The 72,089-nt window shown below is 41.3% G+C and overlaps 1 long non-coding RNA gene across 1 annotated transcript; it reads left to right on the top strand.

Moving 5' to 3' along the window:
* The first annotated feature begins 39,585 nt into the window (after nt 1–39,585).
* Nucleotides 39,586–48,267, top strand: LOC122459717. The gene is made up of 3 exons (XR_006280574.1): nt 39,586–39,624; nt 44,065–44,068; nt 48,098–48,267. It is a non-coding gene; the product is annotated as an uncharacterized LOC122459717 (long non-coding RNA).
* Nucleotides 48,268–72,089: the final 23,822 nt, after the last annotated feature.

Here is a 72,089-nt window from a genome sequence, read left to right as displayed (position 1 = left end):
TGTTAAAGCCCAATATTATAGGATGTACCTCACTACTGAATTTTCTTCCTTTGGTTCAAAGATACCTAGTACACGATGAAAGGGACTTTGTGAATTATTAGGATTTTGAAGCAGTTTAACATCACAGTTATCATCCTCAAGTTTCTCCTCAAGAAAAGATTTTTTTTCCTGCATTGTCAATGTGCAAACGTTTTTGAAATCAAGTACTCATCCAAAAATCAAAAAGATGGCAAGATTTTTTTTTTTGCAGGAAACTGATGATGAAAGAAAAAGTTGATGTCATAGTGACTGAATGACCTTTAGCAGTTGAGTCCTGTCAAGTCACATATGTCCTTTTCTGTCTCACCAACTTCAGATTCTATTGGAGTTGACAGAGCTCTACATCTGCATCTGCCAGAAATCTAGCTATGACAAACTCATCCGGAAGGTACTATGCTATAATCAGAGTCAACTGTTTTACACATTGTGCCTATGTTGCCTTAAGCAGAACATAAAGTCTGGTGATTGAATGGCAAAATAATTCCCTTCACTTTGTCACATTTGAACATTGGTTCACACTCAGTAGTGTTGCATCTTAAACTTTCACCCCCATTATTCTCCTACTTATAGATGAGATTATAGAGAATACCAGTACCTTGTATTTATATAATACCTTTCACTCAAGGACCTGAAAGCATTGTACAAACATCAATATATAAACCCTTAACCCTCCTGTGAGATAGGAAAATAGTATTAGCCCCATTTTATCTTTGGACAAAAAGAAACCTCAGAGAAGTTGTGATTTGATGGAGATCAGATAGTGAGTCAGAGGCAGAGCTGGAAATAGAAGTCAGGAGTCCAGACTGTTCTTGTTGTACTCTGTAACCACTAGATGAATACTCTCTCTGAAGACATAATTGGTTTAAAGGATTGACTGATTTTTTTTGTTAGAGATTAATATGAACCAAAAACCCTAAATCCAAATATGCCTGAACTTTGAGAAAGTTAAGATTTAGATTAGGATCTGAAATTTGTGACAGGCCCATTTTGAATTTATACTATTAATAGTGGGGACATGCCCAAGCTACAAAATTAATATCTTGATCTATATCAAGCTTTAACATACCCAACATTCAAAAAGAGAAATAAGAGATTGTAGAGAGTAACAAGTTTTTGTTAATGGATTTCTCATTAATTCATTACACAAATAATTCTTCCTCCACATCCCTCCTCTCTTTTGTTTGTCTCAGGCTCTAGAAATATCCTGTTCTACTTTAATTTTGATGATTACACGTGACTCATTACCCATCATGTACACTGGAATATTAAAACGGAAGCAACAATGTTTGATGGAAAGACATCTACCAGAACACATTTCTGTATCTAAGCCAATTGTCAAGAGAATAGAAGATCTAAGACTTTTTGCTATACTGTAGCTAAAATATTTATTTCTTAATCACAAAGGCAAAAGAAAATGGAACAATGGCCCACCGTGGCTGAAATAGTGTAGCTTTTACGTTCTATAATTAAGAAATATGGATGAATTAAAGAAGCTGGGGTAAGCAAATTTCATTATCTTCTTCTGATTGGTGCCATGAATTGTTTTGTTCAATTGGCCTAGTTGTCTGATTTGTTGGCTTCCAGTGTCACAGAGGCTCTCCCCTGCCCTAACCCCCACTCTTTAAAAATTAATATTTATATTGTAACTTGCTAGTCAACCCTAGCCATTCTTCAAAGTAATTCCTTTTGGTGCCTTTGGACTGGAGTATTTTTTTCCTGACCTGCCTCAGAAGTGGGCCTGGGGAAAAAAGTTTCTGAAGATTCTGGACAAATTGCTTATTTATTTAAACTCAGAGATGCTGACTTATTGGATTTATCAAACTTATCTTTTCTCTCCTAAAAGTTACAAGCTCTTCTCAGACTCCACTTAAATCTTATTTCATGTAGTTAACAATTTTAGCCACTCTTCTTGCCAATTTTTTTTTCTGACAGAGTCTAAAAAAAATCAGAATAAAAATGTGATCAATTTAATTCTTTAAATTGGGTGAATTCTTATCTAGAGTAGGACTTTATGTATCAAATGCAATTGACATTTGATTTTTTTTCCAATTCTCCTACCTGAGAAACAGTTTGTCTGGTTTACCTTAAATTTGACCAAAATAATTCTTTCCTGGCTTTGGCCTCAAATTCAAAATCTAATGCTGAAACCATTTTTGGAGCATATTAGAGGGGGGAAGATACCTCCATCTCCCCTCAAAAAATCAGTCTTATAAGGGAAAACTGATTACAAGCTCAGTGGTGGAGAGGTTGCCACTTCTCTACAGAATTTCTAGATCTAGCCATTTTTTAGATGAGGCTTAAAAAATTATAAAAAACACAGAAAACACATTGAACTAAATTCTGCAATGCCAAGGCTGTGTCAGTCAACTGGGATGAGGGCGGTCCAGACTCGTATCAGAATAGGCATCAGCATCCAGAGTCAAGGATTAAACTGGAGGTAGAAACTGGAGTGAGCAGGGTAACAGGCAAGGAGGGATTCAAGGCAGGAGCAGGTACAGCGGTAGACATGAGTGTTAAGAAACCAGTAAGCTGCTACTTCCTTAAGAGCTAGCCTACTGATCTCTGCAGCCAATCTGGTGGCATGGTCAATCAGGCAGCCTGCTGCAGGTCTGCTGTAGAGATGAGGCCACCTGGAGATTAGCTCTGCTGCAGGCCCTGATTCCTGACAGGCTGAGCAGAATATATCTTCTGACTGTCTTTGGATAATGTTTACCTTATTTTTGAAGTTATTGAGCCTCTGCAGCTCTCATGGACTTCAATAGGTTTCATAGCCACAGTAATGCAGAACTGGGTCCAGAATGCTGACAAAGCGGTGGGACTGTAGTCATCAGCAAAGGGGTGTGATTTTTTTTTAACATGCATAGAAACTATTTGTTTATTGTCTGCCTTATTTTAAAAGGGATACATAAAGTTATCTGTTTGCCAGTTTTCATTCAAAGTGCATTCACTTTCACTGCTGGCTTCCTTTTGCCTTGTCAAGTTTAATTCCTACGTCACATCAGTCAGTGATAGAGCAGAAAAGGAGCATTCCAGAGTGTCCCACATATCCATAAGCTGAGTCAATAACTATATGGAAAAGTTTGCAGAACAGATTTTTTTCATTTGTATTTTGGTTTGAAACTGGAATAGAATCAAACATTTCTTTCCGTTTTAAACTTTTTTCCAGGAGGAAGTGTAAGAGGAATGGAAAAAAGTAAAAGATTGTAAGGGTCATGTACCAAAACACTTCCAAACAAACAAACAAAATAATGCCCTCTTTTTGACAAAAAGTTTCATTTACATTTTCAGAGACAAAAAGCTAGTGGTAAATGCCCCAATTATAGCAAATGCAACAGTAGCAGAAGAAGAATGGTTGCAAAAGCCAGTACCTTGAGGTGATACTGTAGATTCTGCAATCATGCCAATGGCAACAACAGGTACAGATTTTGCTGGATCTTCTCTTTTCAGTCTCTCGAACCAGCACCCTGTTTCAACAAGCTGCTATCCTGCACCTGTTGCTGCTAGCAGGCTGGCTTACAGGACAACTGACACAGTTGCTGGTAAAAAGCACTTTATTTCCCTTCCCACAGCAATATATATACGGCACTTGTTTATTCCTTTTTCCTTTCCTGTTGTTTATCACCAATGTTCTCATCATTCTTATCTTTGGGTCCCATTATTTTGTGGTAGTAAAGACTCTCAGGTGCTGCTTATATCATTAGTCCTTAGTTCAGCCAAAGTTTAGTCCTCAGTCCAGCCAAAATCTTCTGGCCTTGTCCTTTATCTCTTGTACTGTTATTTTCCATTACTTGGCACACATTTCTAAAACATCTGATACTCAGCATTTCCCACATCTCCCCCTTTTTGTTAAAAAGCAGCTTGAATCATCCGTGACATTCCCCAATGCATACATTGAACTATATATGGACCACACAAACAAATTATACCAATACAGATACCAATTAATAAAAGAGTGTGCTATAATGATGTTATTCATATTTTGTTCTAATTTTGCAAGTAACTCATGAACAGAGTGAGAATGATCTGACAAATTAACACAACACATACCCTCAAAATCTTCACATCCGTGTCCATGTGCTAATAATAAAAATTCAGTTGCAGCACTATTATATAAAACTGCATGGCAAATGCTATCTACATCGATTAATAACTCAGTTAATATTTCAAAAATTAGATTAAACTGTTTAATACTCCAACACACTAATTTCTCTAAATTAAAAGCATTTTCCATAATAGCAACACCAGGTATGCTTAAGCAATAGAAAATCAATCGCAGCTCGATTATCTAAAATGGCATCTCTTAATTCCTGTTGTTCCATACTTAAAAGAGCAATTGCCTGTAATATAGCATTAAGCGCCTTAACAGCAAAACAAGCTAATGCATTCAAAGTTTGCACCGTGTAATAAGTTGCAAAGCCAGGAATGCCTGCAACAGCATTCAGCAAAGCCAAATATTCTGAGTGACTATATAAGGTAACATCGGCGGAACACGTATTTTGCAGGGCCGTGCTTCACCGATTTCGCTGCTGATTCTTTCCGGGCAACAAAAGGGTCATTCGGCTAAGACAGCACAAGGTATTATGACTTAGATTGGCAGGAATATAACTAAAGGTTCGTTCGCCGCAGGTAAGAAACCAACCAGACGGCAAAATAATATGTCCATAATTAAAAGAAACATTAACTGCATTAGTACAATTCAAAAGGGGGGCACTTACGGTTTGGCAGCCCATGGGTACCTTTGCGCATGTGCAATTAACCACTCGCGCACATGTTACATTATCTGCCCCGGCTGGGTACGGGGTATGTAAAGATAGGGCCCCAGGGGGCAAGGAGTAATTGGCGGGGCCCCAATTTGCCATATTCGAATACTGTGAAGACAAATTGGCATAAGCTGCAAGCATGGTGTGACTGCCAATTTCTTCGGGATGATGACATATTGGCACAAGACAAGTGCCCAGTAGTTCCCCGGCTGCCACAGAATCAGACAAACAAAAGTGTGTGACATTGGCTATCAATGCTAGACGTTCCCATAGGTTATACGTCATTCGCACGCGTAGGGGTACAAGGAGTCCCCCCTGTAACCCAAGCAATACCACTATAACAATATCGATAACCCACATCCTCATTCTGGAAATAAACAGGATATGGCAACAAAATCTGATGCGGATCAATTCCTGTCATTACAGTTACTCTTTTCCACACTTACACTATTAGCATGGCTATTGCTTCAATTCTGGAAGTTACCGTACGCACATTTTTACACGGTGGAAATATCCATTCCAAACTGACTAGGGGGTCTTTATCCCTAGTATCCCACTGAAATAATAGCGCTTCCAATACTGCATCTAGGCTAAAGACCTCTACCACAAAGGGTAAGTTTTCCCGATATCTCCCGGAATAACCCTCCCCTACCTTCTGTCCTATTCGTTGTAATGCTTGCTTCTGTAGTACCGACAGTTGTCGTTTATCTCCAGGGGCTCTCCCCCCTTCTAATAAAGGAAGAAGAGGAGTTATATCCTGATTTGTGATGCCACAAAGGGGGCGAAGCCATTGCAGTTCACCTAGCAGTTTCTGTGCATCATACAGTGTGCGCACATGAGGAGAGATTTTCAACTGCTGGGGGCGTACGGTGCAGTCAGTGATCCGAAGTCCCAAATACAAAAAAGGGGCTTTAGTCTGACCTCTTTTCTTGGGGCAATCCCGTTTTAAATGACCCATCTTTCCACACTAATAACACGCCCCCTCCCTTTCTCTACGCCAATTTGACTTGGAGGTATTTAAGGCTACCGCCAAGGCGCGTGCATGAATCTTTGCCTTATCCTCCTCCTCCACCAAAGGAGCACGAGTGCAAGCTTCAATCATGTCGACTAGGGAGGCCGATTTTGGTAAGGTCACCAAAATCTTCTTACACGTGGGGTTAGCATTTTGAAGGGCTAAATCTACCCCCAATGCCGATCTGGCGTCTGGTGTTAAATTAGGGGCCCTATCCAATGCCGTCCTTAGGCGGTCCAAAAAGAGGGCAAAAGATTCGCCCACTCCCTGCGTGACTTTTAAATAGGGAGGTGAAGGGGTGCCCAAATCAGGGAGCTCTTTGAATGCCTCCAATGCTAGAAGCTGAGACTGTTGTAATATTTGGGGTACCAATCGCGCCTGTAGCTGAGGCTCTTCAAATAGCCCCTGTCCCAACAACATGTCTATTGATGCTACCTGGAGAGGGTCGTCCCAGGGTCTATCTAAATTAAGCACTGCCACGTGCTCAGCCTTTTTTCTCCATGACTCCTTCCATAATAATCTCTGTATGGGTGTTAACAACATGTCTGCAAATTTCTGGGTGTAAAGTGACACATCGCTTGCCCCGAGAATATTAGTTCTAATAACACTTGTACATACGGATTTTTCAAGCCATACGCCACAATAGCTTTCTGAGCCTCCCTCATCAATTTCCAGTCTAACGGCACCCAAGATTTAACCCCCTCCCTTGATACCGATACCGGGAAAGTAGCCGGCATGGCATCCAAAAATTCTCCTTCAATTATAGCATCCTTTATCAATCCATGCCAGCGCTTAATTGGGTCAGGAGATCCCACTCCTCCCCCCCATCCCTCCAAATCACCCCCGTCCCCCGTTCTTCTTGCCCTCGTCCAATTGAAGAACACGTAGGTGGCGGAGGTTTCACTTTTGGTTGAACCGGTTGCGTAGCGGGGGCATAAATTTTGCGATATTCTTCCTCTGCTGTCGGTCGCAACTTTCCCTCGGGAGTGAGGTGCTCCGTACAACCATAATACCCACACAACCTGCAAATATGGGGCAAACGTGAGGGGTCAGGTATGCCGTGCTCTTGAAGCTGTTGTAGCAGATGCGATCGTGACGATCCTTGCGGTCTGTTTTCCTTTCTATCCAGCTCATCCATCATCTGTTGAGCTGCAATACCTTCCTTATATAACCACCAAATTATCTGGTCCTGCGTCAAGTTATCAAACTCTCCAGTTTTAGGCAAGTCAATAATCCGAACGTGTCGGGGAGGGGCTGATGGCACAACCGCGGGCAGCAATCCTGACCCCCCTTGTAACGGGTTCTCTGGATTGCCCGATGACAATTCCCCCGACACAGGCTGATCCACGGCCATCGGTTCGCCCCGATCTGAGTCGTCATCCTTCAAGGGCAACGGTACCTCACTGGGGTCCAACGGCGCCAAAGGAATCATAGGCGTTGTTTTACCAAAAAGGTCACTTTCACTCCTACCGTGAAGGCCCCTTTCGCTGATGATTCTAATGCCTCGCATAAGGCAATACGCACCCCTGCCTGAGCCGCTGCGGTGGTAACGGCTCGATGAACAGTCCGCCAGATAGGGCTCAAGGCAGCAGCTTCTTTATTTCCGACCCCCACAAAGTCCCACAGGTCTTCCCCCACTGTTTTCCACACCGAGGAGTCAAACACATTCTTTGCATTAACCAGGACACCCCGTCGCTTTCCCCACCGAAGCAATTTTTGAAGAGCTTCTGGGGAAAATTTTTCTCCCTGGTTATTAAGCAGATTGCTTAAGACCTTAAACACGGCCTGCTCATCTGCTGATGCTGCCGCTCCCATTATGAGAGATATTCCCCGCCGCTCACCTTTCAGTGGGAGCTCCCCCGTCTCTTGGGCGTCCCGGTTCCTCACCCGAACGGAGGACACCGGCAGCGGTGGTCCCTGCTATTTCTTCCTCTGTCCGTGGTATCAAATTCACAGAATTCTATCACGTCGGGGTCACCATTTGTTGCTGCTAGCAGGCTGGCTTACAGGACAACTGACACAGTTGCTGGTAAAAAGCACTTTATTTCCCTTCCCACAGCAATATATATACAGCACTTGTTTATTCCTTTTCTGTTGTTTATCACCCAATGTTCTCATCATTCTTATCTTTGGGTCCCATTATCTTGTGGTAGTAAAGACTCTCAGGTGCTGCTTATATCATTAGTCCTTAGTTCAGCCAAAGTTTAGTCCTCAGTCCAGCCAAAATCTTTTGGCCTTGTCCTTTATCTCTTGTACTGTTATTTTCCATTACTTGGCACACATTTCTAAAACATCTGATACTCAGCATTTCCCACATGCACCCACTGGTGTCCTGCACCCACTGCAACAAGCACACAAATCACTATGCACTTTTATTTGTAGTTTCTGTTTTATAGGTTGTGTTTAATTAATAAGCTTCCATGAATCTGAGTCAACCTCAGCCTATGTGCTAAGTCTAACTGCTAGCAGATGTAATGTTGCTAATGTCACAGTCAGCAAGCTGGGCAAACTGAGGCATAAACACAGGTAAGAGAAGTTATACTATATTTCAAAAAAAAAAAAAGTCCAAATTCAAAGCACATCAGAGTCCTTACCATCAGATGGCCTATGTGAAATGAGTTTATGCTCCCTGCCAGGTTGCCCATGCCCAGCTGTTCATAATGCCACAAAATAAAACAGCACCACTATGGCTGGCATTAAGTGGCACACTTAATGGCAGTCTACTGACAAGTCAAAAGATAAAATTGGTTCACTGCTGAATGGTTCAAGACAATTTTCTCTCAGGGAACTGGCTAACCACATTTATTCCCTGTTGTGTATGAAATTAGATCCAGGTCTCATAGACCCTGATCCAAAGCCAAAGGGAGTTTTTCCTTCAATTTCAATGGATTTGGGCTCAGGCCATAGTGCAGAACACAACTATTAGGCTATGCTACCACTGGGCAGCTAGTCAGACTGCCTTTTACATTTCTTTTTCATTTGAGTTTCTTGTTTGGCATTTTTTTGTTCTGAGAGAATCCTGAGAGGTTGAAGTGCTCACAATTCACTTCTTATTCTTTTTTTCTTTCCCTCATAGGAGGACTTTGTTCTTCCTTTGCCATGCATTGTTTAGACCCTTGCCTGCCACTTCTCTTCTCAGATCAAGTAGATGAACATGCATTTCATCTCTGTAGGAATTGTATCTCACACTGAAAAATTATTCACTTTTGGCTTTGGGGTCACTGCTGCTTGCCTCTTTTTTCAACTGTAATAGCTAACCACAAAGAGTAAATCCCTAAGGGAAAACTACCCGCTTTTCTACTGAATTAAGACAAAAAACACCTTTCTTTTTGAAAAATGATGGCCGATAAAGTTGACCAAACATTAAGGCAAAAATCACTGACCAGAGATCATACCACCTGATGATGCTTTAGTAAACTGAAGCACAATGTTTCAATTACACTTACTGTAAAGTGCATACAGTTCTTTATTTCCACCACAAAATTGGAACTGATAGCAAGAAAAGTCTCACCATACTTCATTTCCAGGATTTTAAAAAATATCTGATAAAGAGTTGGGGCAAGTAAAACAAGAACGGACTCCAACCTTCATGCAAAACTTGAACATGAACTGAACCTTTATTTTAAGGTTTCAGAGTAGCAGCCGTGTTAGTCTGTATTCGCAAAAAGAAAAGGAGTACTTGTGGCACCTTAGAGACTAACAAATTTATTAGAGCATAAGCTTTCGTGAGCTACAGCTCACTTCATCGATGAAGTGAGCTGTAGCTCACGAAAGCTTATGCTCTAATAAATTTGTTAGTCTCTAAGGTGCCACAAGTACTCCTTTTCTTTATTTTAAGGTTTCAAACAATTAGTATTGTTCCTTGCTCCCTCAAATTCTTTCATCTTTGTGTGTATCCACCCTTCCCATTTCCTGCCTGGACTGGAAGTAGAAGTGATGAAATATTGCATGACAGGCCATTTTCATATCTGGCCTGTGTAGAAGTAAGAATGATCCTTTGCCCTTGATCTTTAAAGTCCCTGTTGATCCACTCTGGTTTTGCTGTTGTTCTTGTCACTGCAGATGGAGTTAAGAGGTGGCAGTGTCTTCCTGGTTAATATTCTATATTTTGGGTAAGTATTAAGCCTATTTTGAATTCCCCTTTACAGTCTGAAGTGAAACTTCACTGATAAGTTAGTTATTCTAGTTATTTCTATCCATCTGGTAGACCTGTGCATGCATCATAATGGACTTTTTTTAGTCTGGATCAGGACATGAAATGCCATTTTTAGCTTCTTTAGCACCTTGCCATTCTCCTTTAAATACCATAATAGCACAAGGTGTTTATATGGTCAAATGATAATCTGTCCTTATTTGAAGGGTAAGGGAGAAATAGCTAATGACAATTGCCAACTTACTATTCAGACAGGAGAAAAATCCTGGTTCAAACATTGTTTCACACTTCACAGATGCTCTAGCAGGAAGGATTTGTGATCCTCACCTATGAAGGCTGGTTTAGATTTTTTCCAATTTGAGATTGTACAATTTTCTAATTAGGACCTTAACAGATGTAGGAGAGAAGCTATTCTATCATTTAAAACATCTTTATTTTATGAAAGGAATAGAAGCAATGAGAGTTTGGGGAAGACGGAAGGGGGTTGCGCCAAAAACCTGGATTCAACCAGTGACTTTTAGATCAGTCTAACATTAGCTACTGAGTTTACTGAGTTTTTCAGCTCTGCTGGGTATTTACAAGAAGAAAGAGGAGGTTTCTTGTACATGATCTATACTTAGCTGATGTTAAGGCACAATTCTTTTCTAGGGTATAGCTCAAGAACTTTAGCTTGTTGGGGTGATATTAGCCAAAGGTCTCTTACCTAATGCACCATGTAACAATCTCTTTTTGAAGATCAAATGAAAACAAGTACTGACATTTGTACATACTCCACTCACAAGAAAGAAACAAATCCCTAGCTAAAACAAAGCTAAAGGCAAAAAACACTATCATTCTTTCCAAAGCAATAAAGATTCCTGGTTTGATTAGATGGCATTGTTTAGACAGTTTGTTGGTGGAGGCTGTTCTTAATTTGAGTGCTACAGTTGAGGTTCAGAGTTTGTGTAAAGTTATGGCTGTCCTATTCACATTGCAGAGCACCACTATAAAAACCAGTTAACTGTTTATTAGACTCAAAGAGGAAAAATACAAAATTTAAACGTGTGAACTGTTTTTGGTAAGTAGAACTTCATTTTAACAATTTCCCTTATTCTGGCCTAGAGTCTTTTTAAAGAGAAAAGCTCTTGCTTGACAGTTTGTTAGATAGTATTAGCCTTTTTTGAGAAAGGAGAGATTTAGTTATAGGTTTCTGGTTGTTGTTAAAGCGTAATCCTGCTTCTTTTAAGAAAAGATATACATAGAAAAGAGAAAAGAATAGCAAAAAAAGAAAATGCAGCTTCTGTCTCTGATGCTTGCTGCTGGAAAAAAATTCAAATGCACCTCACACAATGTGCTCATGACATTTAGCTGCCTTGATTCTAGCCATACTTCTTCCAGGATCAGGCTAAGGAATTGTTTTTAGTTTGCTTTTCTCATCACAGATTCACATTAGTGTCACAGGGGTAGATTTGTCCTGGCTGGCTAAGCCAGAATCAGTTTAAATAGAAGGCAAAAAGAGAAAGGTAGAGAAAACATGACAGAGGAAATTCACACATTATGGGCTTGATTCTGTTGCCATTCAAGTCCTCCATTAACTTTAATGGTATAGGATCAAGCCATAGATCAGGGGAGTAACAATGGTGAACTAAGGTGTTGCTCAGGATACAGCACGAGAGGTGGTGATGCAATTTGACTGTCTCCCTATCTGGTCAGTACCTCTTTTAGGATCATGAAAGTGATATTATGGTATCATAAATATAAAGGGAAGGGTAACCACCTTTCTGTATACAGTGCTATAAAATCCTCCTGGCCAGAGGCAAAACCCTTTCACCTGTAAACGGTTAAGAAGCTAAGGTTAAGGTTAAGAAGCTAACCCCACTGGCACCTGACCCAAAATGACCAATGAGGGGACAAGATACTTTCAAATCTGAGGGGATGAATCAGAGGGTTTGTCTTTCTGTGTGATGCTTTTGCCGGGAACAGATCAGGAATGCAGCCTTACAACTCCTGTTAAGTTAGTAAATAATCTAGCTAGAAATGCATTAGATTTCCTTTTGTTTAATGGCTGGTAAAATAAGCTATGCTGGATAGAATGTATATTCCTGTTTTTATGCCTTTTAATAACTTAAGGTTTTACCTAGAGGGATTCTCTATGTTTTTGAATCTGATTACCCTGTAATGTATTTACCATCCTGATTTTACAGAGGTGATTCTTTTACCTTTTTGTTAATTAAAATTATTCTTTTAAGAACCTGATTGATTTTTCATTGTTCCTAAGATCGAAGGGCTTGCGTCTGTGTTCACTTGTACAAATTGGTGAGGATTCTTATCAAGCCTTCCCCAGGAAAGGGGGTGTAGGGCTTGGGGGGATATTTTGTGGGAAGACGTCTCCAAGTGGGCTCTTTCCCTGTTATTTGTTTAAAACGCTTGGTGGTGGCAGCATACGGTTCAAGGACAAGGCAAAGTTTGTACCTTGGGGAAGTTTTTAACCTAAGCTGGTAAGAATAAGCTTAGAGGGTCTTTCATGCAGGTTCCCACATCTGTACCCTAGAGTTCAGAGTGGGGAAGGAACCTTGACGATGGTAAATCTGGGGCCCCAGCAAGTGCTGAGGATAACCACCATCATGAAGGTGAAGTTCGTTGACATGCAGCAGCATCTATCCTCTTCTCTCCTCACTCCCTCGGCAAGCCTTTTTTTGGGGTGGAGGGTTGTAAATCAACAAATTGCAGGTGTCTTCTCCAAAAGAGCAGTTTCGTAAAGGGGAGGGAAATTCATCTTATGTAAATTAACCTATCAAACACACATCTAATGGTTCCAAGGGGGCACTTCCTCTTATAAGACAACAAATGCTGTTCCGATAACAATTGTGACCTCACCACAAGCCTTCATCAGATTTGTACACTTTAAACTCATCTAATTTGTACCAAATGTTTTGACTCCCATTTATTCTTAATTTATAAACAGTTTTCATGTAACATGTTTACAATTTAAGAAGGCCTCTTGTCATCTTCTATTCACTTTGGACAGTTTAAGAGTCTAGGTCTCAATACAGCAGGAGAGACCCGTTCACTTCACTTAGGATAGGCTCCATCTGCAGAAGGAACAAATGTGTAACTCATCTTCCCTCTTCCCCTGCCACCACAGGCTCCGAGTGAAAAGATGTACAGTTTAGGGTTCTCTGAGCATGGAGTTTTAGTTCAGGTCAATTTTAGGAATTTGAACATTTTAAAGAGGTTATAATGAAACCTAGCAAAAATGGGATTTTTGACTATATGAATGCTCAGCATTATGAACTATATATCTGGGAGTGACTAACTAAGTATTGACAAATGAAGGCTAGTACTTAACCAGCCCACTACCCCAAAAATCTGCAGCTGCTAGAACTATCCTATAACTCCTAGCAATATCAGTCTTGGAAGGATTCGTAATAAGTCTATGGACACTGCTATTTATGGGCAATTGAGCTCTCCAATACTCCTTATGGACAAGCCCTTAAATCCTTTAAAATCCTGCTGTAATTCTCTATGGCATATTTCTTACCACAAGAAAGAAGAGGGATTTTTTCTTAAATAAAGTCTGAGCAACAGGCAGACAGTTTTCGAATACCCAGTTAAACTGCCTCCACCCACTCTCCCTGTTCTCTTTGCTCAATTTTTTTCCACTTATTTTCAAATCATATCTCCTTGCTCCTGTTTCCCCTCTTCTTCCCCTGTATTATCCTCTTTCCCTCTATCTTCTCATCTCAGCCTTATTAAAAAGCTCCTCAGCTCTTTATCTGTAGAGAGCAGGAGTGTTTTCCAATAAAAATAGGTAGTGATAGAAAAGGAACATTGGTCCTAGGTGGATTTTAACTCTTCATACCAGTGTTTAACAGCTTTTTACAGCTGCAGAAAGTGATTTCAGCTAAAATGCTGACAATCTACTAGAACACTGGTACACAGATTATATTGCAGAACACATTTACCACTGTTATTTAATTAAACATAAATCAAATCAACCTGTTCTTAGAAGGTAAACCCTGGTGGCAACTAGAGCAGTTTAGCTACCTGCTATTGTCTAATGAAAATGATGCATGGCATAGTACTTTATAAGTGGAAACTAAAGACCAGAATATACCCTCACTTACTTTGCATTCAGCCTTCCTGAAATCATTGTGGGTGCACAAAGTGTGAGGACATAATCTGTTCTTTAGTATATGCAACGATATTGCATCCATACAACTGTAAATATAACAGAAACCTTACAATAGATTTCTAAAAAGGGTGGCCTCAATTTGCAGGTAATAAATCAATGGATATGGTATTCTCAATACATAATTATTTCTATGCATTATTCCATGTTTATGCACTGCACCACACAATAGGAAATTTAAAAAAATCTTCAACTCGTAACTAGATTTTGTAGAAGTAGAATAATAAAGTCTGATAATCTCCATTCAATGATGTCATTTAAGAATGAGAAAGAACTGTAGGTATCTGATTTCACATATCCACAGGATAGCAAAGCAAAAATGCAAAACACCTGTCCGATAACACTATTTTCAAACCTTGACTTAGGCACAGGAGCCTAAGTCTCACTGCAAGTCAATGGTCATGAGTGAATGAGAAAAAGCATGAGAGAGGGTGAAAGAGCTGTGAGTCAGTGGACTAGCATTCAGCTTTATAGATTGCTTGGCCTTCTTTTAATTATATTTCTTGGTCTGTTCCTCACTTTAATTCTTTATAAAAATACAGGTAATCACCTCCCACACAAAAAAAGCTAATTGATTTGTAGCGTATTTATCAATTATCATGACACTGGAATGATTCCACTTTCCAAGCAATTTTAAAGAGTGTTACACTTTCCTACTGGTCTCTAACTCTTCATGTGATGTTCTGGTGAATTTCCGTTTCTCTAGCCTTCTCACCTCTATGCTCTTTGACTCAGGAGGGTCATATGTATGTTCCCAGACACAAAAATGGGCATAAAGAGGCTAGAAAAGCAGATTTCAGCATTTTTTTCTTGCTGCATTGCTCAGAGGTAACAGGAGCAGTCTGATAACTGGTTCAGCAGATGTTCAGTCTATAGAGAGCCAACTTGGCATACTGTTTAATATTCAGATTAACATAAAGATTAGAGGTCAGACAATTAGTAAAATGAGAGCAGGAGGGCATGTTATGCAACATTCAAAAGAAAGAGGCATAGATGGCAGCTAGATTACTCTAGGAAAGAGGGTAGATGTCTATGGTGATGCAGAAGAGATGCCCAGTCCGAAAAAATTCATGTCTTTATGAATTTTAATAAGTACTCCTATACCCTTGAGCGTCTTAACCCTTTACAGGTAAGAGGATTTTCTAGTACTGTATCAGAGCTTCTTAACCCCTTCCCTTTATATTTATGGCAATTGTTTTATGGACAAACCGAAAGAAAAAGGTCAAGGCAAGTTTGTCTTTTTGAGGCAATGTTATCAGAGAAATTGTCCAAGCAGATATAACATGATTCCTGTTTTCTGGGTTCTGATTAAAAAGAACACTCATAAACAGACCTGAATATGTAATCTTAAAAATCTTCAATACAGTGGTTAAAGGTGACTGATGTTTTAAGGAAATGCACCCTAGCTCTAAGAGTCAGCAATCTACAATAATGCTCAATAGCCCAGTTGGACAGATAAACTGCCTGTGTCAATTCAAAGACCACACTAGATGGTATGGCATACACATATTATTGTTTTAATACTGGAAACCAGGCAGGAGGGAGCTGGGAAAAGATCCAGGCAGAAGCTCTGCACAGCAAGAAAGGTAGGAAATCTAAAGAAAGATTTAGAGATAATGCTGTTCTCCTAAACAAAAAATTCCTTGATTAGAAGAAAGACTCCCTTGGTCACCTTTACTATTGTCACGTGATACTCAAGATAAAATAGCTACTTGGGTGCAATGGCTCCTGCTGGCACAGGGAGGTGCAATTCCTAGCGCCTTATGCTAGTGTAGAATGAATCAAGCTCACTTGGGTATTATCTCTATTAATCTAAGTAGCAATTTTTCCTTGTCGAGAAGTGCTAGTAGAGCACAATTTTTCCTTGAAAAGGGGTCATATGTTTTCTTCCTAATTAGCTACTGCAAGAGCAAAAGTTATAGATAACATTATTCAATAAGCTTGATGTCTCTAAAAAGCTATTAAGATTGAAGTTATGCTACAGAACAATAGCATTTTATGAAATACAATCAGTTGAATTTTATCAATAATAAGATTTTCTCCTTCATTAAGCACTTAATGCTGTCACAACCATAGGTGTATGTAGCTTCCCACTCCTCTCTCCTTTCAATAACAATATTACATGTCTCATTATATGAAGCAGCAAGGGAAAGGAGGGAATCAGTCACCATCTTTTCATCAAATTAAGTTGATGAGTGAGGGCACTTCATTTATCTTAATTAATGCTCATTTCCATCAAGATGCTGACTTTTGAAAGTAATACCAAGGTTCTCAAAACTTCCAGTTCTGAATAATTTCTTGTTTTTGTAAATGTGAAAGGATGTGTGATTGGTTATTGTGTCTAACCCCTGAAAGACAGCTGAGAACTCAGACAACACTCTAAAGGAAGGGTGAATCAAAAGGATAATGCAACTAAAGAAAAGAGCACATGTACTTTTTAATAGTTAAAATCTAAATAATGAATCTGTTGCTCGTGAAAGATGCCAAATGGACAGATGATGTTTGGAGGCTGATGTCCTCCATCTATAGTAAAGGTAAAGCACAGGCAGACAATGCTAGCTGTAATGACCAGGACATGGGTGGTCAGGCCTTATGGTTAGAGCCTTGTGCCAGGTCAGAGTCAGAGATAGCATCAGGTGCCAGGCCAGGGGTCAGAGTTGGAGACCAAGTCAGGGTAAGGTGTAGGAACAGAAAAGCAGGAACTGGGAACAGATAGAGGTCTGGAATCAGGGTGAAAGGAACAGGAAACAGGGGGAGGCAGGAACCAGGAGGGGTCCATAGTTGCAGCCAGCCAAGAATTCCTCTAGTTGCTCAGGTTTCAGAGTAGCAGCCGTGTTAGTCTGTATTCTCAAAAAGAAAAGGAGTACTTGTGACACCTTAGAGACTAACAAATTTATTTGAGCATAAGCTTTCGTGAGCTACAGCTCACTTCATAGTTGCTCAGACAATTTCCTGTGTTTCTTTCTGGTTTAAATGGAGCACCTCAGCCAATCAAGAGTGCTAGATATTCCCCAGCTGGGGGTGATGGTGTTATTACTTTTGCGGACAGGAACTGTCTTTAGAGATGTCCAAAGGATAATAACTCTGTTTCACAGAAATTGAGATTTGAACCTTTCAAATGTTGTTGTGAAATAGAATTATTTCAACACATCTGTTTCAAATTGAAAATCTGAGCTTTTTGATCTGCTTTTAGACCAGAAGGACTTGGTTCAGTCCCCAAAGATAACAGTCCGAGATATTGTTACTCATGAAAAACTGAAAAACAAGAGCTTTTATCTTGAGTAAAATCATGAGCAATGGTGACTTGATCTTACAATCAGAGGCTAATAGTATGAAGCACAGATCAAGATCACCGGTGAGCCAAATTGGGTGTTCACAATATTCTATGCGAGTGGATGACAATAAGCTGGAGACCAAATATCCTCAATCATGAAAGGATGAATATTTATCTTTTTGCCATTTACTGCCTTGTCTCTTTCTCCCTCCCCATCAGCATAGGGAACAAGACACCTAAAATGTTGCAACTGATTCCTGCTCTGTGCCGTCAGATTCCTATTCTGTGTAGTAACTTTTTCACCATCTCATCCTCTCAAATGGTGTGTCACTGAAACGGCAGAGATGTGGCATCTAGTCTCAAATGCAAGCCTCCAGAATAGATTGCAATTGTCATTTTTTCCAATTGCATATTACTCTCTACCCACAGGAGACTCTTTTTGCCATTATATTGACATCAACCTTCTCACAAATATATCCTCCATGAAGATGTAATTGAACAATCCACTGTACAAAATATACTAGATTTTTTTCCAGAAAACGCATTTTTCTTTACATATTCTTACTCCCTAAACATGTCACTGAGCTAAAACGTACATGCAGTGCATGAGTGTAATCGTGCTCATGCACAAGACAGGATGTGAAAATGTCCATACTCCCTAAATATGTCACTGAGCTAAAACGTGCATGCAGTGTGGGAGTGTAATTGTGCTAGTGCACAGACAGGATGTGAAAGTGACCATAACAGTCAGTGAAACTGAATATATGCAAAGTACTATCATATGTAGAAAGTAAACAATCTATTTTCTTTCAGGTACAGTAATCTTAAGTGTTACTTGTACAAATAGTAGGTATAACATTTTCCATGCACGTGGATGGTAACATTTTAAAGCCAAAATAAAGTTCACTGAACCTCTATTTCACATTACATGGAAAGTGGTTAGCTCCTATAAATAATAAATAAATAATAATGTAAACAAGGAATGAGCAGCTGAAGCCTTTTCGGTAGCTTGGTTACTAGACCATTGGTTTTTTTTAAGTAGCAGCCCTTGATACAATGTATATTTTCATGACTTTGCCTGTCAGATTCCACTTCTCTGTCCAGAATCAGAATGGAAAGCAGTATGGAAAGCAATGGACCATACAACAATGCAAACAAATCCAAGTTAAAAATAGGGAAAGAGAATCAACATTTACCCCAAATAATTTGAATAAAAGGACAAAAGAAGTCAGGAACACAGCTTGAAGAAATGTAAACCTTTCAAAGAAAATTGATGTTTTCCATTATCAACTTTTTGTATGCATTGTAAATGAGTGCTTTAAATTCAGAGCAGTTCAGATTGTACTTCAACTGATGTACTTCTCAGTTATATTTCTTGGGTATGTAATTTACTTGACAGGAACAGTTTAAATATTTTTAAATAAACCATTGTACTAAGAACAGATGCAACCGTAATACAGCTTTAAGTTTTATTAGGTTTTTAATGCAACCAATTTGTTAGGGTGAAATCTTTAGAAATGACCCCTAGAACATGCCAAGGGGGGGGCTATTTCGATTGACTTATTGAACCATTCAAAGCTTTTGCATTATTCATATGCAAACACTCTTGTAATATATTATCAACATTATTGAAAACTGTGCTGGTATTACAGCTAAGGCACATATAACTAGTATAACCCACGACTGACCACTGCTAAAGAACAGGCTCAGTGAACGATTTCACTAGATAATATTTTGAGTCAAAATAAGATTATTTTTTTGTAAACTTAATTTTTTGTTTTTTTGTATGTTTCAGATTGTCCCTACTTCTTCCTTGAAGTAAATTTTACCCTGTTTCTAAAGAAGCAATGTATCCATCTACAATATCCCTATCTAATGGATGTGTGTATGCAACTCACTGTTGGCAAGTTTTTTAGGATGACTACTGTATGGTATTGAGGGTTGCGTTAGCATGAATCAGAACAGCAGTTCACATCCTTCAGACATTAATGAGAAATATTCAGATAAGAAGTCAGTGCACCCTCTACTTTTTTAAAATTTAGCCTCAAGTGCATCATAGTTCCCCCTAGGGTAATATCCAATATTTGTCTGCACTGTGTCCCAGATATTTAGATGAATTTTAAAGCCTGCTAAAAGGAAGCTGAATGGTCTAGGTGAGATCACCATGTCTCTATTAAGGCAGAAATAATTTTATATATAATTACTTTAAAGATGTTGTGAGTATTGATGTTAATAAATGATATTTGTACAATATTTGACAAACTGAAGTGGTAGAGACCTTAACTTCTATTTATCTGCAATACTGCTAATTATTAGTGCTATATTAATATACAATATTCATGCACTTTGACTTGATTTCTCTACTATCCTAATAAAGAACCCTTGCCTTCCCTTTGAATCAAAAGGTAACCCGCTTAACTATGTTGTATAGCTACTTTGTGATAAGCATACCAGCTATTTCATCTACCAACCTCCAATTTAAAAAAGGCTCTCTATTTCCCACTGAAATAGAGAAACATAATAGGAATTTCTTGATTAAGTATTTTAAATAAATTACATTGTATGCATAATGAACCAGCAGCGGCCAAATGAAAGGAGGCACTCATTCATTAAAGTGAAAAATATTTGTGTTATTATTTGCCATCTTAACTGTAACAAATTAGACTGATGTTCTAGATCTCTTGGTTAAGCTTTATAACTTTGGATAACTGCTGGGATATGTTCAGATATAAAAAAGATAATGGTTGTGTGAATCCTAACAAGTTTTTATTATTTATGCCTTAGATTTCAGTAAAAACATACAAAAGATTTTTGTTCGGTACATGGCTCAGGATGATTCCTAACCACTTTTACTTTTCATTACAACTACAATGTACTTTATCCCCTAATAACAGAAGATAATTGTCTCAAAGCAATAATTAGTTATACCCATCATGCTGAGTACTAGCCTCTCATCTGCTTCTAAATGAGATTCAAGAAGTTGGTTTTCATGTATAAATACCTATATAGTCAGGGCCCTACCAATCTTAGGGATCCTATGTGAGTTGGTCTTCAGGCTCTGATGCAATTTCACAGTATTTATTAAAGCTTTTGCTTGAGTGGGGTGGTATTTAAAAAGTGAATTTCTTCCTCTGATTAGAATGGTGATGGTCACTGTGCTACTTCTCAATAGCTTTGGCATTGAAATTAATTTTTAGAATGGAGGATGGCTTATTGTTTACTGATATTGTAGGAAATTTTGTGACTTCACTTTTATATAACATAGTGTTTAATGTCAGTACATCCAGAGACTTGGGTGACAAGTAAAGGCATTTATAAACATAAATAAATAACAGTCACAGAAGACAAACTTTTGGGTGGTCGATGTGAATCATCAAGTTTACATCTTCTTCTGATGAAGAACTAAACATTCAATCTTATTGAAAAATGAAATTTTAGACATAGGAACTTTAACATGTCATTTACAGACACACATTCCTAAAGGTATCTGGAAGCTTTAATATAATACAATTTACATTAAATAGGCAATATCACGATTAAATAGCAAAGCAGGAACAAAGTCTTCATGATGAAAAAAACACACACACAACGACATATGAAGCAAAGCAAAAAACACAAGCAGCAGGAAAGGCAAAAACTACACAAGTGAATCCTAAAGTCTTGAGACTAACTACTTCAGAACCAAGACCTATGCCTATGTTGGATTGAAAATTCCAGAGCTAGACCTGCATGCTATGTGAATTCATGAATCCATATTAAAGGCCTGATCCTGCACAGACTCACTCATGTAACATTATACCTTTAGCTAGATATACTCATTGCATAGGTCATTAAATGATTCAGAAAACAGGTGCTAATTGTCTGAAGGATAAGAATTAATACCTTTTTAGGAAGTCAGAGTGACAAAACACTGCTTTTATCGTATATAATAAAAAGCATAGATAAAAATAATTAAAAATGCAACTTTCAAAGTTGAGCCTGGCTTGAAGTTTTATAATTACTTTAGTTTCAGTACAGTGCTGAACTTCAAACACAATGTTAGCTCTTGACACTTGGAACTAGAATTTCTAAATGCTAAGTGCTAATGCATTAACCCTTCAACCTAGGAGCTGCAGAGATCCTCTAGTAACAAGTGGTCATCGGGAGTCTACTCTGGCAGATTCCTAAATCACTGATTTCAAACTCTGAGCTAAATCTTACCCTTGCCTATGGAAGTGTGCAAGGCAGAAAATGAAAGCACAATGCCAAAGTGTGAAAATCTGGCATGCAAGCAGGTGTATGCAATGTGGATGGGAAGACAATCTTGCCATAGTGCCCAAGAAGGAGCTGACAGTCATACGCACCAAACAAAACAGGGCAAACATGTACCATGGCCAAAGACAGTAATCATGCAGTAATTTTCTCTGTAGCAAATACAGCTTCCAATAGTTACCATGCCTAACCCATTACATGCAGAAGAAAGATTGCCATAGGCTTCCATGGGTTTAGGATTAGACCAACAATGAGTACACTCAGAACTCCTACTGTCATCAATTCATTGGAGCTATCTGGCTCCTTCTCTGTGTAAGTTAGGGCTAGTTGAATAAATACAAACAATACACTTGACAAATTTTCCCATTAGTCAATAAATACATCATTTATAAATACACATTTTTCATTATTCAGCTAGCTCCACTGTAAATGCTGATCTGCTGCTTTAACCAGGATTTGACCTTTTACCTAATAATGTCAAGAAAATATACAATTTTTGTATCTTTTTTAAAAGAGTTTCCCAAAGTGTCTCAGTATCCAATAAGATATTATAAATTTTCAGACATCTGTAGTCATCCCTTTCCTCCTCTAACATCAAGCTTCATCATCAGTCTTTGATGGACAGACATATTCCAAGCCTAGCAGTTGAAACAAGTAACTACTGCAGCCTAACTACAGTTATGGACAACATGGTCAATTTTTAGAGTGAACTCCACACTGGGGAAAAAACAAAGAATAAAAAAATGGCACAATCTGGACCTATATAGTCAACCAGAAAAGAACATAGTCTTAAAATGGGTTTTATATTATATTTATTCTTACTATCTTTCTAGAAAAGCCATACTTTAGGAGGGAAAGTACAAGTTCACAGCTGAAATGGATGTTTGTGAATTAGCACTGTATGTAAGGGAGTTTTTCAATATCTCATTTAGATTTCTAGTCATTCAATCCTCTCCTTGAGGCTTATATAGTACTAAGTAGGGCTATCAATAGAGAATCATTTAAAAAGATGTAAGAAGATACTGTAGATAATGCAAAATATATTAAATAAGTTGTATTCATTTTATTTATAAGAATGGGAGTTCTACAGCAAGAAGATTCATTCTTAATGTCTGTGTATGACATGTATTTGTTATACAGAGGGAGAATCTCCCTTAAAATGTGCTAACAAAATGTAGATATTGTGGACAGTAAATTCGGACCACTGTATCTTCTGGTTATTAGAGATAGTATGGGAAGTTACTGATTGCCTTCTTTTCATAACTAATAGTATGTGAAATTATGTTCAGTCATGTGTCCTGTGCTTGGTTGTGTGGTTTCACAAAGTATAATTCAATGTGCAAGAACAGTCAGAAGTTTTAGTGGAAAATTGGGATTTCAACAAATTCAGTTTTTCATTGGGATATGCATTCTAACCGAGCAAGCCCAGCCAATACAGAGGAGAATGGGAATGCAAGGCAGCCAAATTATGAGGCGCTTCAATGGTACCCTATGAGGCACTGCCATGGCATTTCTGATCAAAGTATTTGATTTTGCAAACAAATATTTCAGTTGGATTTTTTTCCAAAAACCTCAGTTTTCCATGGGAAAATAACCATTTTCCAATCAATACTAGTAATATTACCTTTTTTTATATGCATTCGCGCACACCCCCGCCCCCTAATCCCTGCAGATCTCCAACCATTTAAAAAAAACCCAGACATATAGTGATCACTTCAGCCATTAGTGACATCAATAAGGCTACTTACATCCTTGAAGTTAGGCATGTGCTTAAGTACCTTGCTGAATCAAGGCCCAAATCTGACCCTGCTAGGACTTTGCAATGTGAAAAGCTCCAAGCTTAAAGTGGACTTTCAAAAGGTATGTCAAAGAGGTTTTTCTATGCCAATAAAAGCTCTGTGGGTTTCCCATATGCGGAGCAGATGTTATCTAACTGGATATTAATTTCTTTCTTTCTGCTCTGGAGTCTTTAACTTTAAATGGATGTCTGATGGAATGGAACAATTTTATCTGGCAAATAGGAGAACCTACTGTATTGCATAAAATATGTGGTCCATTAACAGTGTGTAATAAATCAATATTTTATGCATTTGTAGGCATTTTTAACATATTCCCCTTTGGAGGAAAATGTATTGGTGCTTAACATAACAGCTGGACATGAACAGGATAGTGCTTTTACAAAGTGCTCCCAGCACCATGAGATTACAGTTTAAAAAAAAAATCTGTGTAATATGTTTTTGTTTCCTGCTTGTCTTATCCATTCTCTTACAAGGGCCAAGTTTAATCAAGGAGATACAGTTAAACACATGGATGAGAGGGATGCTGTCTTGCAGTTCATCAAACCAATCAAATAGTACCATAAGGACATGTAGCTATAATTGATAATAATCAAGATTTTAACAAGCAGGGGGAAATGAATAATTTGTTCTTGATGTGGTCTTTGGACTGGAATCCCCTGGATTCTGAAATTCAGTACTTTAGAAATTTTACTCTGAAGAGATTTCATAATACAAAGATTTCTTTGTACTTGTCAGGGAGTCAAGGTGGCCTCTCATCAGCAATATTGCTTCAGGTTGAATTTTTCTCCTCCCTTTGGAGTCCATTTCTTTCTACTGAATACTGATTAGCAGCTATAACTGCTTTGTTCCTTTCTCTGACTTTCAGTCTCATTTTTAAATGTGAGTCCAACAAATTCAACTTTATGAAACAGCAACTGGAAATGAATCGTGGTGAGGGTATGGCAAATCCCATAAACAGTCTTGCTGCGTGGTTAGCAGAATTGGTGTGGGTAAGCTAAGCTTCTCCATTACGCTGGGGAACTTTATCTACAGGAGGTGGTATTGACAAGAACAACATTGCACATACTCAACCAACTAATAGCTGGATGTTGGTACAGTGATGTCATTACTAGAAAATGGTGGTAGAAGGGACATTTCATTAACAAAGGAAACCATGGGCAGCATGACATGGTATATAGAAAAATTACAAATACAAAAATTCTGTTGAAAAAACATTAAGGTTGCAAAGTCAAGCACTCAAAAGTTAGGAAATGCCAGAATTACAGTTGCCCTTAATCTTAATTTGCCCCCTTGTGCATAAGAACTATGATGTATACTTTAGTTACACGATCACATACTAGTTTTCTCCCACAGGACCCCTGATTCATTCACTGCATGGTGCTTACTGAATAAGCAGCTTTTCAAAAGTTTGTTTTATCTTCATTGTTCAATGTGTAGTCCTCTGTTTTATTCACTCACCATTGAGCAAACCCTGCTCTGAAGGAAAAATTATTAATTTCCTCAGGGGCTATTCTGAGATGTTCAGCATTATAGTGTCTGAGCACTTCACAAATATCAATCAATTTATCTTCATAACACCCCCATGAGGTGAGGAGTGATATTATCCCCATGTAAGGATGGGGGTGGGTGGAGCTAAGGCTCAGAGAGGTAAAGATAAAAAGTTTCTACTAATTTTGGGTGCACATTTGGAGACACCTGGGACCTGATTTTTCAGAGTACTTAGTAATATATAGCACTTACATGTTCAAAGCACAGCTTCCATTGACTTTAGTTGCAGCTATTAGTGATCAGAACATCTGCATAATCAGACCCTCAGTTTCTGAAGATAGGCAACCCAAAAATGAAGAACACACAGTTAGTCCCAATTTCTAAAGGTATTTAGGCACCTAGAGTTTCAGATAGGTATCTAGGGCTAGATTCACTTAGGGACTTAGGGACTTAGAGTGGCAGTTAGGCACCTAAGTCCAAAATTTAGATTCCCCCAAATCCCCGTTCAGATGCCACTTAACCTTTCAGGGACCTAAATTTCCTAAGGAGCCTACGTTTCCACTGGTAAAGTCCCCAAGGCACATCAATTTCTGATGGTGAACATGAGATCAGCTGTCTCGGTCCTGACACCACCAAGTAGCTTGGCACCTAACTGACACCTAAGCCCTAGCAGGATTCACAGGCCTTCCACACCTATGTTGCCTCCAGGGCCCAATCCAGTAAATGTACTCCGAAGTGCCCAATGAGCATATCTACCAGAGGAAGAAGGGGTGGGTAGTAGTATCTCCCTTTCACACAGTAGGCCAATGGTTAGAGCACTTAGTTACATGAGACTTAGATTCAAATCCCCACTCACCCCAATGTGGAGCAGGGATGTGTGAGCTCCAGTCTTGCACTTCCGAGTTGAGTGCCCTAACAATTGTACTGTAAGATATTGTGGGGTGGGCTCTCAGTTTCTTCAGTTGAAGGTGTTGTACTTTTCATAAAAGACTTGATTATTAATTGAAGCAGGAACTGGAACTTGGGTCTCCCACTTCCCAGGTGGCCAACATACACACTCACTCTCCCCCTCCTTACCAGCTCCAAGTCTCCTTACAACCCCAGCTCCACAAGTACTCCTTTTCTTTTTGCAAATACATACTAACACGGTTGCTACTCTGAAACCAGCTCCCAGAGTCACTCTCCTTACCCAGACAGTTCCATTCATAGTTTTTCCCCCATTACCCAAGTCTGGGACAAGAAGTCTGGTAAGACAATCTACTCCTTTTCTCTTTCTTGTCCCCTGAGCATTCAAATCAGATGGCTGGGTTCTTCCTCGATGCTTCTTTGATACCAACAGAGGGGGTCACTGATAGCACAGGAGAGACAGTCTCTCTGCACTCAGTTCCAGTGCCCAGCTCCAAACTGCACCTTCCAGCCCAGAGCATCTGGAAGCAGCCATTACAGGGGGAAGTCAGGCTTCTCCCCTGTAAAGCTGAGTTATTCTATGGGGATGGGACATGTGTCTGGTCTGCATTAGGGGCTGTGAGAAGCTAGAACATGCTAGTCAGGATAGAACCTTCAAAGATTTAACTCCAAGAATTGTAAGTGTCCGTACTTAGCATGTGCAAATTAATTTTTCAAAGGCTTATTACTTGCCAAGTTTGGACAGATTCTCACACAGATGGAGAAGCACAAAGGACACTCCCCTGCCATATTTCAAGACCATGTTGTAAAACGTCAGGAGTGTTAGAGCTGTTCAGAGAAAAGTTCACCAGGATTTTAACATTTTTCCCCCTAGACTCAGTCTCAGAAACAGCTAAATTATTTTGTTTTAAGTTTTCCAAAAAAGGGGACTTGAGACAGGCATCCAGCATATGAAATGCCATGGCAAACAGTTAAAGTTTGGCAAAGTTATTATCAGGAACTGAAAATAGGGTCTTCCAATAGGAAGTGTCAGGCAACCTTAATAGGCAACTTAACCAGTCCTGTCTGTAATAAACTGAACAAAATCTCTCTAAATGAAGATAAAAATCCACCATATACAACTGTATCAAATATTTCAGCACGACAATTTTTATAAGTGAGACAAGATTTCAGTTCCTATGACTGGAAGAAAGAGAAAAACAGTACCTTGGAATAACAGAGTTTAAATGCCACAATGATTGGCATTCTATAAATAGAAAAGATCTACACAGTGATAAAGCAAGGACTCAAGTTCATTTTGTAGGCACAAAAATGTGTGTATATTTTGAAGATCAGGGATCACCCCATCTGAAAATATACTCCAAAATCTTCACATGACAAAAACTACTGAAACTCTCTAAACAAACCAGAAGCAGTTTAGACAGTCCAGTTCTGATTGTAACACCATTTAGAATTAGGGTTTCCAACTTTCTAATCTGACAAAACTGTCTTAACCCTGCCCCTTCCCTGAGGCCCTGCCCCCTGCTTGCTACATTCCCTCTCCCTCGGTGGCTCGCTCTCCCCAACCCTCACTCACTTTCACTGGGCTGGGGCAGGGGGTTAGGGTGCGGGGGGGGGGGGGTGAGGGCTCTGGGGTGGGGCCGGGGATGAGGGGTTTGGGGTGCAGGAGTGGGCTCTGGATTTGAGGGGGGGCTCAGGGCTGGGTTGCAGGCTTCCCTCTGGTGGATCCCGGTTAGCAGTGCAGTGGAGGAGGGGGTGCTAAGGCAGGCTTTCTGCTTGTCCTGACACTACAGACTGCGCTGCGGCAGGTGGCTCTGTGCACTGCTCTCGCCCGCAGGCACCACCCCCCAGCTCCCATTGGCAAGTGCGGAGCTAGTGCTCTGGGCAGAGCCCCATGCCCCCCCACATCCCCGGATAGGATCCGGACCTGCTGGCCACTTCTGGGGCACAGTGCAAAGGTAGGGACTAGCCTGCCTTAGCCCCACAGCACCACCAACCAGACTTTTAACAGCCTGGTCGCGGTGCTGACCGGAGTCACCAAGGTCCCTTTTTGACCAGGTGTTTCGGTTGAAAAACGGACACCTGGTCACTCTATTTAGAATTAGAGTCACTAATTTGGGTGTCCTTCCAGGTTACCTGTTCTTTTGTCAATACCCAACACTGATACTCCCAACAAGCACAATTTACAATCTTGACACACATTTCTAGATTGGAGAGAGAAAGAGCAGAATCAAATATATTTCTGCAGATTAGCAAAGAACGCAGAGGACTGATCATTTCAAATTTCAACAAATTCAACAAATTAATAAGGCAAATAAAACAGATATCTAAGGCCTGGTCTACACTGGGAGGGGGATCGATCTAAGTTGCGCAACTTCAGCTACGTTATTCAGGTAGCTGAAGTTGACGTACTTAGACCTACTCACTGCCGTGTCTTCATTGCAGTGAGTTGACTGCTGCCGCTCCCGTGTTGACTCTGCCTGCACCTCTTGCGGTGGTGGAGTACAGGAGTCGATGGGAGAGCGCTCAGAGGTCGATTTATCATGTCTAGACTAGATGTGATAAATCAACCCCCTGCTTGATCGATCGCTGCCCGCAGATCTGGAATCTCAGGGCTAGTCTACATTGGCCCACATTTTAGACTACAGGCATGTGAATAGCAGTGTGTACCAGAGTGCTGCACTGTAACTCCCTTATGTGGATACTGGGCAGAAACTAAAACGTTCCTAATTTACATTAATACAGTCTTCTTCAAACAGAACTACATTAATGTGAAGTAGGACCCTTTTAGTTTGCTCCCATGGTTTCTACATGGGGGAGTTGCAGTGAAACGCTCGGGGGTGCACTGCTTTCCACACCTATGCAGTCCAAGCTGCGGAGCAGTGTAAACATAGCCTCAGGCATACATAAATATACTTCCTGATTCCCTTTATTTTGTCCCCTGTTGATGATCTCCATCATCTACTAGATTTTCTTGAATTAGCCAGGTGGATCCATTAGCTTTCCCACCATGCCATACTTCCAAAAATCAGTGCCCTTTATAGACACCAAAACAATCAAAAGAAGAGACACCTTCAGAACAATTTAAACCATACCTAAACAAACAAAAAGGCATAAAAACTTCCTTATATAAATAAAGCATATGCAACCCTCCTGATAACATCTGCTTCTCCCATTAGACTATATACAAGTTATACGAGCAGAAAAAGTTGACTCATCTAGACAAGTTCTTTCATATTACAAACCTACAGTGATAAAAATAACGGATGCCATCGTTCCAGGCTGCATACATATGTCCAACTGTGACTCCACTCTCACTGCCCATCTGAGTTCAAAAATATATACCAGTCTGTGAAACTGAGCAGCTGAGTCAGAGAGCCAGTACCAAAGGACTAAGGGCCTGATTCTGTAAATTGAATCCAGCAAGAGCTTTGTCACTGACAGCGGGACTGGCAACTAGCTAGGCTAGATTGTGACTTTAGGCACTGCTCTGAGCAAGGGGTGGTATGTTAGCTGCACCAACCCAGGAGTAGTATCAGGAGGCATTGTGCCCCAAAGACAATTCTGAGTGAAAATTCCACCCCGGCTTCCTTCTGCGATGCAGTTATTTACTTCTGGCCTTTACCATCAGTAATTTACCATTCATCTCATGCTCACTTAAACTACTCTGGACAAGGAACATGATAGTGGGGTGAAGCCAAGGCTCTGACCATTACCCATTTACATGCTCTGGGAAGGTGTAAGCAAATAAGTAATCCCTCTGACTCCTACATGCCTAGATTAAAGGTGTTCATAGCTTGGGTAGAAGTGCAACGTGGAGTTCTTACTCTTTTTCACAACCATCTAGTCCAGTGGTGGGCAACCTGCAGCCCATTAGGGTAATCCGCTGGTGGGCTCTGAGACAGTTTGTTTACATTGACCATCCGCAGGCATGGCCGCCTGCAGATCCCAGTAGCCGCGGTTCACAGCCAATTTCCTGGCCAAGGGGAGCTGTGGAAAGCAGCAGCCAGCATGTCCCTGCAGCCGATGCCATTTCCCGCAGCTCCCATTGGCTGGGAATGGCGAACCACGGCCACTGGGAGCTGCAGGCGGCCGTGCCTGCGGACAGTCAATGTAAGCAAACTGTCTTGCGGCCCAGCAGCGGATTACCCTAACAGGCCACGTGCAGCCCATAGGTTGCAGGTTGACCACCACTTATCTAGTCTGAGTCACAATCTAGCCTTTTGTGAAGACATGAATAATGCAGAAACCCATAAGTCATGCCATATGGTCAAATAGGATTTCTTGATTACTCAACTTGGAGAATTGGCTGGTTTGTGTTTGCAGCATTTATTAGCCTGTTCAGTTAATTGTATTTCTAATGGGTTTTCATAAATATTTGCTGTATAGCACATGAAAACACATGGCAATCTATGGCTTATTTGTGAAGTAGCTAGTGTTGCTATTTAGTATTCAAATACTAATGGGTACTTCACAGGCTTAATCCAAAGCCTACTGAAATAGACTGACTTCAAAAAGCTTTGGTAAGGCCCTATATGATTTTCATACTACTGACACATCAAGTAGATTTTTGGTACACTAGAATAAGAAGAGATTTTGTCTGAAAAGCTAAATTACTCCTAATGCTCATTATTTTACCCAAACAATATATTGCTTTAGTAAACCACTTCATTGAAGCAGTAGAAACAAGGTTATATCTACATCTTTAGTTTCTTATTTACCGGAGTCTGTTTCTTCAGTACTGAATTAGCAGTAAACTATTTTTCATTATTAAAAAACTAAGGTTCATTTAAAAAACTTTCAGGTGACATTTACATACTACTAGGAGCTAGGAGCTCCATTAAAAGACCTTAAAGTTAATTTAACAGAAAAACTTACCTGAGATATACTGAATTTGTTTTCATTAAAATTGAACATTGTAGGTATCTAAATGGGAATTTAAATATCCATTCTTATTAACAGAAATATTGCAAAGATTAAAAGTTGGCAGAATTTAAAAGACTCAAGAGTCTAATTTGTATGATCTAATTTCCCTTTGGTCATTCTTGCACACTTATTATAATAAACCTCTTAAGGTGCTTGGAGTTATAGAAATTATTCATTTTCCTGTGGCCACATTAATCTCACTCAGAATACCACTGTATACTTGACTGCCCATCAAGACGGACTATCAAGACTATATGGGCCTGCAATGGGGCTGCTCTACTCACCACAGGTATGGCACCTCGTCCTGGCCATTTTGGGGATTAGCTCATCAGACCAACACCCCTCGTCATGGTCATACACCATTACACCATCTCTCTCTCTGCAGTCTGCAGCATCTCTCTCATCCCAGGAACCGCAGCATCCTCTTCCTGACTCAGCCCTCTGGCTAGGTCACTACTGTTGTTTCCCCTTTGGGGCGGTGGGTTCAGATGAAGGGGCATTTTTAGTCATCTTATTGGGCTCACTTCAGCTTCTACTGAAATCAGTGGACCCAAATCTGAACTCATAACCATTCAACATTAAAAAAGCAAACAATACAAAAGCAACTAAAGGAAGCACTTCTTTAAACAATATATAATTAATCTGTGGAACTAATTTCTATTAGCTCTCATTGAGGCGCATGGCCCTTTACCATAGTAGTGTTCAAAAAAGGATTAGATAAATAAGGAGATTTGCTGCTATGTTAGTTCAGCTAAAACACTTTAAGGAATATAAAGTCTTGTGCTTTAGGAAATAACCTGACTGCTCACTTAAGGGGATGAAGAGGAAATTTCTCCTGGGATAAATTATTCCATAATAATCTACTATGGAGTTAATTCACTTTCCTCTTAAAAAATGGGTCCTTGCTACTTTCTGAGCAAGGTTATTGAACTAGCTAGACTTGCTGTGATCCAGTATGGTTATTCCTATATTCTACACCGTTGAAACTTTACTAGTGGAGTTACTCTGAATTTACATTTCTATAAGGGGATCAATCTCAGGTCCAATGTGAATTGTGCCTGTCTATTGATGGCAGAATTGTAACTGTAACATTAAGTGAGAGATTTTAATTTTCTCAGGTTTGCTCTGAGGCTAATTCTCTTTTGGGCCCCACTCCAATTCTTATTTTTAAATCAATGTAAAGATTCCTATGAACCTCAATGGGAGATGGATTGGGCCTTTGATTACCAGTAACATCTTCCAGTGTCAGTGGTTCAGATTCACATAAAACAAATGGCACAAATGTAAACCAAGATCCAAATATTACCGAAATTCATAGTTACATTTTAGGTTCATGATTGAGAGATGACGGGGTGTAACATAAACAAAGATCCCAAACTGTGTGGATTTCATATCCAGGATTCTGGATCAGGCCCACATCTATGGAAAAGATTGGGAAAAGAATATGGATTAGTACATGCTTAGTTTTGTCATTTTGTTCTTCCCCCATTTCTACAGATCGAATTCACAACTATGGAGTTCAGATTTAAACAAAACATTAGAGTTGGTCAGAACATGCTGTTTTGTTAAAAGTCAAAATGTTTAATGGCTATTTGTTGATTTAATGACATTTTCACTAGGAAGGTTTCGGTGGTCAATTCCAGAGACTCCCTAATTGAAAGCTGACCTTTCTCATTGGGAAATGGATGTTTCAACATAGTTCCATTTCTCTAAAAGGTTTTGATTTGTCCCCTGTAGAACAAAACTTTGAAAAACTCAAAAGTTGTTTCAAAATGGAATTGTACTCTGGCCAGCTCTACCAAAAAATCACCTCAGAGAAGGCTTGGTATCTCTTCCCCCTCTTCACCCCCACAAGCTATGCATATAGTGCATAGAGAGAGAAGTATAAGAATAGTTTTATAGTTTTTACTCTGGAGCTTTTCTAATATAATTGTCAATGTCAATTTGTTCCCTTCTTTCTTCAAGGTCACAAACTGATGGTCAAAATTTCTGGCACACAACCAAAGTACCCTACTTATGTCTGGTCTTTTCCTTTAAACATATTTTTGTAGTTACTAAAGGATTCTATGGCCAACTTTACCTAATGTCAATGAAGTTTTAATAAAATTAAATTATTTTTTCTTGAAATGTGCTGTAAATATCCACAATCATTCCTGCAGCTGAGGAAAGAAGAATTGAGTGTGAATTATTTATATTGTCTGGAATACATTAAGATTCTTTCAGACATCCTGGGAGTTTTTGCAGTCAAGATGCAATCTTTCAATAATTCAGATGTCATCAGAGAGGAATGAGAAGTCTTGTTGGGAAAACATCAAAGTAAACCAATTTACAGTGTTGGAAATATACAATGCAAGGACAAAACAAAGTTACTGTTTAGTAGGCATTTGCATTAAATGTTTTATAATATAGCTGAGCTGAAAAGTAAAGGGTTTTGTAAAAAAAAAATTCCTACAGAGTGTGGAGATCCATTTTTTTTTGTGTAGCCATTTATTTTTTGCAGGGTGCCTAGAAAAGATGTTTTTCAGCTTAGTCTTGAAACTGGAAAAGAGAAAATATATATACGAGTTTGATGATGAGCTGAACTCAGATAGTTAGGTTCCAAGGGAGTTTTACCAAAGTTATTCACAACCCTTGCTAGTGCTGACAAAGAATCAGGTCAGAAGACTTTCCTTTCCTTTATTTTTTTCTGTCTTGAATTTGAAGATGAACACTGTAAAAACAAGCATTGTTTGAGGCTTAGGTATGTCTGGAGCAGAAACCATAAAGGCTAAGAACATCAAATATGTACTATGTTTCATGATAGTAGCTATGTTCGCCAGTTTTATTAATTCTTGATTAAACTTGATCAATACAGTTATGATTTCAAGTGAAATGCTTTTTTTAACATGGTATGGAATTTGATTTTACTGACTAACCATCTACAGTAATAAATCAGCTATTGTTTATGGATTAGTTCTTACTATACAAGAAAAAAACAACTAGTGCTCACTGCTGTCATGTTTACCCACAAGTATAACAATCAGAAATTTTCAATGGTAAAGATCAAGCTGAACCATTCCATGGAAGGAGAAACAAAACTGGAAACTTTACGAGGAAGTGGTACTCTGCACTCTCCCCTCCAATGAGAGAGGTAAGGTAAAAAGTTGTGAAACACCACAGATATCAAGGACCCAGGGGACAAATGGAATACAACTACATGAATCCTCCGACATCACCGAGGATGGTGGGATACTTTACATTACTGCAGGGATCCTGGAGCCACAACTAGTGAGGGAGAAGGGGGACATGTTCTCCATCTTTTCACTTTCCTGTTTAAATCATTCTAAATTAGGGTTGCCAGGTGTCTGGTTTTCAACACTCCAGGCATCTGGCTCCCCACACTCAGCAATGCTTGCTATTTACACCTTCTGCCTGCAGAAAGCATAGCAAAGAACAGCCCCAAACTTAATTGGATTAAAAAAAATTTCTTTGGGAACTTTACTAGCACCTCATTTACAAATTCACTGGTTTTCTGTCCTAGCTACTTACAAATAAGAGTTAAAAGTGTGGCTGGATCCTCAGCTGCCACTGGAGTCATGCAGGTTTACACCAGCTGAGGATCTGACTCTCTACATATTATTCATTATGATTGCTTAGCAGACAGTCCAAGTGATATGTGAGTGACTTAAAAACATCATTTAATTAATGAATTTGAGAGATAACAAGCTAACACCACTATGCATAACAATATATTTGCTTTGGGTTATTCCCTCCCCACCCACACACAAACACAGGCATGCTTCTGGTCTAATACACATGGATAATATAGTGATTTAATTTCACTGGAATGATTCCTGCCTTACAGTGAGCTAATAAAGATCAGAATCAGACCCATAAAATACAGAAGGGATGTGGCCCAAACATTTAATATTTCTTTGCTGCAGAAAAGTGAGTAATCTTTAAATATGACATAATAAATGACCACAGAGTGTCTCAGGTATATGACAGGTTTCAGAGTAGCAGCCATGTTAGTCTGTATCCGGAAAAAGAAAAGGAGTACTTGTGGCACCTTAGAGACTAACAAATTTATTTGAGCATGCTCAAATACATTTGTTAGTCTCTAAGGTGCCACAAGTACTCCTTTTCTTTTTCAGGTATATGGAGTGCTAAATGATAACATTAACTAAACACTGACAGTTTGATCATATTCATGATCAATATTCATTATACAGTGTCACAACTGTTTATCTATAGCATAAATAGTGAAGAGATATGTGCTCATAATATCTTAAGACACCTGCACTATCTTGTTGATACAGCAGTGAGAAGGTTCAGTGAGAAACTGTTAGGAGCAGACACCTCAGGGTAGAAATGAAAACACGGGGCCAGATCAAATTTTTCCACTGATGAATCTGTGGAACTGTCTCTGGAGAAGAAATTTCCACATATATCCCCTTGTGGAGTTCCTATTCAGTTGTTCCAGGGCAGAGAGCAGTTCCCCATCTCCTCCCAGAGAATAAGCTGAGGAATTCTCCCCAAAACCTGGAGGATCTTAAGGAATCTGCACAGATCCCAGAGTATTCTATGAGGCACCCCTGAGCTTCTCTAACAGCTCTGGCCTTTGCCACACAACCCATCCCCATACACACTTTTTCCTGAGAATACCTTTCCATCACAGCCATGTTACTATGGTCTCCCTGAAGTCCAGTGGACCCTGGGCTCCCCCAGTGCTGGTGGGGGGAACTCAAAAAAAGGTAACATAACTCCAGGCTGAATTATCTTTTCTACCTAAGATCCAAAAACTCAGGGGTCAGAGGTAGTGATAATCCCCCATCTCTGGCTCACTCACTTCTTCCTCCAGCCCACTGAGTCTCCACCACCACACACAAGAAAGATCTGAGACCTAAATAGCACTCTCCGTAGAGAGTAAAGGAGAAGAGAAAGAGACTTCCCCCATTCCTCTTCTGCATGAAAGAAGAGATGTGCTTATGGAATATCCCTCACTGCACCCTTACTCCCCGTGCATGTATCTAACAGTGCAGGGACAGTCCGGGCCATAAACAGGTGGAATGGCTTCACTGCTCACTAAAGGTGATGGCTAAAATCCTGGCCCCATTGAAGTCAACAGCAAAATACTCATTGACTTTAGTGAGGCAAGGATTTCATGCTATATGCTCCCATGGCCACACATTAGAATGCAAACCATCTTACTACAAAATCTGCCACACAAGTCAAGTGTGTAAGCACACCCTGGCCCAGGACAAGCTTACCTTGCCTCTGATTCCCACACTTTCCTAATCCACAGAGGTGTAACATTTCTGCAGCATCACATAGAGCTCCAGAATTCGTCCCATAGCAAGATACTGTATGTAGCCAGCATTGTACAGTCTATTTAGCAGTTTTCATATCTAAGCCAACTTTAATTCATATTTTGTACAGCTGCATAGCAAATGCTTAGCTCCAGTCCTTTTATGTTATATCTGTTGGATTCTTTCTGTCCACCAATTTTGCACCAGATGCTGATGCCTGAGTTTCCCCAGAGTCTTCAACCCACTTCAGTTATGGATGAGGCCTCCACCAGTCACAGAGAGTTCAACCCTTCTAGGGTTGGAGAGAGAAGTCCCCAAGCCAAATTCCAACATAAACACAAACCAAAAGAGGAGAATCTTCAGCCCCACTTGGCTCAGCTTTCAGCCCCCTTTCAGGCCAACTCCAGCTGCAACAGTTTCCTTAACATTCATCAACAAGCTCCTGGTAAATCATCACACTAATAGTCTCTGTCAGGCCTTCCCTCCCACAGGAAAACTCTGGCAGAGCACAGTCTCCAGTCAACTCATTACCCCAACCAGCCCTTTCACACAGCAAGGAAGCCAGGAATCTACCCTCTTTTCCATTTAGGTCTCAGCTGACCTGGCTCTTTCCTTTTAAGCACCTCCTTCAAGCCTAACAGCTCTTGCAGATAAAGCAAGGTGGGGCTTACTGAGCCCACAGCAGCTCATTTACTTGTTCTAGAAAGTGTGGTGTTCACATATCCCATCACAGGTACTTTTTGTGGCATAAGCTGCTGGTCAATATGAGTAAGGGTATCAGAATGCAGAGCTTTGTCATTTGATGGAAAAGTGTGATAAGTTTTGTTTAGCCAAATATTTTATAAACTACTAACATTTATAGCTATTGATTCTGTCCTAACTAACTAGTTATTTTTCCTCAATATTTGTTCCATTGTTTTACTCTATATGTACTTTACATTTACCAGATGGTTACATATTTAATACCCTTGAAAGTGTTACTGAAAAGGTTTTAAGTTTTTATAAGAAAGAAAATAAAACTTTCTTGAAAGATACCAAAGAGGAGTAATATATTAATTATTCAGGAGACTACACATTTTACTACAGAATGGTCCATTTTAATCCAGGTTTATGGTGGTTTTGGTGTCACTCCTTCTGACAAAAGTAAAAGCTCTTCAGCACAGACATCTTAGGTAAAGCTCTTTGAGTAACTGATTTTTTGGTTCTCTGACAGTTCAGAGAAATAAAATATTCAGATCAACTCAGACCAAAACTTCTCCCAAATACAGAATTCTCCTGAACACAGAATTTTTGGAAATATTTTGTTTCACGTTAAACTAAATGTTTTAGTTTTGAGTACTTTTAACCTAGTGATGAGAGCTTTCATCTTGATGGGGAAGACCTCAATTTTGAATCCCCATTCTGAAACAGGGATTTGAACACAGATCTCTCCCCTTAGGTGAGGTCTCTAACCACCACATTTTGGCTATTCTGGGATGAGTTTTTCTCAGTTTCTCCTGTTGAAACTGTTCCAAATTGTATACATAATTAAACATTAATTTGAGCAGGGAAATTGGAATCCAGTTGTCCCAAGTGAATGCCCTAACCATTGGACTACAGAGTCTCTCTCACTCTTTCTTTCTCTGCCCCAGTGACTATTCATGTATTTTATGCAAAGTGGAACAGCTTCAAGAGGAGAGACTGAGGAAAAACCCACTCCAGAATACCCTATAGCCAGAAGGTTAGGACACTCACCAAGGGGAGACTTGGCTTAAAGTCCCTGTTCCAGAGTCAGGACTCAGATGTGTGTCTCACACATCCCAGTGAGTGCCCTGAGCATTGGACTGAAGATTGTAGACGTGTGAGGGACAGAACCATCACAAGTGGTTTTGTGACTGATGCCTAAGACCCCCTTCTTAATCTAGCCCAGAAAATCAATATGTTTAATTTTGATCATGTCAAAATGATTCATTTTAATATGTCTATTTTTTTCTTTTGATATTTCAATGGACACAATTTGTTGTTAAAAAAGTTTCAGATGAAAAATGTGGTCCAGCTATAATCTTAAAGTCTAAGGGAACTGCTGATTGTCTGGACTTTTCTTTAAATGCAGTACTAAATACTGGGCATCAGATTCTGTTCAAAACCTTACTTAGGGAACACGCCGAGCACTGTACTATTTTAAAAAAATCTTTTTTTTTCCATTTTCATCAAAACTTGATAGTTTACTTTTTAAACTAGTCGAGAGTTCCCAAGGACTAGGGGTGGGAAGGTCATGATCTTCCCCACCTCCAGCCCAGAAAAGATGTTACATTTTGTAATAATCACTTAAATATACAAAGCAGTATAAAATAATCTCTTCAAAATATATTTTTCTCTGAATCTGTCTGGTGTGAAGAAAAGAAGAGGAGTGAAAACATGTCTGCTTTCCAATTCAGACACCTCTGAACATAAACTTTAAAAGATTATTTAACTGCATATTTTAGGTGCTAAAATATGCAATGTTTGACATATTTTTCAGAAAAGAAAAACACTAAGAGAGACTGGATTTTTAAATGTTATTTTTATATTTACTGCCTTTTGGTATTTTCCTAGGTGAACTTACTTCTAACACCCCTGAACATGTGATGTTTCAAATGATGATGAACCTATGGCACTGATGTGCTAAAATAATTTCAATAGTTGGTGAAGTGAGCTGTAGCTCATGAAAGCTTATGCTCAAATAAATTTGTTAGTCTCTAAGGTGCCACAAGTACTCCTTTTCTTTTTATCCCCTGCAACAAATTCACACATATTTCTTACAGGTCCAATTTAATTTTAAAAAAAAGTTATGCTCCACTTAGTAAGTTTTCATGTGAAATTTACTGAAGAAAAAAAAAGATCAGGGAGAAGATTAAAATATGGCCAAATACAGAGGTTTTGTGCATCACTAAAAAGTTCTTCAGTGCACCAAGAGTTGATTCCCCATGATGATCTTGTTAGATGTGCAGGTCTGTAATACAGTGCTCTGAGGACCAGGTAGTCTAGAGGTTAGCGCCCCTAGCATCCAGCCTTGCCTACCAGCAGGAAGGCCTTTCAATCCAGTTCCTCACCCATGTATGGGCTTAACTTCACCTCAGATTTTAAGTGGCCTTGCCCTCTTCTTACCAGAAGGAGAGTGGGCTAGGAATGAGGTTTATGCCCCTCCCATAGCAGGGGCAGTTGGTAGGGGAGCCCAGGCCCTGTCACACCACTAGGCTCCCTCACAGGGCCCTATGAGACCCTACAGTGCCCTTGGAGTTACCCCTTTGTCACTTCCTACCATCTGTCTCCCCACATGGCTCCATGTCCAATGTAAGATAAAAAAAGAAAAAGAAAAAGAAAAGACAACTAAACCTTCAGCCCCAACTGGGCTCAGCATGGAATCCTAAGTAAGGTTTTAAACAGGTAAGCTTCTCCAGCACCCTTGTGCAGGAGACTTCAGGAGGTCTGTCTTCGTCACCAGCCTCCCCATTTTGAACTAGTTTGCTCCCTTTTAAGCTTTTTCTCCAGCTACAGCATGCTCTGCAGGTCTGAAAGGGTGGGGCTATTGGAGCCCAGTATTGTCCTTTAACCCTTTCTGACCCAGTGTAGGGTTTGTACATCCCATAATGCACTCTTCCCCTCAGACACTGGGTAGTGGCATCAGGGGCTATTTCATGCCCCCTCCATCCCATAAAAATCCATAAAAATCTGCATTTTTATTTTCTATGCCTGCATGATGGGCACCTGGAATTTATATGGCTGTAGTGAAAGGTAGTACTGCATAGCATGTGGGTTGTGGTCTTTCATCAAGTTCAAGTGGTGTGTGTTCAGTTATTAGGCAGAAAGGCCAGTAGAACTTCATGGTCAATTTTTCTTGAGAGTGTCTTCTCCCGCCCCAAGTGTTTTTTCACAAAGCCTTTTTTCACAAAGTTTTTCACTGGACACGGATGCAGTTGAGAGGCAGCAGTGGGTCCCTAGTGCTCCAGTTGGGTTCAGGGGACAGATTCTCTACTTGTGAAGAGGGTCCTTCATCTGGGTCTTTTGCCTCCTTCAGGGCTCTCTCTTCCCAAGGCCCCCTCTCAGCCACCACAGCCATCTCCTGCCTTTCTGGGTGTTCCTGCTCCAGCTCAGCCTCTTCTATAGATGCATCTAGGCATCCTTTGACCACTTCTTCAAAAAACTTACAGTTATGCCCAAGTATGACCAGGTAGGCCAGGTCTTTAGCCCCTCCAGGCCATACTGTTTCCATGTGTTTTTGAATGGTCAGACATACTTCTCTTGTTGGGTATGATCATAATATTTCCATGGATACACTGGAGGTAGATCATGCCTCCAGATTTCCACCAGCCTTTCCATTATTAAAGTCTGGCTACGGCTTGAGTCTATCAGTCAATGTAGCGCTACTCCATCCCCAGGGACTAACATTTTCCCTGAGCCTCTCTTCCAAGTTCTGCTATCAGCTGTCCAGGCCTACCCATAACTACAGTCCATGAACAGTCAGTCCCTTCTATATTACCCCAGTCCTGGCTCTCCCTCCCACTGAACCAGTGTATTGATAATATATGGGATGTTCTGAAAAAACACTACAGCATATTACAGAAAAATAGTGTGTATTATTCATCACCTCTCCAATTCCCACCCATCTCTACCAGCTGACACAGGTAAAGGGCCTGTTACAGGCTTATGAGGTAGGAGCTCATTTGCTTTATGATAGCATCCTAGCACCCATTCCTGTCAGATCTTCGTCACTTTGGTGTGGAAGAGATCCACAGCTTCTCTCTAGCACACTCATTCACTGACCCAACTGCCCGGAATTGATCCACGAAGCAGCCAGCTCATGCAGAGCTCTAGCTAGCATGTTTCTTACTGCCATGTAAGCTAGACCAAAGTCCCAATAGGAAATATTTATGGGCAATAGTACCAAATTAAGTCCCATGGGAACCAAAAAAACCCCACTAGTGGTGGGAACAAAAAGTACTGAATATATTCACATTTGGATTGGAAAACAAAATTAGTTTCATGAGGTGAAATCTTGATCCCATTTAAGTAAATGGGAGTTTTGCATCAATGTCAGTGAGATCAGTCTTTCTCCCAGGCCTCCACAAATTAGTAGATAACACAAGGGCCTGGTCTATACTATAGAGTTAATAATAATGTCAGTGTCTACACTACAATGAACCTCCTGCCAACGTAACTCACCTGCTACATTGACTTAATTACTCCACCTCCACGAGACCTATAGCGCTTAAATTGATGTAGTTGAAAATGTAAGCACAATATTTATATTCCAATTGATTAATTTTATAATTATATGGTAAAAATGAGAAAATAAGCGTTTTTTTCAGTGATAGTGTGCTGTGACTTTTTTTTGTCTTTATGTCTGATTTTGTAAGCAAGTAGTTTTTAAGTGAGGTGAAACTTGGGGGTTTGCAGGACAAATCAGACTCCTGAAAGTGGTACAGTATTCTGGAAAGATTGAGAGTCACTGGCGTGGAGGATTGCTCTCTCAGAGAAAATGGACATGGACATTAACAACAGGAGAAAAGTTCAGAAGAATGAATGTGACACACAGCAGGAGATGATGGTGATTCTGACAGACCAAACAGACATGGTGAGGCATCTTGTTGACCTTCAGGAAAAACATCTTGAAGGTCAACTCCTGCATCCTGTCCAGAACTACATTTCAGCACTGGCCTATTCCTCCCACCACACATACTCCACTTGGCATCAAAGGCTGGTGCACTCCACACTGGGAAAGGGTGCAGACAAACACAACTACATATACACTCAGGTGTGACAGGCAACATTGGTGAATGTGTTTTTAAAAAGAGGATGACTGCTTTCCCCCTTCCAAGTTTATTCCCCTGTATTTCTAAAGTTTACTTCTATCATACAATTATTTGCTGGTATATATGTGTGCAATAAAAGTCATTTTTTGAAACTTTATTAGTTCAAAGCACAGGGGGAAAGGGAGGGGTGTTGATAGAGGCACTGAGCAGGAAAGGGATGTGAATGAGGTCACACAGGGAGTCAAAGCTGAAGCTGTAGATAGAACCCAGGAATCCTGGCTCCCAGCCAGGCCCCGCTGTAACCACTAACCCCCACTCTCCTCACACATGGCAGCCTGTGCGGTGACACCTGTGTGGAATGGAGTTACTGGGTCTCAGCCCATTCCCTGGGAGGACTATCGCATAAAGCAGCCCCCTCACCGGCAGTATCATTGGAGGGGCCAGGGGCTGAATGCAGTGTGGGGACCCCTCTTTCCCTAGGGGGAAGCAGGTGGGGCAGGTCCTGGAACTTCTGCCTACTCCATCACAGCAGGAGGCGACAGGCACAGAGCAGCCAGAAGCCCCAAATTAGCAGGATGAAACATCCCAAGCAAACCACACACACACACACACACACACCTGGCTCATGATGCAGGTGGGTCAGAGACTTGTCCAGATCTGGCAAGGGAGTGGGATCTAGTGGTTGAAGCAGGTGAAGGTTGGGCAGGGAGTGGGTAGTGAGGGTTGGGTGGGGAGTGGGTACTGAGGGTTAGAGCAGGGATGCGGGAGAGGTGATATAATTCTGAGATCAAAGCAAGAGGTGTAGTTTCAAGGTTACATTACTACACAGACAGCAGTCACAGCAAGGTTCAGATTAGGGTTCCAAAACCACATTGGCAAGCACAACACAGAAAAGAAGCACACATTATTAAAATTGTTTTTCAAAGACTCCCTGAGCTGCATAGCTCCCTGCTGAGCTCATCTTACAGTCCTGATAGCTGTCTGCTCAAAATCAGCAGACAGCCTATACACCTCCATGCCTCACTCCTTGGGATCCTTCTCCCCTTTTTTCGCAGATATTATGAAGTGCACAGCAGGCAGCTATAACCAGGGGGACATTTTTTTCACTGAGTTCTAACCTAGTGAGTAAACTGTGCCAATGCAGCTTCAAGCAGCCAGAGGCACATTCAACCATCATTCTGCACCTGCTGAGCCTATTGTTGAAGTGCTCCTTACTGCTGTCCAGGTGTCTCCAGTTTACTCCCATGAGCTATTGTGAGTAAGGATTAGGCTGGGTCTACCAGGATCACTACTGGCATTTCAACATCTCTGTCATAAATATAAAGGGAATGGTAAACACCTTTAAATCCCTCCTGGCCAGAGGAAAATCCCTTACACCTGTAAAGGGTTAAGAAGCTAAGACAATCTTGCTGGCACATGACCAATGAGGAGACAAGATACTTTCAAAGTTGGAGGGGGTGTGAAACAAAGGGTTCTCTCTGTCTGTGTTGTCTTTTGCTGGGACCAGAGCAGGAATACAGGTCAGAACTCTTGTAAAGGGTTAATAAGCAATCTAGTTAGATTCTGTTTTGCTTAAATGGCTGATAAAATAAGTTGTGCTGAATGGAATGTATATTCCTGTTTTTGTGTCTTTTTGTAACTTAAGGTTTTGCCTAGAGGGATTCTCTATGTTTTGAATCTGATTACCCTGTAAGGTATTTACCATCCTGATTTTACAGAGGTGATTCCTTTACTTTTTCTTCTATTAAAATTCTTCTTTTAAGAACCTGATTGCTTTTCATTGTTCTTAAGATCCAAGGGTTTGAGTCTGTGTTCACCTATGCAAATTGGTGAGGATTTTTATCAAGCCTTCCCCAGGAAAGGGGGTGTAGGGTTTGGGGGGATTTTGGGGAGAAAGACGTTTCCAAGTGGGCTCTTTCCCTGTTATATTTGTTAGACGCTTGGTGGTGACAGCAATAAAGTCCAGGGACAAAAGGTAAAAGAGTTTGTACCTTGGGGAAGTTTTAACTTAAACTGGTAAAAATAAGCTTAGGGGAATTTTCATGCAGGTCCCCACATCTGTACCCTAGAGTTCAGAGTAGGGAAGGAACCTTGACATGGCAGCAGAGCGGTGGGATTAACTTGAAATCATTTTGAGATTATTTGAACCAGAAGCACAGATTTTAAAAGGATTTTTTTTTCCCCTTTGGGCTGCTGGAAAGCAGGTTTTAAGCTGAAAGCAGTTAGAGGGGTTTTTTTGTCTCTGCTTGGGGACCAGAGCAGAGATAAAAGGGAATTGTCTTTTGTGAGCTGGAGTTTTCTCTACCTAAAGGCAGGGTAGTTAACCTCCTGCAGGGAAATTCACAAGTCTTCACAGACCTGAAGAGGTGGGTTGTTCTTTTAGCTAAGAGCAACTAGAGGCTTTTTCTGTCTATTTGCCTGGAGACAGAGGTGTGTGTTGTTGGTTTTTTTTTTTTTAAGGATTTTTCTGTAGGCTGACAATCACTATCAGAGAACATAGGTTTCCGGTTACCTATATAACACAACCTTTTTTTGAAAAGCCAAGCTTTTTGTTTGTTTATTTTTTTGATTTCTAACTTTCAGGTGTAAAGTTAGTTTAAAAACAGAGAGGCAAACATGACAGAGCCCAAGGCAGAAGCAGCCAAAGAGGCTGCCCACAGGAGAGCTCTGGAGGCAGCGAAAGAGGCAGAAAAACACCAAGAGGCTGCCCACAAGAGAACTATAGAGGCAGAAAAGCACCAAGAGGCTGCACACAGGAGAGCTATGGAGGCAAGGAGAAAAGAAATGGAGGCAAGGGAAAAAGAAATGGAGGAGAGGGGAAAAGAGAGGAAGCATGAACTGGAATTGAAGAAGGTAAGAGTTGAGCGGAATCTACTGGATAATCCCTAACCATCCTTCCCCAAGAATCCACAAATAGGAGCGACTATGTCCACAGTATGATGAATCCAGTGATATTGCTGAATATTTTCTAACCTTAGAGAGACTGTGTACTCTCCATAAAATTCCTGAAGCTCAAAAGATGACCACATTGGTCGCAAAATTAACCGGAAGAGCTCTGGACATATTCAATAAGATGCCTATTGATGAGGCTTCTGACTATAATAAGTTCAAGGATTTGGTTTTAAAGCAATTTCAAATTACATCTGAAACATACAGAGTAAAATTTTGACCCCTTAAGAGAGGGCCTGGACTAAGTAATGTGGCTTATCTAAACCAGATGAAAGATCTGTTAGATAAATGGGTCCAAGGAAGGGGTGTCACTAGCTTTGACGGAATGTGTGATTTGATAGTTCAGGAGCAATTCCTGAATATGTCCAAGGAGGAAATAAAACAGTGTTTATGGGATAAGGAAATGGACTCAGTAGAAAGTCTTGCTTCTTATGGTGATCGATACAAGCACTCCCAGACCACCGGAGAGGCGGGGCAAGCTGGAACAAAATGGGTGGAGGGAGGAGAGAGGAACAACCCTGGTCGCAGTTGGAGCAGATACCAGAAGGGACATCCTCAGACCACACCCTACTACCGGAGGCAGCCCAAAGTCCCAACTACACCCCAAGGAATACTCTAGACATTTTATTGTCCTGCCACACCATTCTCCAGCAACCCACCTTGCCCCAGTGACCCGTCAGCTGGACAATGTTTTAAATGTAACGAGCCGGGGCATGTGAAAGCCAACTGCCCCAAGAACCCCAACCGATTACAATTCATTGCACCGGAATCACACCAGAGGTCCTCAGATCCAGATACCTCCCAGATACCCTCAGAGCGGAGGGAAACTGTGAGTGTGGGTGGGAAGAAGGTCACCGCGTGGAGGGACACCGGAGCACAAGTGTTGGCTATCCATGCTTCCTTAGTGGACCTCAATTTAATTGACCCAGAGATCCAAGTGACAATTCAACCCTTCAAGTCCAACTTTTTCAATTTGCCTACAGCCAAGTTGCCTGTCCAATACAAGGGCTGGTCAGGAACGTGGACTTTTGCAGTCTATGACGATTATCCCATCCCCATGCTGTTGGGGGGAGACTTGGCCAATCATGTGAAGCTAGCCAAAAGGGTGGGAATGGTCACCCGCAGCCAGGCTAAGCAAGCCATCACGCCTAGCTCTGTTCTGAAAACTTCTAACAGGACCCGGTCAGAGGTGATGGACCCGGACCCCATGCCAACATCTGCAACAGCAGTAGTGGATCCAGTCCCAGAGACCCAGACAGAGCCAGCCCCAGAACCGGAACCGGCAGAACAACCAACGCTAGACCCTTTGCCAGCACTGAATCCAGTACCTGCAACCCCAACCCCAGAAGGCCCCACCAAACCTGAACCGGCAGCAGCTGATAACCCTACACAAGAGACTCAGCCGGAGCCTGAAACCCAACATAGTGCACCAGCGGAGAGCAGTTCATAGTCAATAGAAACAGTCCCATCTCTACATCGCTTCCAGAGGGACCAAGCATAGGTCCACAATCCAATGAGGAACTGATGTCTCCAGCATCAAGGGAACAGTTCCAGACTAAACAGGAAGCAGATGAATGCCTCGAGAGAGCTTGGACGGTGGCACAGAGCAACCCACTGCCTCTCAGCTCTTCTAATCGATCCAGGTTTGTTGTACAAAGAGGACTTTTACACAAGGAAACTCTTTCTGGTGGACACCAGGAAGACTGGCATCCTCAGAGACAGTTGGTAGTTCCAACTAAGTACTGGGTAAAGCTCTTGAGCTTAGCCCACGATCATCCTAGTGGCCATGCTGGGGTGAACAGGACCAAAGACCATTTGGGAAGGTCATTCCACTGGGAGGGAATGGGCAAGGATGTTTCTACCTATGTCCGGTCTTGTGAGGTGTGCCAAAGAGTGGGAAAACCCCAAGACCAGGTCAAAGCCCCTCTCCAGCCACTCCCCATCATTGAAGTTCCATTTCAGCGAGTAGCTGTGGATATTCTGGGCCCTTTTCCGAAAAAGACACCCAGAGGAAAGCAGTACATACTGACTTTCATGGATTTTGCCACCCAATGGCCGGAAGCAGTAGCTCTAAGCAACACCAGGGCTAAAAGTGTGTGCCAGGCACAAGCAGACATTTTTGCCAGGGTAGGTTGGCCCTCTGACATCCTCACAGATGCAGGAACTAATTTCCTGGCAGGAACTATGGAAAGCCTTTGGAAAGCTCATGGGGTGAATCACTTGGTTGCCACCTCTTACCATCATCAAACAAATGGCCTGGTGGAGAAATTTAATGGGACTATGGGGGCCATGATCTGTAAATTCGTAAATGAGCACTCCAGTGTTTGGGACCTAGTGTTGCAGCAGTTGCTGTTTGCCTACAGAGCTGTACCACATCCCAGTTTAGGGTTTTCACTATTTGAACTTGTATATGGCCGCGAGGTTAAGGGGCCATTACAGTTGGTGAAGCACCCATGGGAGGGGTTTACACCTTCTCCAGGAACTAACATTCTGGACTTTGTAAACAACCTACAAAACACGCTCCGAACTTCTTTAGCCCTTGCTAAAGAAAACCTACAGGATGCTCAAAAAGAGCAAAAAGCCTGGTATGATAAACATGCCAGAGAGTGTTCCTTCAAAGAAGGGGACCAGGTCATGGTCTTAAAGGTGCTCCAGGCCCATAAAATGGAAACATTGTGGGAAGGGCCATTCACGGTCCAGGAGCACCTGGGAGCTGTTAATTATCTCATAGCATTCCCTACCTCCAACCGAAAGCCTAAGGTGTACCATATTAATTCTCTAAAGCCCTTTTATTCCAGAGAATTAAAGGTTTGTCAGTTTACAGCCCAGGGAGGACATGACACTGAGAGGCCTGAAGGTGTCTACTACGAAGGGAAAAATACTGATGGTGTGGAAGAGATGAACCTCTCCATGACCCTTGGGCGTATGCAGCAACAGCAGATCAAGGAGCTGTGCACTAACTATGCACCGACATTCTTAGCCACCCCAGGACTGACTGAACGGGCATACCACTCCATTGACACAGGTAATGCTCACCCAATTAAAGTCCAACCTTACTGGGTACCTCCTCAAGCCAAAACTGCTATAGAACGGGAGATCCAGGATATGCTACAGCTGGGTGTAATCCGCCCCTCTGGCACTGCATAGGCATCTCCAGTGGTTCTATTTCCCAAACCAGATGGGGAGATATGTTTTTGCATGGCCTACCATAAGCTAAATATTGTAACTCACCCAGACAACTATCCAATGCCATCCACAGATGAACTATTAGAGAAACTGGGACGGGCCTAGTTCATCTCTACCTTGGGAGGTGCTGGCAGGTACCCCTAGATGAATCTGCCACGGAAAGGTCAACTTTCACCACACATGTCGGCTGTATGAATTTAATGTACTCCCTTTCGGGCTACGGAATGCACCCACCACCTTCCAAAGACTTGTAGATGGTCTCCTAGCGGGATTAGGAGAATATGCAGTCGCCTACCTTGATGATGTGGCCATATTTTCGGGTTCCTGGGCAGAACACCTGGAACATCTACAAAAAGTCTTCGAGTGCATAAGGGAGGCAGCTCTAACTGTTAAGTCTAAGAGGTGTCAAATAGGTCTAAACAGAGTGACTTACCTTGGACACCAGGTGGGTCAAGGAACTATCAACCCCCTACAGCCAAAGTGCATGCTATCCAAAAGTGGCCTGTCCCAAAGTCAAACAGGTCCAATCCTTCTTAGACTTGGCAGATATTACAGGCGATTTGTACCACAATACAGCCAAATCACTACCCCACTGACAGACCTAACCAAAAAGAAACAGCCAAATGCCGTTCAGTGGACCGAAGAGTGTCAGAACGCCTTTAACCAACTTAAAGCGACACTCATGTCTGACCCTGTGCTAAGGGCCCCAGACTTCGACAAACCATTCCTAGTAACCACAGATGCGTCCGAGCGTGGTGTGGGAGCAGTTTTAATGCAGGAAGGACCGGATCAAGAATTCCACCCTGTAGTGTTTCTAAGCAAGAAGCTGTCTGAGAGGGAAAGCATCTGGTCAGTCAGTGAAAAAGAATGTTACGCCGTTGTCTACGCTCTGGAAAATCGTACGTTTGGGGACAGCGTTTCCACCTGCAAATCAACCATGCTGCGCAACAATGGCTTCCTACCACCACGGGAAATAACAAAAACCTTATTCGATGGAGTTTAGCTCTCCAAGATTTTGATTTTGACATCCAACACATCTCAGGAGCTTCTAACAAAGTGGCTGATGCACTCTCCCGTGAAAGTTTCCCAGAATCAACTGGTTAAAATCATCCTTGAGATGTGAAAAATATTGTTAGTCTTTATATACTTGGTAGTATATTTAGTGGTGCATGTGTCTTATTAACTCTGTTTTCTCCTAGAGCTCCAGGAAGAAATCACAGCCAGTGTTTCACTCTATCTGTGATTTGGGGGGGTGCATAATAAATATAAAGGGAAGGGTAAACACCTTTAAATCCCTCCTGGCCAGAGGAAAAACCCTTTTACCTGTAAAGGGTTAAGAAGCTAAGACAACCTCGCTGGCACCTGACCAAAATGACCAATGAAGAGACAAGATACTTTCAAAGCTGGATGGCGGGGTGGGGGACAAAGGGTTCTCTCTGTCTGTGTTGTCTTTTGCCGGGACCAGAGCAGGAATGCAGGTCAGAACTCCTGTAAAGGGTTAATAAGCAATCTAGTTAGATTCTGTTTTGCTTAAATGGCTGATAAAATAAGTTGTGCTGAATGGCATGTATATTCCTGTTTCTGTGTCCTTTTGTAACTTAAGGTTTTGCCTAGAGGGATTCTCTATGTTTTGAATCTGATTACCCTGTAAGGTATTTACTATCCTGATTTTACAGAGATGATTCTTTTACCTTTTCTTGGGGAAGTTTTAACCTAAGCTGGTAATAAGCTTGGGGGTTTTTTCATGCAGGTCCCCACATCTGTACCTTAGAGTTCAGAGTGGGAAAGGAAACTTGACATTCTCCAATGGGAATTTTGTGGTCCAGAAAGGAAATCCCTGGTTGCAGTTTTCTGAACAGGCCTGTGTTTTTAAAGATTGTGTATGTCATGCATCTTCCAGGACCATCCTGTGCTCATGTCAGTGAAACATCCCTAGTGATCCACCAGTGGTTGCAACACCATAGAAAACACTTTATGTTTATATATTCTGTGGCAAGGTGGTCTGGTGACAAATAGGGATATGCATGCTATCTATTGCCCCAGCACAGTTAGGGAGCCCCATTGCTGCAAAACCATCCAGTACATCCTTCACATTGCCCAAAGTCACAGTCCTTCTTAGCAGGTTATTAATGGCCCTGCCTACTTGGATCACAGCAACCCCCATGGTGGATTTCCTTACTCCGAATTGATTCCCCACTGACTGGTAGTAATCTGGCATTGCAATCTTCCATAGAGTGATCGCCACTTGCTTCTCCACTGTTTTCACTGCTCTCATTCTGGTGTTGCTGCGCTGCAGGGCTGGGGTGAGCTCCGCACACAGTTCCAAGAAAGTGGCCTTTTGCATGCAAAAGTTCTGCAGCCACTGCTAGTCATCCCACACCTGCATAATGATGAGATCCCACCAGTCACTGCTTGTTTCTCAGGACCAGAACTAGCTCTCCATCATGTTTAGCTGCTCTGTGACTGCCAGAAGCAACCAGGAATTATTTCTTTCCATGGCTACTTGAAGAAAATTGCCTTGTTCCAGGCAGCAGCTCCTCTCGCGACTCTGGAAATACTACAGCATAAGGCATGTGGTGTTTGCAGTGCTCACCACAACAGTGCACAGCTGTGTGCGGTTCATTCTTCTCTAGAGATGCAGTTGTGAGGGATTGCTAGGCTTTTGAAAACAGGCACAAAATATTTTGGAATACAGATGAAATAGGGGGAGGGAAAAAACTGCATTGTGGGATGTTCACGAAAGCTTATGCTCAAATAAAGTTGTTAGTCTCTAAGGTGCCACAAGTACTCCTTTTCTTTTTTCATTCTTCAGATTGCTTAAACACAACCCTAACACATATTGATCAGTCTCTTAGGGAGTTTTACCAACCTCACCGGTCCTCAGTATTGCAAACCCTCTTTAGGCAAATCCTTGTCTGTAACAGACTGTTCAGTCTCATGATCAAAACCACGGCCAGTTTGTGAATTGCTTTCAACTTGTGTGTCTGCTCTCACTTCACTGGTCTTGCCCAAGTTGTCAGGTATCTTGAACAGATGCTTATGATTTCTTCATAAGATTTTGCCTTAATCTGCGATCACTGAGAATGAGAGAGGAAATTCTTCTTTGGTCACTGTAGCTTGGACTGCCTAGTGCCCCTCTTGCCAAATTCTCACCTAGTCTTGGTTTTTTAACTGTGGAAGAGGTCTTGCTCCTTTCTTGTAATATTTTGCCAAATTGTATTTTCCTGTCTTTCCCTCACTATCACAGACTCCTTATTCATCCTTTGTTTTTCTCCTATATCTGGTAAGTAAAGTATTATGTTGTAGAGGAGTTCAGTGAGTGATTTTCCATATTGCAGCAGTATAGTTATGTAGACGAGTAGTGCTAAATATGGGTCTTCTCTTGCTTCCACTGTTCTTTTTGAGCAAATTCTTCACTACAGGTACTGTACATTCAGGCAATCCATTGGTTTGAGGATATCTGGAACTAGATGTCTCATGATGAAAGTTATGCATTTTAGCAAAGTCCAGGAATTCCCCATTTTTGAACTGTGGCCCACTGTCAGTTATTACTGTTCTTGGAATTCCAAGGCATTTGAATCTAGATTTAATGTGCCTGACAACCCTTGCTGATGTTGTGGTATCTTCAAGTGTGGCTATTTCTAGGAAATTGGTAAAATAGTCCATGATAAACAAATGATCATGTATTCCCAGACTGAGCATATCAATTCCAATGTTGTCCCATGGAATGACATGTTGTTTGTGTGGAATCATTGGTTCTTTTGGCTGGGAATCTGTGTATTTCTGACATGTTCCACACATGCTCACCATGTCATTATTAATCTGTGGCCAGAAAACAAGTTTTCTAGCTCGTCTTTTTGATCTGTTAATTCCCATGTGCCCTTTGTGTATTCATTCCAATATTTTCCTTCTCATCACTGGGAAACAAAATCATGTTTCCTTCAAAAGCACTTCTGATATCACTGAAAGCTCATTTTTATAATGGGAATATGCAAGTGTGAAGTGTGGATTTTTAACTCCTTTGCTAATTGCTTGTATCACTGCTTGCAGAATTTCATGTCAAACAGCATTTAGCTGTATCTTTCTCCAATTCATCCTATATGTCTGGAGATATACACGTAATACTTTTCTCAGGTATATTCATTCCTTGTTCCAGATCATCAGGCTGTGTACTGTCAGATGGAACATATGCTTTTGATGTGTCCGCCATTACAAAGCAGTGTCTAGGTTGGAACTCCAGGGTCAAACTGTACTTCTTAATTTTCAGATGTAGTTGTGTATCCTTGGTGATGCTTCTCCAAGTCCCTTTTTGTGTACTCCAATCAGTGGTTTGTGATTAGTTTCTGCTTTGACACTATGAACATTGAGAGAGAAATGAAATTTTGTACATCCATACCCCAGACCTAGTGTCTCTTTTTCAATTTGTATGTACATCTTCTCTATAGCTGTCATTGTTCTAGGTGTCAAGTATCAGCGGGTAGCCGTGTTCATCTGTATGCACAAAAACAACAAGGAGTCCCATGGCACCTTAAAGACTAACAGATTTATTTGGGCATAAGCTTTCATGGGTAAAAACCCACTTCTTCAGATGGTGTATATGAAACTGGCAACTAATCAGTTCCATGGCAGAGTTAAAAGTGGCAAAATTACGACAGCTAAAAGTTTAATACAATAATTTACTAGAATCTGAGATATAGAGAAACCGCTTGTGTGGCAAGACAAATCTAGACACAGCAGGAACCCACAGCACTGAATGATATCTAGAGGACATATAGAACAAAATGTCATATAGAACAAAATGTGTCTGAATTCACCATGGGTGAGGTTAATCCCATAATCTTCTGGCAACAAACAAACAAGTTACAAGTTGGCTGAGTGCAAAGAGGACTGCCTAATGGATAGCTATAGAATGCCTCTCTCGAAGTGTTTATTACATGCTAACTGTTTCTCTCTGAGGTATTTACAAATGATCTGTAACTGGCTTAAAAATGCAAGTATCAAAGTGAACCCAAAGAAATGAGCCCTGGTCTACACTAGGCATTGAGGTCATAGATTCTAAGGTCAGAAGGGACCATTCTGATCATCTAGTCTGACCTCCTTCACAACGCAGGCCACAGAATCTCACCCACCAACTCCCACGAAAAACCTCACCTATGTCTGAGTTATTGAACTCCTCAAATCGTGGTTTAAAGACTTCAAGGAGCAGAGAAGCCTCCCTCAAGTCAACCATGCCCCATGCTACAGAGGAAGGCGAAAAACCTCCAGGGCCTCTTCCAATCTGCCCTGGAGGAAAATTCCTTCCTGACCCAAAATATGGCGATCAGCTAAACCCTGAGCATATGGGCAAGATTCACTAGCCAGATACTACATAAAATTCTTTCCTGGGTAACTCAGATCCCATCCATCTAATATCCCATCTCAGGGGATTAGGCCTATTTACCCTGAATATTTAAAGATCAATTAATTACCAAAATCACATTATCCCATCATACCATCTTCTCCATAAACTTATCGAGTAAAATCTTAAAGCCAGATAGATCTTTTGCCCCCACTGCTTCCCTTGGAAGGCTATTACAAAACTTCACTCCTCTGATGATTAGAAACCTTTGTCTAATTTCAAGTCTAAACTTCCTGGTGGCCAGTTTATACCCATTTGTTCTTGTGTCCACATTCGTGCTGAGCTTAAATAATTCCTCTCCCTCTCCTGTATTTATCCCTCTGATATATTTATAGAGAGCAATCATATCTCCCCTCAACCTTCTCTTAGTTAGGCTAAACAAGCCAAGCTCCTTAAGTCTCCTTTCATAAGACAAGTTTTCCATTCCTCGGATCATCCTAGTAGCCCTTCTCTGTACCTGCTCCAGTTTGACTTCATCCTTTTTAAACATGGGAGACCAGAACTACACACAGTATTCCAGGTGAGGTCTCACCAGTGCCTTGTATAATGGTACTAAAACCTCCTTATCCCTACTGGAAATACCTCTCCTGATGCATCCCAAAACCGCATTAGCTTTTTTCACACCATATCACATTGGCAGCTCATAGTCATCCTATGATCAACCAATACTCCAAGGTCCTTCTCCTCTTCCGTTACTTCTAATTGATGTACCAGCTTATAACTAAAATTCTTGTTATTAATCCCTAAATGAATAATCTTACACTTCTCACTATTAAATTTCATCCTATTACTATTACTCCAGTTTACAAGGCCATCCAGATCCTCCTGTATAATATCCCGATCCTTCTCTGAATTGGCAATATCTCCCAGCTTTGTATCATCTGCAAACTTTATTAGCACACTCCCACTTTTTGTGCCAAGGTCAGTAATAAAAAGATTAAATAAGATTGGTCCCAAAACCGATCCCTGAGGAACTCCACTGGTAACCTCCCTCCAACCTGACAGTTCGCCTTTCAGTAGGACCCGTTGTAGTCTCCCCTTTAACCAATTCCTTATCCACCTTTTGATGTTCATATTGATCCCCATCTTTTCCAATTTAACTAATAATTTCCCATGTGGCATGGTATCAAACGCCTTACTAAAATCTAGGTAAATTAGATCCACTGCGTTTCCTTTATCTAAAAAATCTGTTACTTTCTCAAAGAAGATCAGGTTGGTTTGGCACGATCTACCTTTTGTAAAACCATGTTGTATTTTGTCCCATTTACCATTGACTTCAATGTCCTTAACTAATTTCTCCTTCAAAATTTTTTCCAGGACCTTGCATACTACAGATGTCAAACTAACTGGCCTGTAGTTACCCGGATCACTGTTTTTTCCTTTCTTAAAAATAGGAACTATATTAGCAATTCTCCAATCATTCGGTACAACTCCTGAGTTTACAGATTCATTAAAAATTCTTATTCGAATTTAGCAGTGTTAAATCGATGTAACCCTGCACCCGTCCACATGACGAAGCCCTTTTTTTTTTTACTTAAAGGGTTCTTAAAATGGATTTCCTTACTCTACCCCCGACAAGGGGATTAGCGCTGAAACCGGTTTTGCTGGGTCGAATTTGGGGTACTGTGGATGCAATTAGATGGTATTGGCCTCCGGGAGCTATCCCAGAGTGCTCCATTGTGACCGCTCTGGACAGCACTCTCTACTCAGATGCACTGACCAGGTAGAGAGGCCCGCGAACTTTTGAATTTCAATTTCCTGTTTGGCCAGTGTGGCAAGCTGCAGTTGACCATGCAGAGCTCATCAGCAGAGGTGACCATGCAGAGCTCATCAGCAGAGGTGACCATGATGGAGTCCCAGAATCGCAAAAGAGCTCCAGCATGGACCGAATGGGAGGTACCGGATCTGATCGCTGTAGGGGGAGAGGAATCCATGCTATCAGAACTACATTCCAGTTTTCGAAATGCCAAAACATTTGTGGAAATCTCCCAGGGCATGAAGGACAGAGGCCATAACAGGGACCAGAAGCAATGCCGCGTGAAACTTAAAGAGCTGAGGCAAGCCTACCAGAAAACCAGAGAGACGAACAGCCGCTCCGGGTCAGAGCGCAAAACATGCCGCTTCAATGATGAGCTGCATGCCATTTTAGGGGGTTCAGCCACCACTATCCCAGCCGTGTTGTTTGACTCCTTCAATGGAGATGGAGGCAACATGGAAGTAGGTTTTGGGAACGAGGAAGACGATGATGATGAGACTGTAGATAGCTCAGAGCAAACAAGTGGAGAAACCGGTTTTCCCGACAGCTAGGAACTGTTTCTCACCCTGGACCTGGAGCCAGTACCCCCCAAACCCACCCAAGGCTGCCTCCCGGACCCACCAGATGGAGAAGGGACCTCTGGTGAGTGTATCTTTTAAAATACTATAAAAGGTTTAAAAGCCAGCATGTTTAATGATTAATTTGCCCTGGCATTCGTGGTTCCCCTGGATGTACTCCCAAAGCCTTTGCAAAAAGTTTCAGGGCAGGGCAGCCTTATTCCATCCACCATGGTAGGACACTTTACCACTCCAAGCCATTAGCAAGTACTCGGGAATCATTGTAGAACAAAGCATAGCAGTGTATGTTTGCTGGCATTCAAACATCATCCGTTCTTTATCTCTCTGTCTTATCCTCAGGAGAGTGATATCATTCATGGTCACCTGGTTGAAATAGGGTGCTTTTCTTAAGGGGACATTCAGAGGTGCCCGTTCCTGCTGGGCTGTTTGCCTGTGGCTGAACAGAAATGTTCCCCGCTCTTAGCCACATGGGGATGGGGGGAGGCAAAATGCAACCTTGTAACGAAAGCACATGTGCTATGTATGTAATGTTAACAGCAAGCTTTACCGTGAAAGATGTACCCGTTGTTCTATAAAAATGTGTCTTTTTAAATAACAATGTCCCTTTTTTTTTCACCAGCTGCATGTGTTTCAAGGATCACAAGATCTTCTCCTTCCCAGAGGTTAGCAAAGATCAGAAGGTAAAAAAACACACTCGCGATGAAATGTTCTCTGAGCTCATGCTCTCCTCCCACACTGACAAAGCACAGACGAATGCATGGAGGCAGACAATGTCAGAGTGCAGGAAAGCACAAAATGATCGGGAGGAGAGGTGGCGGGCTGAAGAGAGGGCTGAAGCTGGAAGGTGGCAGCAGCGTGATGAGAGGAGGCAGGACTCAATGCTGAGGCTGCTGGAGGATTAAACTAATATGCTCCAGTGTATGGTTGAGCTGCAGGAAAGGCAGCAGGAGCACAGACCGCCACTACAGCCCCTGTGTAACCAACCGCCCTCCTCCCCAAGTTCCATAGCCTCCTTACCCAGACACCCAAGAACGCGGGTGGGGGGCCTCCGGCCACCCAGTCACTCTACCCCAGAGGATTGCCCAAGTAACAGAAGACTGGAATTCAATAAGTTTTAAAGTGCTGTGTGGCCTTGTCCTTCCCTCCTCCATCAACCCCCTGGGCCACCTTGGTAATTATCCCCCTATTTGTGTGATGAATTAATAAAGAATGCATGAATGTGAAGCAACAATGACTTTATTGCCTCTGCAAGCGGTGATCGAAGGGAGATGGGGAGGGTGGTTAGCTTACAGGGAAGTAGAGTGAACCAAGGAGCGGGGGATTTCATCAAGGAGAAACAAACAGAACTTTCACACCGCAGCCTGGCCAGTCATGAAACTGGTTTTCAAAGCTTCTCTGATGTGCCCCGCACCCTCCTGTGCTCTTCTAACCACCCTGGTGTCTGGCTGTGCATAACCAGCAGCCAGGCGATTTTCCTCAACCTCCCACCCCAGCATAAACGACTCCCCCTTACTCTCACAGATATTGTGGAGCGCACAGCAGGCAGTAATAACAGTGGGAATATTGGTTTCGCTGAGGTCTAACCGAGTCAGTAAACTGTGCCAGTGCACTTTTAAATGTCCAAATGCATATTCTACCACCATTCTGCACTTGCTCAGCCTGTAGTTGAACAGTTCCTGACTACTCTCCAGGCTGCCTATGTATGGCTTCATGAGCCATGGCATTAAGGGGTAGGCTGGGTCCCCAAGGATAACTATAGGCATTTCAACATCCCCAATGGTTATTTTCTGCTCTGGGAAGAAAGTCCCTTCCTGCAGCTTTTGAAACAGAACAGAATTCCTGAAGATGTGAGCATCATGTACCTTTCCCGGCCATCCCACGTTGATGTTGGTGAAACCTCCCTTGTGATCCACCAGTGCTTGCAGCACTATTGAAAAGTACCCCTTGTGGTTTATGTACTCGCTGGCTTGGTGCTCCGGTACCAAGGTAGGGATATGGGTTCCGTCTATGGCCCACCACAGTTAGGGAATCCCATTGCAGCAAAGCCATCCACTATGACCTGCACATTTCCCAGGGTCACTACTCTTGATATCAGCAGATCTTTGATTGCTTTGGCTACTTGCATCACAGTAGCCCCCACAGTAGATTTGCCCACTCCAAATTGATTCCCAACTGACCGGTAGCTATCTGGCGTTGGAAGCTTCCACAGGGCTATTGCCACTCACTTCTCAGCTGTGAGGGCTGCTCTCATCTTGGTATTCTTTTGCCTCAGGGCAGGGGAAAGCAAGTCACAAAGTTCCATGAAAGTGCCCTTATGCATGCGAAAGTTTTGCAGCCACTGGGAATCGTCCCAGACCTGCAACACTATGCAGTCCCACCCGTCTGTGCTTGTTTCCCGAGCCCAGAATCAGCGTTCCACGACATGAACCTGCCCCATTAGCACCATGATGCCCACATTGCCAGGGCCTGTGCTTTGAGAGAAGTCTATGTCCATGTCCTCATCACTCTCGTCACTGCGCTGATGTTGCCTATTTGCCCGGTTTCACTTTGCCAGGTTCTGGTGCTGCATATACTGCTGGATAATGCGTGTGGTGTTTAATGTGCTCCTAATTGCCAAACTGATCTGAGCAGGCTCCATGCTTGCCATGGTATGACGTCTGCACAGAAAAAAGGCATGGAACGATTGTCTGCCGTTGCCCTGAAAGAAGGAGGGGTGACTGACGACATGGGTTACAGGGTTGGCTTACAGGGAATTAAAATCAACAAAGGGGGTGGCTTTGCAAGAAACTGAATGGCCACCTCAAGGATAGAACTCAAAACCTCAAGGAAAGAACTCAAAACTGGGTTTAGCAGGCCGTCGATTTCACAGAGGGAGGGAGGAGAAAATGAATACAAAACAAATCTGGTCTATTTCTTGTTTTGAGCCACTTCATCTATCTTTATACATCATGCTGGCAGCAGACTGTTCAGTACGACCGCTAGCCATCGTCACCTCCTGGGTGCTCGGTAGAAGACGGTGCAGTATGACTACTGGCCATCATCTTCTGCTGGCTGCAGATTAAAAGACAGTGTGCTGCCGTTAGGACTTAATCGCCATGAGACGAAACAAGGAAAATGACTTGGCTGAGTCCCTACCATGTTTGCCCAGGTGCCCGGTTAAAAGAGCACCCAGGACTACGTCGACGACGGCTACCAGTCATACTGCACTGTCTGCTGCCAAAAGGCAATAAACTGCTGCTGTGTAGCAATGCAGTACCATGTCCACCAGCACCCAGGAGACATACGGTGACAGTTAGCTGAGCGGGCTCCATGCTTGCCGTGGTATGGCGTCTGCACAGGTAACTCAAGAAAAAAGGTGCAAAACGATTTTCTGCCCTTGCTTTCACGGAAGGAGGGAGGGAAGGGGGGCCTGATAATATGTAGCCAGAATCACCCGGGACAATGTTTTAGCCTCATCGGGCACTGGGATTTCTACCCAGAATTCAAATGGGCGGCGGAGACTGCGGGAACTGTGGGATAGCTACCCACAGTGCAACACTCTGGAAGTTGAGTGTTGCCTCGGTACTGTGGACACAGTCTGCCGACTACATGCACTTAGAGCATTTGTGTGGGGACACACACACTCGACTGTATAAAAACGCTTTCTACAAAACCAACTTCTATAAATTCGACCTAATTTCGTAGTGTAGACATACCCTGAGAATTGTTTGAAAAGTGACCTAATATTGCAGTAACTTTCTCTGAGCAAATGAGATATTAGTTATTTCCCCCACCCCGCCCGTCCTGCTTTTTCATTTTTACCAAAATCAACCTTGAGCCCTAAATCCCCAGAACCCTGCCTGCTGCCAAGAAAGGCTGGACATTACTCCCTCCAATGCCTGCTGAAAAGATTTCCTGGGCTAAACAGCTGTGCTCACTTGCTAATTACTCTTTCACATGCTCTGAACACAGTATTCAGATCGATGAATGATATAAACAACTTACTAAAAGATAACAGTAATATCATTGTTGCTGCTAGCAGGCTGGCTTACAGGACAACTGACACAGTTGCTGGTAAAAAGCACTTTATTTCCCTTCCCACAGCCATATATATACAGCACTTGTTTATTCCTTTTCTGTTGTTTATCACCCAATGTTCTCATCATTCTTATCTTTGGGTTCCATTATCTTGTGGTGGTAAAGATTCTCAGGTGCTGCTTATCTCATTAGTCCTTAGTTCAGCCAAAGTTTAGTCCTTCAACTTGCCACCCGCAGCCCCGCCTCTTGTACTGTTATTTTCCATTACTTGGCACACATTTCTAAAACATCTGATACTCAGCATTTCCCACATCTCCCCCTTTTTGTTAAAAAGCAGCTTGAATCTTCCGTGACATTCCCCAACACATACATTGAACTATATATGGACCACACAAACAAATTATAACAATACAGATACCAATTAATAAAAGAGTGTGCTATAATGATGTTATTCATATTTTGTTCTAATTTTGCAAGTAACTCATGAACAGAGTGAGAATGATCTGACAAATTAACACAACACATACCCTCAAAATCTTCACATCCGTGTCCATGTGCTAATAATAAAAATTCAATTGCAGCACTATTATATAAAACTGCATGGCAAATGCTATCTACATTGATTAATAACTCAGTTAATATTTCAAAAATTAGATTAAACTGTTTAATACTCCAACACACTAATTTCTCTAAATTAAAAGCATTTTTCATAATAGCAACACCAGGGATGCTTAAGCAATAGAAAATCAATCGCAGCTCAATTGTCTAAAATGGCATCTCTTAATTCCTGTTGTTCCATACTTAAAAGAGCAATTGCCTGTAATATAGCATTAAGCGCCTTAACAGCAAAACAAGCTAATGCATTCAAAGTTTGCACCATGTAATAAGTTGCAAAGCCAGGAATGCCTGCAACAGCATTCAGCAAAGCCAAATATTCTGAGTGACTATATAAGGTAACATCGGCGGAACACGTATTTTGCAGGGCCGTGCTTCGCCGATTTCGCTGCTGATTCTTTCCGGGCAACAAAAGGGTCATTCGGCTAAGACAGCACAAGGTATTATGACTTAGATTAGCAGGAATATAACTAAAGGTTCGTTCGCCGCAGGTAAAAAACCAACCAGACGGCAAAATAATATGTCCATAATTAAAAGAAACATTAACCGCATTAGTACAATTCAAAAGGGGGGCACTTACGGTTTGGCAGCCCATGGGTACTTTTGCGCATGTGCAATTAACCACTCGCGCACACGTTACATTATCTGCCCCGGCTGGGTACGGGGTATGTAAAGATAGGACCCCAGGGGGCAAGGAGTAATTGGCGGGGCCCCAATTTGCCATATTCGAATACTGTGAAGACAAATTGGCATAAGCTGCAAGCATGGTGTGACTGCCAATTTCTTCGGGATGATGACATATTGGCACAAGACAAGTGCCCAGTAGTTCCCCGGCTGCCACAGAATCAGACAAACAAAAGTGTGTGACATTGGCTATCAATGCTAGACGTTCCCATAGGTTATACGTCATTCGCACGCGTAGGGGTACAAGGAGTCCCCCCTGTAACCCAAGCAATACCACTATAACAATATCGATAACCCACATCCTCATTCTGGAAATAAACAGGATATGGCCACAAGCACAACCTCCTCGGATGCTTCCCCTCCAAGCGCGGAATCTTGTTCTCCAGGCGCCCTCCCCGCTTCTAATAAAGGAAAAAGAGGAGTTATATCCTGATTTGTGATGCCACAAAGGGGGCGAAGCCATTGCAGTTCACCTAGCAGTTTTTGTGCATCATACAGTGTGCGCACATGAGGAGAGATTTTCAACTGCTGGGGGCGTACGGTGCAATCAGTGATCCGAAGTCCCAAATACAAAAAAGGGGCTTTAGTCTGACCTCTTTTCTTGGGACAATCCCGTTTTAAATGACCCATCTTTCCACACTAATAACACGCCCCCTCCCTTCCTCTACGCCAATTCGACTTGGAGGTATTCAAGGCTACCGCCAAGGCGCATGCATGAATCTTTGCCTTATCCTCCTCCTCCACCAAAGGGGCATGAGTGCAGGCTTCAATCATGTCGACTAGGGAGGCCGATTTTGGTAAGGTCACCAAAATCTTCTTACACGTGGGGTTAGCATTTTGAAGGGCTAAATCTACCCCCAATGCTGATCTGGCGTCTGGTGTTAAATTAGGGGCCCTATCCAATGCCGTCCTTAGGCGGTCCAAAAAGAGGGCAAAAGATTCGCCCACTCCCTGCGTGACTTTTAAATAGGGAGGTGAAGGGGTGCCCAAATCAGGGAGCTCTTTGAATGCCTCCAATGCTAGAAGCTGAGACTGTTGTAATATTTGGGGTACCAATCGCGCCTGTAGCTGAGGCTCTTCAAATCGCCCCTGTCCCAACAACATGTCTATTGATGCTACCTGGAGAGGGTCGTCCTGGGGTCTATTTAAATTAAGCACTGCCGCGTGCTCAGCCTTTTTTCTCCATGACTTCTTCCATAATAATCTCTGTGTGGGTGTTAACAACATGTCTGCAAATTTCTGGGCGTCAAAGGGACACATCGTTTGCCCCAAGAATATTTGTTCTAATAACGCTTGTACATACGGATTTTTCAAGCCATACGCCACAATAGCTTTCTGAGCCTCCCTCATCAATTTCCAGTCTAACGGCACCCAAGATTTAACCCCCTCCCTTGATACCGATACCGGGAAAGTAGCCGGCATGGCATCCAAAAATTCCCCTTCAATTATAGCATCCTTTATCAATCCATGCCAGCGCTTAATTGGGTCAGGAGATCCCACTCCTCCCCCCCATCCCTCCAAATCACCCCCGTCCCCCGTTCTTCTTGCCCTCGTCCAATTGAAGAACACGTAGGTGGCGGAGGTTTCACTTTTGGTTGAACCGGTTGCGTAGCGGGGGCATAAATTTTGCGATATTCTTCCTCTGCTGTCGGTTGCAACTCTCCCTAGGGAGTGAGGTGCTCCGTACAACCATAATACCCACACAACCTACAAATATGGGGCAAACGTGAGGGGTCAGGTATGCCATGCTCTTGAAGCTGTTGCAGCAAGTGCGATCGTGACGATCCTTGCGGTCTGTTTTCCTTTCTATCCAGCTCATCCATCATCTGTTGAGCTGCAATACCTTCCTTATATAACCACCGAATTATCTGGTCCTGCGTCAAGTTATCAAACTCTCCAGTTTTAGGCAAGTCAATAATCCGAACGTGTCGGGGAGGGGCTGATGGCACAACCGCGGGTGGCAATCCTGATCCCCCTTGTAACGGGTTCTCTGGATTGCCCGATGACAATTCCCCCGACACAGGCTGATCCATGGCCATCGGTTCGCCCCGATCTGAGTCGTCATCCTTCAAGGGCAACGGTACCTCACTGGGGTCCAACGGCGCCAAAGGAATCATAGGCGTCGTTTTACCAAAAAGGTCTTTCACTCCTACCGTGAAGGCCCCTTTCGCTGATGATTCTAATGCCTCGCGTAAGGCAATACGCGCCCCTGCCTGAGCCGCTGCGGTGGTAACGGCTCGATGAACAGTCCGCCAGATAGGGCTTAAGGCAGCAGCTTCTTTATTTCCGACCCCCACAAAGTCCCACAGGTCTTCCCCCACTGTTTTCCACACCGAGGAGTCAAACACATTCTTTGCATTAACCAGGACACCCCGTCGCTTTCCCCACCGAAGCAATTTTTGCAGAGCTTCTGGGAAAATTTTTCTCCCTGGTTATTAAGCAGATTGCTTAAGACCTTAAACACGGCCTGCTCATCTGCTGATGCTGCCGCTCCCATTATGAGAGATATTCCCCGCCACTCACCTTTCAGTGGGAGCTCCCCCGTCTCTTGGGCGTCCCGGTTCCTCACCCGAACGGAGGACACCGGCAGCGGCGGTCCCTGCTATTTCTTCCTCTGTCCGTGGTATCAAATTCACAGAATTCTATCACGTCGGGGTCACCATTTGTTGCTGCTAGCAGGCTGGCTTACAGGACAACTGTCACAGTTGCTGGTAAAAAGCACTTTATTTCCCTTCCCACAGCCATATATATACAGCACTTGTTTATTCCTTTTCTGTTGTTTATCACCCAATGTTCTCACCATTCTTATCTTTGGGTTCCATTATCTTGTGGTGGTAAAGACTCTCAGGTGCTGCTTATCTCATTAGTCCTTAGTTCAGCCAAAGTTTAGTCCTTCAACTTGCCACCCGCAGCCCCGCCTCTTGTACTGTTATTTTCCATTACTTGGCACATATTTCTAAAACATCTGATACTCAGCATTTCCCACATATCATCTTGGGGTTTCTGATGGCATTACAACTTGTGATGGATGGGTTAAACAAAATTGGTATGCTTTGGTTTGGAGTTCCATTTTACACAAACCAAGAGAATCTGTACAAAGCATCAGATAAGCATTCTGGTCTTGGCTCATCTCTAATACTTGTATAGTATTTTTCTCCTGAGGATCCCAATGAGAATCGCAAACTTTGTGAAGTAATTACACTAACAAGATGTAGGGGAATGGGTTTGCCAGAAATACCAACAGATAGAGGGGAATTCAGTATGCAGATGATACACGCTACTGTAGCATCTTGGTTAAATAAGGCTTTTGCTTTCAGAAACTGACAAATTGCTTCAGAAAAATATAACTGATCCCAAATTTAATTCTTTCCTCAGCCATGTTCAAATGGTGCTTTTATGAGTTAGATTAGCTCATAAAAATATTCCCTATACTTGGCTCCAAGCAGAGTCTGAACTCCACCATTGTGATCTCTTGTGCACATCTACACGCCTAGTTGTGAAAATTGCAGCCAAATCCTTGTCTGGTTTATTTAAATTGCTTGAAAGACTTGCTTAGGCAGCAGTTAAGGCAACTCCTCTGTATTCCCCATGACACATGCAACAGTGATTCAGCACAGAATTAGACTGTAGACTGTTGAGGCATTGTTTTAGTTTGCCTCTTTGGTCACCACAATGGTGCAAAATCCTGGCTGGCTAAGCTAAAGTCTTATAGACAGAAGGTATATTCCACTGCACTTCAAGAAAGGATTCTTCCATAATCATAAATATTGGAAGTGTAACCTCGAAGGGGAGGCTATCATCCATATTTCATGACATGTTAGCCAACTAACTAATTTTTGGCCGAATACTAGGCCAAATTCTGCTCTAAGTTACATGTAAAACATTGGGAGTAGCAGAAACTCAGAACCTCACAGGATTGGGCTTTAACATGTTATTTCTATTTCTTTTAGGAAAGAAAATAAGTAGAGAGTAGGATGTAATAAAAAAGTATCATATTCTGTTTTTTTTATTTACAAACTGTACAATTCCTACAAGATGACTTTAAAGAGAAATAGTTTTAACATCAAAATCGTCATGATTCAAGTTTGCACAAGGAACCCAACTGCCAGGGCCAAGGCTTTGTTCACCAATGTCTTCTGGGACTTTTCATGGATTTCCTCTTTTCAACACTACCAGATGCTTCCCTTGCACAATCTTCACACTACTGACTCTCTAGTGTAATGTTCAAAAAGCTCTTCAGGAAAGACTCCTCCCATAGGACATTTTCCCTCTAGTTCTGGGCTCAGCCATGTGCTCTCTATAATCATGTGGTGTGGAATGGGGAGAGTGCAAAGGACTAATCTAGAGTTGCTGTGTCTAGAATTGCAGTGGGAAAGGAAACATTTACAAACTATTCAATACTATACTTTTATTTCTTTAAAGACACTATACTGCAGAGCAACCACCCCCTTCTGTAAAACAAGAGTGCCTGCCAGGTTCCTTACATACCAGCCGTTTAAGCAAAGCTAGTTTTGGAATGGCTCTGTAATCATTTAAAAAGATCCCTACTTTGGATATAAAATCTCATTCCTTACGAGTTAACAACTTTTATACCTTTGCCACCACATTGTGTCTTCTGTAAAAATTACAATATATCCCAGCCATGCAGAGTCAAACCTATTTAGGAAGTAAGATTGATGGTATTCCTGTTTCACACAATAGTCTTTTTATTTTTTAAAAAAGCTGCAGAAATTCTACATAAATGAACAATGAAGATCCTCAGAGATTCAGGGAGGCAGTAAGATACAAGACAGTTAGAATCTGTAATTCCCTAGGCTGGAATGCATTTATCAGTAAAACATGAATCCATATGAATGTCAAAAACTAATTTTTTCTTTTTCACTAGTGTCTAACATCATCAAAATAGAAAACATTAGTACTGAATTGACATACAATATTTTGAATTGCTATAAATTGATTTAAATATTATTTCCCTGGAGAAAATCGGAGTCTTATGGATAGAGTTAGAACTAAAAGCCAGCATCCTCAGTAATACTTAGGGTATTCAGAGTCCAAGCAAACAAGTAAGATTTGTTGTAAAATTCTATTGATATTAAGCTTTTTATCAAATCCTCTTCCATAATCTGTTTATCATATTTTCTTCAGAGAATTCCAGCAGCTTCACCCGCTATGGGACCAACTGTCTTCAATGGTACCAGATTTATTTATCATATTTTAATTAGATAATTAGAAGTATATGGGTGTGGGTGTTAAAAACTTCTACTTCTAATGTCAGCATAGAGTCAATATACCTATTGCCCATGGATAACCCCCAACCATCTGCTGGCATTAAATCATCTTACTTGCTTGCTGTCAAAGAAAGCTAAATAGATTTCCTATATTCTCAAATCAAGACCAAATCCTCCTGATTTTATCTATGTAAGTGGTGCCACTCAAAGCAGAGCAACCTCTTTGTACGGGTTAGAGTCACACAGTTTAAAGCCAGAAGGGTCCATCTAATCTGACCTCCAGTGCAGCACAGGCCACCAACACCACCCAGCACCCTCACACTACACCCAACAATGGATGTCATGTGACTTTTTCACAGCTGGATCACATTGGAGGCACATAGTCATCTTGTGAGTGACACACACCCAGGTCTCTTCTTCTCTGCTACTTCCAAACCAATGAACCCTTGACTTACAGCAAAAATTATTATTATTAGACCCTAAGTGCACTTTGCACTATTGAATTTCATCCAATTTCTATCACTCCAATCTTCAAGGCCATTCAGAACTTCCTTTATATTATTCTGATCCTCCCCTACATTGATGATGCCTCCCAACTTTGTGTCATCAGCAAATTTCATTAGCATACTGCTACTTATTGTGCCAAGATCATTAATAAAAATATTGACTAAAAATGGACCCAAATCAATCCTTCAGGAACTCCACTAGTAACCTCTCTCCAGTCCGATTAGCACAACCTTTTACCTTCTCCCCTTTAGCTAACTCCTTATCCACCTTACAATGATGATCCCATCTTCATTAATTTAAACTAATAATTTGCCTTGGGGTACCATATTGAATGCTCTACTGAAGTATACATATATTAGATCTACTGCACTTATTTAAAAAATCAGTTTTTTTGCTCAAAGTAGGAAGTCAAGTTAGTCTGGCATGATCTATCTTTGTAAACCCATGTTACATTACATCCCCTTAACTTCTATGAATTTAATTATTCTTTCCTTCACAATTTTCTCTAAAACTTTGCATAATACCAAGATCAAACTAACAGGTCTGTAATGACCCAAAACATTTTTTACCCCATTTTGTAAATATAGATATGATGTTAGCTGTTTTCCAGTCATACAATACTACCCTCAAATAATTGTTAAAAAAATTTTTGCTACTGAACTTGCAATCTCATGTGTCAGTTCTTTCAGTATTTTGTGATGGAAATTATCTAGTCCCTCTGATTTGAGCACATTTAACTCTACGTTTTTCTTCTACCTGAGATTGATCATTTCCATTTCTAGACATTCTTCTCCCATTAGCCAACCAGCCTTTATACACATGTTCCATATTATCATTGTTATTGAAAACTGATGAAAAGTATTCATTTAGTTTTTGATCATACCTAGATTATCTGTAATCTCCTTTCTATCCACAGTGCAAAGCTGCCGAAAATCATCCTTCCTTATTCTATTATTTATATAACTAAAAAACCTCTTATTGTTTATTTTAATTTCCTTGGCAAGAGCCGATTCTGCTGGACTTTTAGCAATTCTCACTTTATTCCTATATTTTCTAACTCCATGGTGTAGCTTTCTTTGCTGAACAATGCCTTTTTCCATTCCCTACTGGCTCCCTCTTTATTCCTAATCTTTTTGTGGTTATTCATCCAACTATGTCTAAAGTCTTTCCCTACAAGTTTTTCCCCTTTTTTGGGATGTAAATTTCAGATAGTTTTTGTCTAGCTGATTTGAAGAAATTCCAAGCTTTGTCCACATTTAAATCCTTGAGCTCTTTAGTTCAGTTGACTTCTTTAACTAATTCCCTTATTTTCCCAAAGTCTACCCTTTTGAAATCAATAACCATAGATGAGAACCTGGTTTTGATTATCCTTCCATTTAATTTAATTGGCGTCAACTCATGATCACACAATCCAAGGTTATTTCCTAAACCAGCTTTTCTATGATGTCTTCACTACTTACTAAAACCAACTCTACAATTGCATCATCTCTCTCTTTTTTTTTTTGGCTCAGTGATGATTTGTTGAAGAAAGCTGTCATCTATCAATTCAAAAATAACTGGACCCTAGTGTGAGTAGCATTTCTTCTCCAGTCTATATGCAGGAAGTTAAAGTCTCCCATTATATCACAATTCCCAAAAGTATTTATTTCTCGAACAAAATTAAAGAGATCACTATCCATATCTGAGTCTGACATGGGGGTCTGTAGCAGACCCCTAACACTATCCCATCAGAGCTTCTTTTACATCTTCCCCAAAGTGATTTTGACCCAGATTCTATTTTGTCCATATTATCACTTCATATTTCTTTGCAATTTTCTGCTTTGTTGATGTACAATGCTACCCCATAATCTTTATCTTTATTCCTATCTCTCCTAAGCCAGAGACTCTCAAACTGGGGGGCCCACCCCCCTGGTGGACATGGAATGTATTCTGGGGGGCAGAGAAAGCTTTAGGAGAGTGGCAGCTGCTGGTCGGATGCCCAGCTTTGAAGGCAGGGCCACTGCCAGCAGCAGAAGAGAAGTGAGGGTGGCAATGCAATACCATGCTACCATTACTTCTGTGGTGCAGCTACTGGCAGAAGTGCTGCGTTCAGAACTGGGCACCTGGCCAGAAGCTGCCGCTCTCTTCTCTGCCTTCAGAGCTGGGTGGCAGTATATGTATTTGTGTGGTGGGAGCGGGGCAGAAGGAGCATAAATGACTACATACAAAAAAGAAAGGTGGCATGATCAAATAATTTTTGAGAACTACTGTCCTAAGCAGTACATGCCCTTCAATTGCTGTATTCCAATCATGAGTGCTCTTATGCCATATTTCTGTAATGCCTATAATATCTGGTTTGACCTCCTGCAGCAGTAGTTCCAGTTCCTCCATTTTATTGCCCAGACTCCTTGAATTCATGTACGAGCATTTCAGTTGTTATCTAATTTTCTAGCTTGTGGCATTCCATTATCCCTTCTTATATTTTCATTTATCTTATTTCTCTGCTCTTGTATATTGAAATCAGGCATGAAGATTTCATGAGTCTCTAGCAACCTTCTGCCTTCATCTCCTAGTTTAAATTTCCTAGCAGATTAATACCCCAGGTACTCAAGTGGAGTCCATCAGTTGAGAAGAGCCTTCTTTCTGCAAATGCCTCCCAATGGCAAAAAGTTCCTCACTGCACCAATCCTTGACCCATATGTTTACCTTCATTATCATGTCACATCTTTGCTCTCCTTCTCTAGGGACCAGAAGTGTTCAGCAGAAAATCACCTGAGCTTCCAATGCTTTAAAAAATTTACCTACCAAAGAGTAGTCGTCCTTGATCCATTCAAATGGGAATCCCAACAGTGTCATTCATCCTAACATCCAGGACAATCATTGGATTTTTCTCCGCTCCCATCAGGATCCTCTGTAGCCTCACATTCACATCTCATATCTTTGCTCCTGGCAGACAGAACACTCTGGATCTTGTCTGGTCACAGGGCAGTCTATTCTTCTGAAGGTGGAGTCCCATATCACATAAAGCTATCTCTTCCTGATGTTGGTATCAATCTGTTTTATGTTCTCTCTTGCAGTCCCCTGTACATCATCCTCATTTTTCTTTAGGCTCCAGTCCCTGGCTAAAATTGACATTGGAGCAATACTTAAATTCATTGGCCTAGGACAACTGCAATTCATGAGAGGCTGACATGAGGTGGCAGGACAATTAGCCATTATGGAAGAGACTAAAGTGACACTAATACACCTGAGATCGGTGGATCAACATTTTAATAGCAAGAGAATTGCTGAATAGAACACCATGAGAGGGGTTGATAAAGCTCCTGATTTTCCCCCTCATTTTGAATTTTAACATCATAAAAACCAAGTTTTTGGTAGCTTTTGCTAAGTGTTTTTAGGACAGATTTCAACCAAAATTGGTTTTACCCTCAGCTGCATCAAAATTTTGCATTTCTGATTTTTTTTCAGAAAATCCCATAAAATCAGATTATTTCAAGTGATACTCACTAAGAGAGGGACAGCCAAGGAACACACTTTACTTACCTCTCTAGATGGGATTCTTAAGCCACATCACTTGCCTTTCTCCAGATGTTTTAGATTAACTATATGGAATGTAGTTCTATCTATTTAAGGCTTTTCTATTGCCCTTCACACAGTGACATCTGAACACCATATGACAATTAAAAGGTAGTACTGATTATACCCCAAAGAATAATATTCTTACAGCCTTCTTTGTCACTGATGTGTATATCTTAGTGAATTGCTGTTTGTTTTAGTTTTTGCCCTATTTTCCAGTCTTCTGATTCCTCCTATCTAATATTCCCAATTGTAGGAGTATGAAGGACTTTGGTCAAACAAAATTTTGAAATTGAAAGATTATATGGTATAATAATACATTACATTTACTTAGTGCCTTAAAGCACTTGTGGTACCATATGACAAAATACAAATATTTACACTATAATTGTCAAAATACCACCTTCTGAAAATAAAATCATGTACAAACAAAAGGATGGGTCCATTCTGAAAGTGTGAAAGGACTTGAAACAGAAAGTGATAAATACTGGACTAAGAGTGATCATTCTAAAATATCTTTAGAAAAATTAGTTGTTTTTTTAAAATGGAGTGGCCTAAAATTATATGGATTTTAGGGAGAGGGCCTAATTCCACGCTATAAATGCAATCCTCTGTCTACTCAAATACAGTGAATGAAACATTACACACTAGATGATGTGTGAGCTTAGATACTGCTGATATATGGTTCAAGAATCAGATCATGGATCTAGTCAAATCCAACTTAACTGAGGACTTTGAAAACAAAAGAGCCAATTTGAAGCCAATATTCCTACTTTGTAAACAGCCAGTATATGAATGTAGGACATGTATAACATGATCATAATAGCATAGATCACAGAGCATCATGCTGTTGCATTCTGAACAAGCTACATGTAACAGAACAGCTAATAATCAGGCCCAATGGTTACAAAGATGTAAAGGATGTTTTTTTGTAGTGAGATTGTCTTGGGATAAAAGTACAGTTTATGCAAATTGTATTACTGAAGAAAACTCCCACATTAATACAACATCTGACATCTTGCTTTCAGTGGTAAGGGCATGGTCAAAAGTGACATCACGATTCTTAACCTGAATCTCTGCCTCTGAAAGAATCTCCTGAACAGGCAGACACAGTGAGTCTCCTTCTGTGGATAACCTCTACCCAACAACCAGATTCTTATATTCCCAAACTCAGACAAAACAGTTCCAACATATCTGGCTGGCAATAATGTTTAAGCATTCCTCTAGGCAATGACCAAATTCTGATATATAGAGTATGACCAGTGTCCCAGTGGGGGCAGCTGCGGTCACTCAATTAGGGTGAACTGCAAAGAATGGGGCAGCCAAACTCCCAAAAAGCTGGTGGATATTCCAATACTTAGATTTACCATGCCAGCATAAAACAGCTTTTTTATTACCTTAATGGTTACATAGAAGTGCAAACAACACAATTCCCTTAAAGTGATCCAGCCTCAGGCCTCCATCCAGATACCTAACTCAAATATGATGATTTATGAAAATCTTATTTCATCATATAAAAGAAAAGGTTCTACCAATCCCAAAGGATCGGACACATTACCTTCCAGGTCAATGAATGTTTCAGTTCTTACCCAAATACACACTACAGCCAATTCTTATTAACTAAACAAAAATTTACTAAAAAAGAAAAGAAAGAGTATGGTTAAATATCAATATACATACAGACATGAGTTCAATTTTAAGATTCAGATTCATAGCAGAGATGGTGAGCTTTGTAGTTGCAAACAGTTCTTTCTGAAATAATCCATAGTTTATAGTCC

The sequence above is a fragment of the Dermochelys coriacea genome, chromosome 4 (genome assembly GCF_009764565.3).
Source record: "Dermochelys coriacea isolate rDerCor1 chromosome 4, rDerCor1.pri.v4, whole genome shotgun sequence".
Lineage (NCBI taxonomy): Eukaryota > Metazoa > Chordata > Testudines > Dermochelyidae > Dermochelys > Dermochelys coriacea.
Note: the sequence above shows the minus strand (reverse complement) of the source record. Positions and strands in the feature narration are given on the sequence as shown.